We start from the raw sequence: 62,774 nt of genomic DNA, 5'->3' as shown, positions 1-62,774 counted from the left end.
AGTGAGAAATAAGGATTCTTGGATGGGGATAAACTCATTAAAGATAGCATTTAAAAAAAACAAAAAAAGAGGCAAAGATTACCGAAAAGCCAGAGGATTGTCAACTTTTTTTCTGAAATGACCAACATAAAAAGACAGATAAAATAAAGTTTGAGAGTAAATTGGCAAGTATTCTCAAAATGGACTGTGTGAGTTTTCTGAAATCTGAAAAAAAAAGTAAACATAGAATGAAGCTATGAAAAAAAAATGGGGAATCAAAAAAAAAAGGCATAATTTCTAAATAACTACTCAGCAATGGTCTTGACAGTAAAAGACACTAAAATGATTCCAAAAATACCAAAAAAAAATCAAGGACCAAACGTGGAGAGGAAATAAATATAATAACAATCAAAAATGAAAAATTACTCGGGAAACTAAACTGATTAAAGGCTGATCAGTGCCTTTAACCTGATAGTTTGCATCATGGGATATTAAAGGAATTCCTTATGGATTTAGTTGATGCAAAGGCAGTAATCATCTAAGCAACCTTAGATGCTGGAAAAATCCCAGAGAATTGGAAAACTGCCAAGATAGCATCTGTATTCAAATAGGAAAACATTGAAACAATAGATCATGTTAGGTCAGGTAGCTGAACATGTGTCATTGGTAAAGTATTAGAGTCTATCATAAAGGGTGTAATCGCAGGGCATTTTGAAACACGTAATATCATCCAGTCAGGATAGCCTCATGAAGGTGAAATCATGACTTACAAATTTACTGTAATTCTTTGAGGAGTTAAAAAGCAGGATAGGTAAAAGGCAACCAGTGCAAATTGAATATAATGTGGGAAAATGCACTTGGGCGTGATAAAAATAGGTGGTGAATAGTAATTAAATTGGTTAAGAATGTAGAAGCCACAGCATAACATTTTGGCCTCCTCATGCATTTCAGAAGGTAATAGACAAAGTCAATGGAATGTAGGCCTTCATTTCAAAGGAAATGGAATATAAAAATATGGATGTCTTGCTTAAAGATATACTAGGCACTACTCAGAGCATACTTAGAGTCATACTTATAATATTATGAACAGATTTGGTTCCTTTTTCGAAAGGAAAATATTTGAGGCAATCTAGAGAGGGTTCATAAGACTAATTTTGGGCATGGATGAATTTTCTTTTGAGGTGGTTGACTGAGTTGCCTATATGCTTTGTCATTTAGAAGATTGCAAATTTTGGAAGAAACCTTATTGAAACATAGAGAAAGCGAGGACTGCAGACGCTGGAGCTCACAGTCCAGAGTGTGGTGCTCTGCCAGCACTACACTCTCGGCTCTGAAACATGAAGTATTTTTAGGTAGCTGAACAGAGTCAATCTGAAGATATTATTGGACCAGAGGGTATAATCTCAGACTATGGGATTACCCAGTTATGATGGAAATGAGAAGGAATCACTTCTCTCAGAAGGGAGTGAATTCTCTCAGAAATTCTTGTCTGTCAAAGGCTGCAGAGGATATATTTTTAAATATGTTCAATGCTGGCACAAACACCCAAACGCTGTGAGCTGCATTGCAAATATCAAGCTTTTGTTCCCTGGGCTTGCGAGGTGATTACTACACAAAGGTTGGCTTTGAGTGAAGACCGGATCCATCTCAGACAGAATGCCCAGTGTATTTCAATGGCTTGCTGATAATTGGAAAGCAGGTACTTGGGCAAGATGCCAGCAGCCATCAAACCCTACCGTCATAGCTTGCATTCAGATGACAGACATCTCCTGGTCTGCTAAAAGGAAAACATTGGTATGTGTGTATGTGCATGTGACATCTTTATCATGCCAAGGATACGATCCTTGAAAAATACTTAGTTCTGACTTATTGTCTGCAAATGAACAGGCTGACCCTGAAATGCATAATTTTGAGTGACAGTGCATTTCTGAACAGATTCCACCTTTGTCAACAATCTGTATTGCGCAATGAGTCATTCAAAAGCAGAGAAGGTTCCAAATCTTACAGCTGGGCATGTGTGGGTGTGTGTTTTATAAGTCCTGAAGCGAAGAAAGCTTCTGTATTGTGTGGACAGTCTGACATACCTACTGCTACGATGTTCTTACCTTGTAGTTTTAAACAACACATAAAAATTGCCCCACAGAGCCCTTAGAAAGGTGGTAGTTGTAGAAAATTGGCTGGCTAATAAATTGTTTTACCCCTGTCTTGGTTGGAAAAATTCGGAAATGGTGAGTGCTACTCAGTCTAGAGTCCTCTCCCTTGCCTCTGTCTTTGGTTCCATTGTGCCTCAAAATGAATGAGACAAGTTCATCAGCTATCCAAGTGCAAAGCGCAAGTTCAAGAACAGCAAAGAGGACTTGAGGAAGGAATGGGTGATGCCAAACACACCCAAGCTGTGAAAAACCAAATGTTGTGGTTCTGCAATTACAAACAGCTCTGCTGAACAAAGCAATGGGGAAATATTTGAAGATGAATCGATAAAGATCCACAAAAACAGTTGAAACTAATTTGAGACTGACTTATTCAAACACTTATTGAAAGATGCCGATGCAGAAATGCTCAACATCCACAATCTGACTCAAATTTGGAATAAGAATAGTACAGAATATCATTGTAATAACCTCGAATTTGCATTTCAGCAGTCTCTTGAGGCAAAGTCAGAGTACCCTGTATATTTAAGTCAGAAATACAAATTATTGAGAGTATGCATAAAAGTAGAGCCACGGTAGAATATCAGTCATTGTCTTTTTGAAGGGGAATCCAAGCCTATAGGATGAAAGGTCAAATGGTACAATTTCTCAAAGCCAAGACCCTGCCACCTCTCAGAATAATCCTTTTAATACCTCTCAAAACTCACTTTCACATTCTAGTCAGTATCTGGTTCTCTTACGGTGGAGTTAGATATGCACAACTTTGGACAGCAAAAGACAACTGGTTCTCTTTAGCCCGTCGTGCGAAGTTGCCTCCCCATCATACTCCAAGTTGTACACTGTTCCAACGACACTTTCCAACCTTTGGGGAGAAGTATTAAAAAAAGCTCCTCCTAAGAAGTAGAAATTCATCCAGAAGATGCAATCAACATAACTCTGTTTTCTCAGAGGTTATCTCCGCACTAGTCAGAAATCTATCCAGTTCTTGCGTGAACGAGTTGAGCCCCTTTGGTGCAGCTGCAGAAACCTGTTTCACAATTCCTGTCATTTCTGCAAAAAGAACCAACTCCTGAGCTCAGATCTCAGAAAGACTTATGAAATTCTAACAGGATGAAACAGGGTAGATGCACGGAGTATGTTCTGATGGCATGTGCGCCCAGAACCAGGGGTCACAGTCTGAGGATTCTGGGTGGACCATTTAGGAAGGAGATGGGTGAGCCTGTGGAATTCATGACTACAGGAAGTAGTTGCTGCCAAAACATTGAACGTATTCAGGAAGTGGCTAGATATAGCACTTGGGGCGAATGGGACCAAAGGTTGTGGGGAGAAAGCAGGATTAGGCTATTGATTTGAACAATCAGCCATGATAGTAATGAATAGTGGAGCAGGCTCAAAGGGCCGAATGGCCTCCTCCTGCTCCTATCTTCTGTGTTTCCATAGGACTTGATCCATCCTTCAATCCTTCATTGAAACAAAACCATTGGTCATAAATGTAAAAGTTGCCACCACATATTGTGAAGATGCAACACTTAATACACAGTACAAATTATAATCATTCTTACCTTAATCTCAGTTTGTAAGTTTACAATTGTCTGCAAAACAAAACCTTCCAATTGTGAGAGCTTAACTTAGGAGCCTGTACCTTCAAACGTGTTAAGGGGAGAAAAACTGTCCTCTGGAAGAATCAATAAAATAGCAGCTGCTCTAAAATGTATGTCCAAGGTTAATAGCTAATTTCTTCTAATATCTCCCAATTATCAGGCCCATGTTCACATACGACAGAAGAGTTGCCAGAGAGGAAGATGTCTAAAGAACTAACCCTTAACAGGACACGAAACATCAAGAATAAGGAAACACATTTCTAACAAATAAATGATAAATATGTCTGGCCAGGCCTTCTGCATTCGCGTAAAGAGTAAATGAACAGAAAAAAAAGTTGCTTCACAAGCAATTCAGTATTTCTGAAGTCTAGTTCCTGGTATGATGTAGGAAAATGGCAGTCAATTTGCACACAACAAAGATTCCTCAAACAGCACTGCACTAAGATTAAAGCCAGACAATCTGGTTCTTGTGATTTTGTTTGAGCAATAAATATTGGTCAACGGAATAATTCTCCACCCTTTTTCAAAATAGAACCATGGGACCTTTCATGTTCACCTGACATTGCCTGTTTTCACATGTCATTTGGAAGACAGCACCGAGATTTTTATGCTCAAAACTGTGACAGAAAAAGAGGGGTAGCAGAGAATGACTACTCCTTTGTAACTCTCAATCTTCAGCAAACCATTTGTGCAAGAGGATAAAGGTGAACAAACAGATTTCCGATCACTTTTTATTGATGATCACGATAAGGCCCATTGATTTGCAATTAGTGAATTAGTTACATTAAATTTTGTTTTGTATGAGATTCCAATCCCTTTTTGTCACAATCATTTTGCATGATTCTTGGTTGAAAAACTGGAAAATTGCATTACAAGTTGCTCCTGAAATGCAGCATAACAACATGCAATTCTGACTAATCACTCCCTGCAGCTGTTTTAGGCTCCACCAAAGCCTTCACGTTCCTGAATTCTGTGAACTCCATCAGCATATCATATTCCTTTCTCGTGTTTGTCTAGCTCCTACGCAAATGCATCAGTACTATTCAACTCAACTGCTCCCTCTGATAGCCTATTCCAGATTTTTGCACTTGGGACAAACAACTTGCCCCTAAATTCTATTCATGATGACCTTACACTTGTGACCTCCACTTTCAGATTCATGGTAGATTTCTCTCCGTCCATCTGCTTCCTGACGTTTCAAAGTTTCTGCCTGTCAATACAAAGCAAATTAATCATAGAATTTAAGGATTAAGAGAGAGGGATTAGGGAAGAGAAGGGCAAATAGTAGAGTCAAATCAGGTGCAGATACATGAATGGAGATGAAAAGAAAGAATGGATTCAGAGACAGAAAAAGAGACACAAAAGCAAAGTTAAAAAAAATCCATCTCAGCTTACCTTTTGCTGTCTGTGATTAGTGCACGTGTAACACTTACACACTATTCAGTTACTCACAACCTCAGGCCGAAATGTGGAGAACAAGTTAAACCAGCACACCTATGTTCGCCATCAGGATGAGGATCCCAAGTTTTTGGAAGTATACATTTTGTCCCACATGGAAGTATGTTGAATTTTGGCTGAATGGCTGGATAACCAACACTGAATCATTGTCCAAGGCAGATGACCAAAATTAGGAGGTCTGCAGCAGGTGTGGCCAAACACAGTTAGAAAATGTAATTTTCTCTCTGCGACATATATCAGTTTTTAAATGAAGTATAACTAAATGCAAAGAGGGTCTCAAACCAATTCGAGACTCCAGACAGAGTCATAGAGATGTACAGCATGGAAACAGAGCCTTTGGTCCAACCCGTCCATGCCGACCAGATATCCCAGCCCCATCTAGTCCCACCTGCCAGCACCAACGTGCTTTTCCACTGTGGTTAAGCACTTAAGACTGGAAAGTTTGAACTTTCAGCTTCATTTCTTCATTTTCCATTTAAAACTAAGATCTGCAACCTTATTTAAACCTTATTTTGTATGTTTTGCACTACACTATAATTACTGCAATGTTTAACTTCTAATTTTGTTCTTTCTTTCGACTTTGTTCTTAAGAGTCTGTACCTAGATACTTAAGCTGAAGATGGCACCATGTGTGGCGACCTTAGACCCTTCTCATTGCACTCCTGTACTTTTGTATTACACTACACATGACAAAATAAAAACAAAACCAAATCAAATTACACATAATGTACATGATCTTGAAATCTCACTGCTGAAGTGACTTGTAATATGCTTTGTTTTCAGTCATTTACTTGAAGTATACATTCTACACCCATTCCTTCCTGCTCTGACCCATTTCCTGTTACTCATGTTCTCATGAATCTCAGTCTGTCCCCTCTTCCTTCAGGTTAAAGTCTATTGTGAACAGGAATAAGCTGATCTTTAGAATGGGAAGCAACAAATGATACGCCCAACGTTCACAAAGATACACACACGACTCATCATCAGTCAGAAGGGACACTAAACCAAAGAAAGAGCCAATGAAGATTTGCCTGAATAAGTGTTTTTCTTTTTAAATAGAAAATGTGGATTTGAGAGGGTACAGAACCAGAACGAGTATACAATAAATTCCAGAGCCTGGAGCAAAGCCTATTTGAGGGTCTGACTGCTCATTTTGCAACGAGAGGGGAGAGAATTAAGAGCAAATTTGGAGGAAGACTATGAACTTCAACCACTGCAGATGCGTGAAAGCTGGAGCAATGCTGGAGAAACTCAGCAGAGCTGGAGCATTTCTAGGGAGAAACAGAGTTAATATTTCAAGTCTGGTACGAACTTCCTTTCAAAACACAAAATAGAGGGCATCTAGGGAGGAAAACGTTTTTGATGAATTACAGAACTGCAAGAGGCAAGGCAAAGTGGGGACTGGAGCATGCAGTATAACAACAGGTATAATCTGAGGATTTTAAGCGCCAGTGAACTAAAGCAGGTCAAAAACGTGTGCAGTGGAATACATGCAGCAGCGGTTTAAAAGGGTTGAAAGGCTTTGGGGTGAATGGAGATATTAAAGTCAAGGACAAATTTGTAAAGAGAGATTTCCAGTATGATCAGCTATCGTGCCATAAGGCCTTATCACTGACCGTGGGGCAAGGAGGAACTGATGGGGCAAATATACAAACTGGGTTATGGAACTGAAGGAGGCTGTTCAGGTTTTGTGCAGTAGGCAATGACTTTTGTAAATCAGCAATTTAAATGCAACACTTTCAAAGAAATTCGAAGAGATGAACATCAGCCACAACATAAACAGGAGTCAGTGGACCGTATTGAACAATATGGTTTAAGTTGGGGATGCCTGAATGAGGTGACGACTCAGCTGAAGAACCCAGACAGAGGCTGGAGAAAATGAATTAGTGTTTGGTCTTAATCTTGTTCATTAGATGCATATTTGGACAAATTCTGCTCAAATGTGCTTACACACCTTGTAGGAGTAAGGTAACTGGTCGCAGGAAACACCATATTCAAGATCAACATTTTCATTGATCAGTATCCATCTACGCTCACTTTCCATCAAGACCTCACTGAATAATTGACATTCGATCTCTTTTTTTAATACAATAACATGGGGCTGAAGGTCCCGCAGGAGATTTAGGTAATTCTTTACACAGGCAATTTTCAGGATGCAATAGAAAATGGTGGGAACTAACCTCAAATAAACTGATGGAATATTTTAGCTCCACCAGCTTTTGGAAATCAATATTACAAACCAGTAGCTCACTGTCACACATAATCCAGAGGGCAAGTGGAACAATCCAGTCACAGAATAGCCCTGTTGACTTCAGCTTCTGGACTTTAAGATGAAAAAGACAAAGTTACAAGGAAGGGATATTGTTTCACTGACATGTCAGCAACAACTTAGTTTCATATATCACCTCTAACACAGTTCAGTGTAGCGAAGTGCGAATGCAACAAAACTTGACATGGAGTGACAAAAGAAAAAATTAACGTCCATGAGCATAAACTTGGTGGTTTTAACAAAATTCTTGAAGGAGAATAGTGAGGTGGAGATGCAGCAGTGGAAACGCTATGAAGCTCAGGCAGTGAATTTCACAGTCTAGACCCTGGGCAGCTGAAAGCCCAGTCGCCACTGATGGGGCAATGAAAATCAGAGGGGTGAGAAATGAGAGGAGCTCAGGCAGGTTCAAGTTGCCAGATCTCAGCTCTGTGTTATTTTCTCCATTTGCTTCCCCAGAGCAATTGAAACACACCTTCCTTGTGCTGCCAAACTACCTGAATGTAGGGGCATAAAGTAGGGGGCAGAACAAAGAACATATGATGCTTTGTTATTTTGCACTCCAGGCAACAAGTATCCCATTGCTCTTGCTTCACTCATCAACTCAGGGTGGCACAACCTCTGTAATATTTCTGTGTACATGCACAGAAATAGCAACAGGAGAGAGAAAAAAAGAAAAGCCTTGATGTCAAGACTTATTCATGTACATCATCAACACCAGAGGAAGAAACAGGCAACAAATCAGAGCTGGCATTTTTTTTTAATTAAATTCAACTTACTGAGATTCCTCATTTTATTCCAAGTAGCTTTGCATAAATAGTCAATTTATTAGGGCTGCCACAGCAGGGAAAAAAGCAAATTCCATTAAAAATAAATTATTTTCTGTGGGTTTAAAAAAAAAACTAATCTACACTATCAACTTTTAAATATATATTTATAAAATTAAGTCACTTATTTTGATACACTTGTTTTAGCCACATGCAACGAGCTTAGAAAATTCTCTCTGTGGGACAGAAGCTTGTGATACTTCACTGAATGCCAAACTTAACTTTTCACTACATTTCTCTTCTTTCTTGTGGCCTGAAATATCACAGGGTCTGACAGAAGAATTTTTAGATCACTTTAAAAGATGCCAATAATCTGATTTGCTTACAAGGTCGACAGAAATCACTTCAGATCCCATCCACATCTTTGATACTCTACGTCCATCCCTTTTAGAATCTGCACAGTCTGGTGTATCATACAGACTTGAGATGGAGTGCTTTCTCCTGTCCAGCAAATGCCATGAGAACATTGTTGAGTTTTCAAGTTCTCCCAGCCTTCAGACAGAAACTGTGCCTCCTACAATCAGAGGAATCGTGTCCTGCCAAGGCATGGTGTCATACTTGCACAGGAACTTTCAAGCATGGTACTGCTCGGGACTGTGGCCTCTGGCAGAGGTTTGCTGAGAGGAGTTTGAAATATCAAACAGACAAGCAGTAAGATTTACGAACATAATGCCAGTTAAAAATGAGCGTAGATATTCAGCCCATGTTTAAAAAGAAACCAGTGGGACCAGCTCTATGGGGGCTGGATTCCAGATCAGCATTTTGCCATCTCTCAGTGTGGTGATGTCCCCAAAACGGGTGATATCGAGTGCCAATTCCATGAGGCCTAAAGTGAAAACAGTCCATCTCAGAGCACGAATCTCTTGCAAATAAGCATTTTAGTCACTCCCAGAATCCTCATAACCTGCCTGGAGTTCTTCCTGGTCATCATCTCGCTCAGGATAGTTCAGAATCCGGCGGTTTGCTTGCATCAGATATTGCTGCTGTCTGAAGTAAACTTTTAGGGCCCCTTTGATGGCAATGAAGGCAATCCCGCCCTGATCAGAGAGAGAGAGAGAGAGAGAGAGAGAGACAGAAAGTCAATCTTGACGCACAGCAAGATAGTTGCAAAGTGCTATGGATCCATAAAGCTGCTTCTCATAAAGTTCAGCTTGACTCTCCTTGTTTCACAAGGCCATTTATCTATACAGCAGCAACTGGAATTTCACAATTCAGCAGAGAGCCATTTGTGCATTGGATGACTCTCTGAATGATCTCTCCACATCCCATAATGCTGGCTTTCCCCACAGTTTTACTGTTTCCCCTTTTTTGTTGAATATTTTTCCACAACACCTTAATATTTGGATTCTACATTCTGTTACTGTCACTGATTCAGCAATTCAAGTCCTGACAATTTTCACCAATCTCATCTTTCATTGTTGTATCGATAACCTCCCAATTAATAAGCTGCTCTTCAGTGAAAATTGTTCACCTGCCCCTTTGTGTCCCTCATCAAAACAACTTCCGAGTTCCCTTCACCCCAATTCAAAATTCTTTGGTTGAAACCATCCTTCACTTTTGAGAATGTTTGAGCCCATGCAACATTTGTTTTCTTGCATTTGTTAAGAAAGAAACCCTTAACACATGGATACAGAAATTCTTGAGAACTATTGATCTATCTAACAGGTTTCACTTGGAATTATCCTCAAATCAAACTCAGATGAATTTACAGTGGTTCAGACTGAACTCTTAATCTAGCAGTGTAAGGCTTTCAAAAATTACATAAAATCTTGATTTTTCTGATTTTCTTTCCCCGTCCATGCATTGGCTCTGAATGCAACACAAGTCACTTGACCACAAACCTCTGATCTTGCCCCAAGTAGGCCTTTTGTGAGGAATTAATTGCGACCATCAGCAGGACATTTGGTGCTGGGGAAATTACAAGCGATCCTAACCTATGATATACCTGTTCCTTTTTGAGGAGACAGGAGACTATTGCAATGGGATTACACTCCAAGAGGTATAGAAATCTAACTGCCATTATCCAAAGGCTTAGCTGACAATATACCCGCTGACTTACACAGCCGGCCAAGAGAGATTACAACCAATGCAGAGTGGTTGGAGGGCATAATTTTGAATTGAGAGGAGAAGGATTGAGAAGGGATCCAAGGGACAACTTGTTCACAAAACAGGTGGTTCATAAACTAGAGAAAACAATAGATGCAGGAAGAGTTTCAAAATTTAAAAGACATTTGGACAGGGACATGAATAAGGAACATTCAGAAGGATATGGGCCAAATGGGACTAGTTTAGTTTGAGAATCTTGGTCAGCATGTTTCTGCGCTGTATGACTCATTAACAGGCTTATGATAAAATCTGAACAGTATGAAACTATATTATCTCAACTTGAAGTGATATCATTGAAATGTATGAAGATTGTAAAGAGCTTGACAGGACAGATTGTGAGAGGTTGGTTCATCCAGGTGGAAAAGGTTGTATAGGCCTTTGAGAAGAGCTTTCCAAACTGATAGGGCATGAATTCTTCTATTAGACAACAAAGAAGCTGAAAGGTGAATGATGGCCCATCTACTTTTAGTGGTGTTGGATGAGGAAAGAATGGTAGACAGTAAGTGAAGGAACCAGGTATTCCCCTTCCATCACTACCATGAGGTCACTGGAATGGAAAATCCAGTGTGCTTCGCATTCAGCATCAGCTTAGGCAACGTACTCAAGCTGGGCTTGAATGATGCATACCTACAATAAAAGATCCTATCCAGATGACTTCTGTTTGCACTGAGGAAATGCAAAGCCTTAAAGTCAGCCTCACTCAAGATGACTAGTTAAAGCACTGGACATTCCAGAATGACCAAAGACCAATGGTGCAAATGAAATCGAGTCCCGGCACAAGTCAGCGCATTTGGGAGAGCAAGGGAGAAAAATCGAAGGACGTGGTACATATACTCACCAAGATGGTTCGCTGGAGGTTGGAGTGAACACCACTGAATATCAGCTTGCCAACCATGCTGGAGATTGTGGGGAACACAAGGGCACCACACAAGATGCGGGAGACAGACATGTGGTCACTCTGATAGCTGGTCTCAGCTGGTATACGAGGAACGGGACATCCAAAACCTACACAATGTTCAACACAACCTGAATAACACATAAAATGAAGGGAGCTGCACATACATCCAGTCAAACTGCTACTGCAGGGATGACTTCATTGTTCATTTCTCAAAGCAGCTTGAAACAACTAAAAATGACACCTATCAGGTCCTGGCAGCATCGGTGGAGATAAAAACTGTGTCAAGGTTTGAACTTCAGTGACACTTATTCTAGACATTAACTTTGTTTTCTCCTTACAGATGCTGTCAGCCCTGCTGAATTTCTCCAGCAATTTCTGTTTTTGCTTCAGATCTCTGGCATCCACAGTTCTTCATTTTATCTATCTATCAGGTCTTCTCCAGCATTTGGCGATCCATCGTTTTGAGCAATGCTTCTCAACAAGGGAGAAGATGGACAATTTCAGCAAAAACTAGATATACAATGTGATTAGAAAGTGTCAAATGCAATTAAGAAACAGGGGTGATGGTGAGGGAAATGCAATGAGAACAAGAGACTGCAAGATTGAACAGTGTATGAGATCAATCAAAATACTGCGTGGTTTAAAAAGAAAGATAGTGAAACGAGACGGACAGAGTTGTCTGAAACATCCCAAGGCTCTTCACAGAAGCATAGGCAAATACAATTTGCCCAACGCTACTTAAGGAGATCAAAAGACATCTGGAATAAAGAGGTCAATTTTAAGGAGGTTCGCAAAGGAGGAAGGAAAGGTTAGCAAAGCATAAAGAGGACACGAAAGCTGACAGCAGAGGCAGCAGTCGGCACTACCATCAACTGATTAAAATTGGAGGTCAAGCAACCAGGATTAGATCAATGCAGAGATATTGGAGGGATGCACAACTGAAGGTGGTGTACAGATTAGGAGTTGCAAGATAATGCAGAGAAACAAATATGAACATCTGACATACGTGGGCCAAAACATGATTAGAATGAACATTTTTGCATCCATGAGAAAGGAGTAACTAAAATAACCATGGTTGGAAGTTTGCTCGCTGAGCTGGCAGGTTCGTTTTCAGATGTTTTGTCATCATGCTAGGTAACATCATCAGTGAGCCTCTGTTAAGTCCTGGTGTTGTGTCCCACTCTCTTTTTGTGTGTCTTGGTCTCTTAAGGTGGATGACATTTTTTTTTGTCAGAGGTTGGTAAATGGGGTCCAAATCGATGTATTTATTGATGATGACAAAACAAACCTGCCAGCTCAGCGAGCAAACTTGCAACCTGAACCTCAACCTGAGCTACAATTCTTCTTTAAAAAAAATCTCAAATCTCTTGGCTTCCTGTCTATATGACAATTCAGTGATTAGTGATTAATGGGACCAGCCTGGAGTCTCACCTGGGAAAATGTTACTTAGAACTTGCAGCTTGCTGGAGTATTTGCGCCACATGCGAAGCACAAAGTCCTCCCACCGGATCATCTTGGCCAGAATAAGCATCACAGGAATGGTAGGAAGCCCCATCAGCAGGAACAGTGGGTCTGCCCGCTCCATTAAGTCCAAACCTTTCTTATGTCCAACAACCTACAGAGAGATCAAGACAGATCAAGTTACAGTGTTGTCCAAAACCCATCTGTTTGCATCGAATTATATAGGATGTTTGGCGAAGAAACCAGAAATTCAGCCCAGGGACGTCAGTCAAGCCTCCACTCATCTTTGCTAACTGAGATTCATCACCTATTCCCTTAAATGCTTTCATAATATGCCCCCCACCAACAAATCTGAACTATTTGCTTAACTATTATGTTGTGCGAGTTATGTTGTGTGAAAAGCTCACATTTCGATTGAACACTAGTCTCCAAAACCCAAAAAACTCATTGGCAAGATCAGTCCCTGGTTTCAGGTGGTTGTCCCATGATGTGTCGTTCAGTAAGTTGGGCTGATTTTCTTGGGAAATGACAATAACGACAGGTGATCTACTGAAACAGAAATGATTCTCAAGGAGTTTGACAGGACAGACATCAAGGTCAGCAAAACTGAGGATAAGGGACAGTCTCTGCACAAGGGTCCAATCATATAGGACTGACATGAGGAGAAATCACTTCACTTAAAAAGAGCTCTGAACTTCTGAAGTTCCTTAACGCAAAAGGGGTGGATGCTCCATTGTTGAAAACCTGTAAGGGCAGGATGGACACATTTTTGGTTATCAGGGAATCAAAGGGTTTGGGGAGCGAGTGGGAAAGTTGAAGCTGAAGAAGCTTCTCAAAGGCCATATGGTCAATCCTGTACATATTTAGTATGTTCTTGCACAAAGTAAATTGTTATGCTCACTGATATCCACTTAATGAAACTAACAGCCAAAGACAATGGAGGCTGCTGCTCTGCAACACTCTCAAAGTACTTTGTTCTGTTTAATGCAATGTAATAACGTGATAATCCATAATTCGCTTTTCTTAATCTAGCAAGGAGTGCCAGCACTGATGAAGGCAATTTTCTGACTTCGTCACCGAGTGTAAGCGCTTAAGAGCTCCCAGGCCACAAGCATCACGGTTTGAGGCATGGCCCAGCTCACCTCATATTGCTCCTTCCTCTCATGACAAGTTACCCTGTTATTTAATTGAACTATCTGACAATTTACTGCCATCTATTTTGTTGTGATGCCTTCCTCGTGGTTTGAAATTTCCAAGTTTTGCTACATTCAGTTACATGATAGTGGAATTGTTCTCCCTAAGGGTGAGGGTCAAGTGAAAGTCCCAGAGAATCTTACTGACTTCATTAATGAGTTCTCTATGAATCCAGCAGAATTGTGACCTGAGCAAGTCAATGCCACGGGTGAAATGGAAGTAACTGGCTGCTTCAGGTGTGTAACCAACCTATATAGGCAGGATGGGGATATGCAGCTTTCTTGCTTCCAACTGTGCGATGCGGTAAATGGCAGAACACACCTGTGAAGCTTGCCCACTGGAATCTGACCATAAACTGCTTGCACACAGTTGACGATGCAACATTCAAACCCTTTTCAAAATACAAGTAGAGCAGAAAACTGATATGCTATTACAAGACATGCAAACTACAATTGCAAACTGAATAGTTATATGAAACTTCAACACCTCCAAGTGACAGAACTATCCTACGATAATTGTCACTACTGTGTTTTTCCACATCTTAGGGTCACAGACTTGACCTGTTGTCCCTGTTGCAATATGGACCACCTTGTTCTCACAAGGGCTACCTTCAGCAAGTCACGGTCTGACTTAACAATTGATACAAAGTGGCCAGTGAGTTAACAATTCTTGACTCTGGACAACAATCCACTTGATATGGGAAGGCCGACCTGCATGACAGTCACTGCTCCGTAAGTCACTGCCGACCAATAGACGGTCCCCACCACAATGCTGGCTGCTGCAAAGGGGCTGGCTTTGGACAGAATGCGGTCAACTTGATGCAAGGAGTAAACGACTGGACCTGAAGAAAAAAATTACAAAAAAACAACATGAATACAAGTTATGCATAAAACTACATCATACTCTGGTTTCTTTTCAGATAATGCTTTGAAAGCAAATCTGGTCATTAGGCTCCCAGTTTGGAAACTTTGCGAGGCTTAAATAGCTCCTGGTGCTCGGTCAGGATTGAATAACTTTCCCTTCCTGTATTCATCTCTAGCTTATTCATACAACTGTGTTTGTTATCTTGTACTTTCTGGTACCTTCCCAGTCTCAGACTGCAAGCCGAAAGATACCTTCTGCCTTTGCACTTCATATTGTTAAAGCAAGATTTAAGACTCAGCTTTTTAACCAGGTTTACCCCTATTAACATCTCCTCCTTTGGCTCACTGGCCAATGTCTTTGGACAATTCTTTAGGCTCAAGGGATGAAGTAATGGTTAATTACCAAAATAGGAGGAAGAGTTCCTCCATTTCCTATTTTTGCCCGTCACGGTCAACAAATTCAGTGAGTACCAAGTCTGACAGTTTCGATCAAATGTTTATGAACACAATTTAGAGGTCATAGAGTCATAGTCATAGCGATGTACAGCATGGAGTCTTGAATCATTAAAAGATGAGGGCAGTGGACTGAATCACAATGATCCAGATGGAGATCTAATTGCTGTCTTCAATTCTGTGTGTATCAATTATGAGTGTTGTAATTCTTGTTCTGCAAAGTCAGTGCTAATACCAATGCAACCCTGTAAATTATAGGTAGTACAATTATAGTCGCTTAATGAACAATCTAAACGACTGATTAATGTTTAGTCGAAAGGACTTTTTTTGGAGATTGAATTTAAGGCACGGTATTGGCCACATTCCAAATCTTGGGCTCAGCTGGGAAGAATGGATTCTTAAGAAGTAGCTGAACATACATGATGCATTTCGGAAGGGTGAAAACCAGCAGATTAGTACATTGTGGTTGGAAAGGTTTTTTTTATAAATTTAGCATTTTTAATGGGGGAGCTGAAGACAGAGAGAGAGGAGGTCAAAGTCTTGTACGCACCTAACTTTGGGAAGACGATCAGATATTCAGTGTTGCACTGTGGACAGGCCACTCGGCCTGTACTGTTCCCCTTCTGTTTCTCATCCAGCCATCGTTGTAGGCATGCCTGGTGTATCCATTTTGTGGACCCTTTACATCGACATGGGCTTACCCATTCTGCCGAGCGATCATCAAGGTCAGTGGCAAAGCATACCCAGCAGTTCCTGCCGAAAGCAATCAAGGACATTGCTATCAAACAAGAGGAAACATTGTATCTCTTTGACAGTAGCTCCATCTATCATCATATCTTAAAGATAGGCATAAGCATAGAAAAACAACATTTGGAAGACAAAAAGGATAACTTTGCCAACTCTAGGTGGGCATATCCCTGTAGGTTTCATTTTAAAACAATTGCAACCCCCCATCCCCATTGAATCTTTCACCGATAATGTCGAACCACACAAGCTCGGGGTTAACCTGAAAGCTCATTGTCTCAAACCCTACCTCTCTCCTGCAGCATGTTGACCCTCAGGCTAAACTCATGAGATAGCACCCTATGATGTTTTGGGACTTAAGTGTTAACTACCCGAGAAATTAATCTTTTGTTCCTGGAAACTCGCAAATGGGCTGACAACATTAACATGCAGGAGAGGGTTGGAGAGATGGGACTGCAACAACAAAGAGTAAAGGTATGGGAATTACAGGAAGGAGTGGAGGGAATCTAAGAGTGACCAGAGGTGGTTACCGAAGAGGGGACAGGGTCAAAGGAAGAGAGGGCAAGGAGAGGATGGGGATAAACTGATTAGAGGCTAAATGCTGGTGGAGGTGGTCTGGAAGAGGTGGAGTCATTAGGGTCACATAATGAGTAGTGACATCTGCTGGGGGGTGGAAATGGGTGGTGAGTGCATGAAAATCAGAGGGAGTATGGGTAGGGAGGCAGTAGCATGAAGTTGGAGAGAATATGGAGCTGAACATCAAATGACAAGGTAATGAGGGTCAGTGGGATTCAAGGCCTGAGAAACAGAGGGAAATGAGGGGCACGGGCATGAGGATTAGAATGGTATGTCTGGTATGTGCGAAGTTCAGAGGGGTGGGGGGGGGAGGGGTGGGGGGGGAGGGGGGAGGGGGAGGGCAGGAGAGAGAGAGAGAAAAAGAAAGACAGGTTTGTGCTCATTTGCCTGACTCTACGCTGATTCCCAGCTGATCCCACCGCTGTGCTTTGGGATTTAAAGCTGCGATGAGACAAACTGTGACAACATGCTATAATTATTGAACAAATCACAAAGTGAGACAATTGAAAGTATTTGTCCTCAAACTGTTCGGCCTGTTTTTACACATGGATACCCCTTTTTCCAGAGGGACAACTTTAGGTTTTGCTCTTTGGTGAAAGCATAACTAGAAATTTTGGAGCGAAAAAAAAAGCACTGCTGCAATAATAATACGACTTGTTTATAAGTGAAAGATTCAGCCTGCTGTGGCAGCAGTGAGTCTTCGTTCGTTTCACAGGGGAGCAATGTTGAAAAGCACTACCTCTGCTCTGACAATACAAGCAGCATTCCGGGCTGTTATGTTTTGTAAGGGGTGATTGGGCCAATAAGACATGCAGGTCAGTTCCTGTCTCTGTGTTGTAGCCTGGTCTCCAATCTTGTCCGTATATTGGCCAATAGACAGAGCCTTGTTGCACCAGCACTATCTTGTTGTCAGTATACATCAGCCATTGCACATTAAAGGAACCCACCCATTGTCACTTTCAACCCACTCAAAATTCAAGTGCGAACCTGGAATACATTGACTCTCACAAATTCCTGTCACACCACAAATATGAAATTCCAATGCTGGAAAGGCAACGTTGATGGCCTGGCTTATACATGGTGGAAAGGAGAAGACCAATCAAAGGACAAGAAGGTGGACAAATCTCTTCTGGAAAGGCAAGACTGAAGATGCAAAATGATTCCATGGGATTGGTTTCGACATGAAAAAACAAATGAGTTGACCATCACAGTGAGACCCCTTTTGGGATAAACAAGACTCAGCCAACCATGACAGCTCATCTGAAGCCAGATCAGTGGTCATTGTGTATGGTCCAACAGTAGAAGCATCAGACAAGGCCAAAGAATATTTCTAAACAGGATCCATTGTTGTCCTGTAACCCAAAGAAGATGAGGGACTCAAATCTCTGGAAAGGTTTGGTTGGCAAGAAGGAATGAGGAAAATGAATCTCAACCGAGTACCCCTCGATAACAAGTACCATTTCTTGTCAGAAAGACAAATAGAAGACTGCATGGTTAAGCTTTCACTTGAAACAAATTGACACCAGGTTGACTCTGTCATTGCCCGAGTGAGGGACCTCAAGCATATCTGCATGATTCACGCCATGACTGGAGCTGCACTGACCATTGCCTAATATCTCCATCTGGCCCAAAAACATGATGTGGAGATGCTGGTGTTGGACTGGGGTGGACAAAGTTAAAAATCATACAACACTGGGTAGAAGTTCAACAGGTCTATTTGAAAGCGAAAACTTGGCCCAAAAACAGCAATGGCAGCAAAAACAGTGTTACCAGAACATGAATATCAATGGAGTCAATGACTCTACAAAGGTCTGCCTGTTCAGTGAGCAAATGTCACATGGAGACACTCAGCAAACAGGAATCATGGAATGTTCATAGGATCTGATCTGCCCTTCAATTCATCATGAACAGCATCTGTGAGGACATACTTGGTTTCTCTCTCAAGAAAGATGAAGGTCCCTTTGAGTCGAATAACCAGGACATCCAGGAACTCCTAAAACTTAAGTGCAAGGGTTTCCTGCATTTGAGGGAACTAAATTAGGTTTACAGATGAATGACAGTTGAAGTCCAACATAAAACCCTTGGTGTAACAAGAGATCACAGCTGGAAAATGTTCAGGAAATCTAACAACCTGCTGATAGCCGTGACATGTGTGGATGCTTCTGAAAACTCAAGATCACCTCAGGCCCAAGCACCAATGAACCTGGCCCACTGAGTGGCATTCATCATGGTCAGAAGGCAGTAAGCTCTTTTGGAAGGAACAGTTCAAGGATTAGATTAGACTTACAGTGTGGAAACAGGCCCTTCGGCCCAACAAGTCCACACCGACCCGCCGAAGCGCAACCCACCCATACCCCTACATTTACCCCTTACCTAACACTATGGGCAATTTAGCATGGCCAATTCACCTGACCCGCACATCTTTGTGACTGTGGGAGGAAACCGGAGCACCCGGAGGAAACCCACGCAGACACGGGGAGAATGTGCAAACTCCACATCTCCCCTATCAAGTGTCAGTCTGGACCACAAACCACAAACCATTGCATGCTTTTGCCATTATCTTGGCACAACCACAGAATGACCAAAGTTTGAAAAGATCCAAGAGCTGAGAATTAACAATGATTTTTATGCATTCAGAAACCATATTAAAGTATCAAACAGAAATGCTCTCCCTCCAAATGCACAATCTCATCTCCTTCATCTGGCACATCTCCAGGAAGTCACAATTGTAACCATCTTCAAAAAGGGATCAAGACTGTTTATGCTAACGTAATAGGGTCTTGTGTCCTGTCAGAATGGAAGCCAAGTCCAAGAAAAACGCAGAGAGCAACAGCAGCCTCAGCATCCTCTTGGAGTACACAAAGCCCGCAGATTCTTCCTGGTTGGCACAGTCTGTGTCAAATTTGGCTGCCTGCATTATTTCATAATTATATCCTGCCTGGTGCATGCCAACAGGAAATGAGTAGAAACGCATGGTGATCCTCATGAATGGATCCAATGTGATGCTTAGCAAGAGAGCTGCAATGAAGCAAAGCTGTGCCATTATAATAATGTTCCCAACACTCCAGGCATGATCCATGATGCTCCTTGTTGGAGAATAGAATCTCTAGAGGATGAGGAAAACCAACCCAACCATAATATGTGACATTTGCATGTGCACACACTCAAAGGTGGAAATCCAACTGATCATTGTACATTCAGAGAATGAGTCTGACACTAAGTATCCTGAAGACAAAGATTCTCTACAAGTGTGCACGAGCTGACAAACACTATTCCCAAAAATATCAAGATCTTTTATGAGCCAAACAAAAGACTACTCTCAGCACGGGTAACAAACTGACAATGAAACTGAACATCATCCCCAGTGTGTCAGTGCAATATCCGACCCTAGGAGGGACAGACCAATCGATAACAACCTCAAACCTTGCACAAATGTCACATTTAACATGGCTGCACTGATGAAGGGCTTATGCCCGAAACGTCAAATTTCCTATTCCTTGGATGCTGCCTGACCTGCTGTGGTTTAACCAGCAACGCATTTTCAACTGCACTGTTACCTACCCTCCTATATGTGCAATAGACAACACAAACTCTGGACAGCAAACGTTTCCAATCCCTGTAGAATCATCACTTAGCAATGCCACTGGAAATGAAAACGAAGGCTGGCACTCCAATGTCAATGCTCACTCTCGGGTCAGCATATTCAGCTTCGAGTCAATGGTGACTGCCAGCCTGTGCTTTTCAAGGGGCACTTTGTCTGCACGTCTGACACAACACCCCACTGCCCCAAAACAAGCTTTCCCTGCTCTGAGCTTCATCACGGCAAGACATTACCGAGTGAAATGAAGGGATGGTGGAGGGAGGAAACCTTTCAAGCGCATCCTCAAAGTCTGTTCCAACAAGAAATGCTGTTGGCCGGACAAGTGCCCATCCCCTACCCACAACAAAAGACCCCAGCAGAGTGCGGAGGATAAAAAGCCAGGTGGGAAGAGGGGGAGGTAGCTTGGATGCCCAGTGCCTTGCAACTACCCTACATCTGGCCATGAGGATCCTAGATATCCTGAAAAGCAGAGAGTGCTGAGGAAATTCAGGTCGGGACAAGGGTATAGGTCAGTAGTTGCTATCAGAGGAGAAGTTGACCCTCCTTCTGGTCTGTGTACCTGAGGAGGAGTGGATCAACAACCAAAAAAGTCATCCTGACTCATGAACAAGGGTCACACTGGACTGGAAAAGGTGAACTCTTGTCACCCTCTTCTCTCTCCGAGAAAGGGTGCCAGAGCTTTTCCAGCCAGTTTACTTTTTTCCCCCCTTCTCCTCCTCAATCAGAGTCATCCTCTGGGAGAGGAAGGAAGTAGGCGGGTTGGAGAATGGACCTTCTGAAAGGTACTGCCTGGGGGTGTGGGAAGTGCTGCGGAAACCGCCCTCCTTTTTCCACTCACCGTTCCAGCCCACTGAAACCCTGTGCTGCTGCCATCCCCAAGGATCCAAGTCCAAATCCAGCCCCAGGCTTTGGGCCTTAGCTCGCCTCTTTCCAGCGCCCCGCCCCCTCCAACCTTCCACGCAGCCGCGGCGGCTCGCAATCCGATTGGTCAATCCGATTTACCCCTTCTTTGCCAGCTGTGCAATCGGACGCCCGGCGTCGGACTAGAGTCTCTGGCCATTGGTTGGGGCGCCGCGACCCATCGAAAACCCGCAAGCCGCTTTTTTCCCCGCCCCTTCTCCCATCCCCGAGTGCTGATTGGCCGGGCCCATCGTCAGTCGCCCCTCCTCCTTCCCCCCGCCGAGCTGGCCAGCCCCACCCCTTTTCCACTCCCCGCCCACGCCACGCGCGGCGGCCAATCGCCACCCGCGGGCGCGCGGTGCGGCAAAGGCGGAGGCGGCGTGCCGGCGGGTTGTGCGCAGGCGCCGAGATCAGTCGTCGGGTGGTTGGTGGTGGAGGCGCCGTGGGAGGGGGGAAAAAAAAGAAAAGAAAAACGGGAGCTTTAAGAAAATATTACAAAAAGGAGGCTTGTTCGTGAGTGAGAGGAGAACCGAATTAAAAAAAAACCCGTCTGACAATGGAGTCCTACGATATCATCACGAACCAGCCCGTGGTTATTGACAATGTGAGTGGCCGGGTCGGGCGGGCCCCGGCTCCTTGTTTTTGAAAAGGTCGCGCGAGCATCAACCGTCGCCCTTTTTAAAGGGATGGTCCCGACCCGCGCCTCCTGGTATTTAACATTTCGCCGACGGGATTAATAATGATTTTAAAAAACCCCCCGAGTAACGCCCTGTTCAGCTCTTTGTTTCAAATGGAACCCCATCATCTCCTGCCACCCTCCCATTCCCCCCCTCCTTCCCCCCAAATACCCGGGACCCCCTCCCACACCGACCTCCCTCAAAAAGGAGCAGCTTTAGTCTCCTTACTCAAGAGTCCCGCAGCGCGGAATCAGGCCCTTCGGTCCATCTGCTCTGTGCCGACCACACACGGTGCCCTGTCTCACTCCCATTTGCCAGCACTTGGCCCATATTCCTCTCCCCCCCCCCCAATCCCTTCCTATTCATATACCCATCCAAATGCCTCTTAAATGTTGTCTTTGTGCCGGCCTCCACCGCATCCTCTGGCAGCTCATTCCATACACGTACCACCCTCTTCATGAAAAAGTTGCCCCCTTAGATCTCTTTTTATATATTTCCCCTCTCGCCCTAAACCTGTGCCCTCTAATTGTGGACTCCCCCACCCCATGGAGAGGGGAAACAGACCCTTCAGTCCAACTCATCCATGCCGACCAGTTATCCCAATCCAATCTCGTCCTTGTCTATTTATCCTATCCAAGCCCCTCATAATTTTTTTAAACCTCAATAAGGTCGTCCCTCATCCTCCGACGCTCCAGGGAAAACAGCGCCAGCCTGTCTAGTCTCTCCTTGTAGCTCCGCTCCTCCAACCTTGGCAACATCCTTGTCAATCTCTTCTGAAACCTTTCACGTTTCACAACATCCTTCCAACAGGAGGGAGAGCAGAATTGCACAAGGTATTCCAAAAGCGGCCCAACCGACGTCCTGTACCTAAGCAAGGACGTGCTGGCACTGGAGGGGGTGAAGCGGAGGTTCCCGAGGTTGACTCCAGCATTGAGGGGGTGAGCGAGGACTGCAGATGCTGGACATCAGAGTTGAGAGTGTGGTACTGGAAAAGCACAGCAGGTCAGGCATCATGCGAGTAGCGGGAGAATCAATGTTTGATTCTCCTGCTCCTCTGATGCTGCCTCACCTGCTGTGCTTTTCCAGTACCACACTCTTGACTCTGGAATTTGAGGGGCTTGGCCTAGGAAGAGAGACTAAGTGGACTAGGGTGATATTTATTGGAATTTAGAAGAACAAAGGCAAATCATATGGAAACATAGAATTATGAAGGGAATAAATAAGACAGAGGGAGAAAGGACGTTTTCACTGGTGGGTGGAACTAGGATAAGTGAGACGAGGATAGCCAATTTAGGACCAAATTGAGAAGGAACTTCTTCACTCAAAGGCTTGTGAATCCATGGAATTCGCTGCCCAGTGAAGTGGTTGAGTCTTCCTTAGTTAATGTTTTTAAAGTTAAGGTAATTTTTTGAGTAATAAAGGAATTAAGGGTCATGGTGAGAGGGTGGGTAAGTGGAGCTGAGACTGCGAAAAGATCAGTCATGATCTAATTGACTGGCAGAGCAGGTGTTGAAGGGCCAGGTGGCCTACTCCTGCTCCCAGTTCTTGTTATCATGTATTATCTCTCCCTCTTGTTTTTTCTCTTTTAAAAGGCACCTCACCCAGATTCCCTGTTGTCATTGATCACTTCAGTTGGCTTGCAGTTTTTCAGAATGTATGGGCATGATGTTCACATGTGTGATCGTGATCAAGACACTCGGGCCAGGCAGCACCTGTAGTGGATGGGAAACAAATGTGGCCCCCAGGGCTTGGCTCCTGCCGAGCAGGTGTTAAGTCATTTGCACAGGTGGGAGGCAGGCAAGCTATAACAGGCCTGTGACTAATGCAAGACAAGGTATCGAACAGACTGGAGCAATGGTTCATATGTGCAGACGCTATTGTTGACATGAATGGTGAGGAGGTCAGAACTCTGGACCTCTCTGCGAGCATCGTTTGCAGATGTTTCATTGACTCGACAGAGAGTCTAGCGGTCCAAAAAGCTAATTCACCAGATATCATCTTGAGGGCATTTTGCGGCCAGCATCGCTCACAGCCTGAGAAAAAATTATAAAGCCATTTTGACGACCTGCTGATTTCAAGGAAACATTAGTTCCAATTTTGAGAGGTTGCTAAGTATTAAGTTGAAAAGAGATGCTGGAAATCACAGCTGGTCACGCAGCATCTGTGGAGAGAGGGCAAGCTATGATGACGAAATGTCTGAAAACGAACCTTCCAACTCAGCGAGCAAACCTACATCCAGACAGCAAGCTAATGTTTCAAGCCTAGATGGCTGTCTTCCCCATTGTGCTTTACTGGCTTTTTGTTTTCAGGACAGACTCCAGCGTCTGCAGTAATCTGCTCCAACATTCTCTTAAATTATTGGGAACTGAAGAGCAACTGAAGACAAAACATGAAAGTGCCTCCTGGTGTATTTCCCATAGCCACATTATGAAATGCAGATTAGAATGAATAAGCCATCACAGGATGCTAGTTTAAAGAAAAATAGCAATAAAATTCATTTGATAGTTAAATATGTTTAAACAGGTACTGTGAAATGACCTACTGTTTTCAGCGCAATCATGAATTGGAAATGAATTAATTGTAGCTCCAGTGTTGAAACCGCACACTTGGAAAAAGGTGAAGTGTGTTAATGTTGAATGCCATTTTGAACCTGTATTTCTGGCCTAATGTTTCAATTTATTTGTCGTGTTGGAATTATCAAACAGACAATGGACCAAGTACCACCATGTTTACTGTCGATCAGACCTGCAGCTTAATAAACAACAATAAGTTTGTTAGGTAAACTGTGTATTTGTCTGTGATAGAGAGAAGTAATGTCAAGAAGATACATTACTCAAAAGGTGTTTGTTTCTCCAGATCTGAAAGCAGTATTGAAGCCAAAGGTGGATTGTGGTTTTTTTTAAAACTCATCCATAAAGTTTCTCCAAAGTTTAGCTTGTTTTGGTCTGGGTGGGCACCAACAGTATTTTCAGATTTTGCTGGCTCTTGAGGGCACAGTTCCATGTTTTGTCCCTAATCCTCTGGCCTGGGAAAAGCCGAGCTCAGCAGAGAGGCAAAAATGGCTAGAATTCCTGATCGCTGTCTGTTCCTCCAGGATGGAAAGTACCCCATGTGAATTCTGTGCAAGAACCACTCTGTAGTTAGATATGATAATGTGTAGTGCGATAGCCTGCTGGTAATTTGTTTGCCACTTTACCAATTGATAAATTTTCCGTTGAATTGTGCAATGAGTAACTTTTCCTGTCTTCTCTATTTTTATGCACACAGGGTTCAGGAGTTGTCAAAGCTGGATTTGCTGGTGATCAGATCCCTAAATACTGTTTTCCAAATTAGTAAGTATGTTCATAAACTGAGCATGAAGATTTCCTACTCTACCTGTGCACCCTTGTCTATTTGTCGTCTTGAAGACAAATGCCGGTGTTTGTTACATGAGAAATGCAAGGACTATATGCTCCAAATATTCCTGCATATGATGTAACATTATGTGGATATACTGGAAAACTGCAAACATGCTCCTTTGTCCAGATTTTTTAAAAAACGACAATTACAGCAGCTTTTTATATTTCCATTTCACATATTATTTCATGTTTTGGTTTTTAATGAGGTATTCTCAGTCTAAAACATGAGTATGCAAAGTTGCAGGTTTGGTTTAACAATGAAAGACAAGTTTTTATTATGCTTGTAAATGAAGGTAAAACTATTCCAACCCCGTTTCGTGGAACCCCAATGTAAAGATTTTGAAGCACGCTGTGAAACATAATCCCAGTAATCTCCAAAACATCCAAAAAGAACAATTGCATGGAACTCACACAAGAGAAGTGTCACTTTTTCACCTTGATTGGTTTCATTTAATTCTAATTTCAACTCAAATTGTAGGAAATCTGATCACCTCCACTTGGAGTTTTCATGCAGTTTAAACTTTCTCTTCTTCAAGCAACCTCTTAAGGATTTTAATCAATTAATTCTGCTCTATCACTATTCCTTAAACCTTTTCTCTAAAGCAATCTATTGTTCTCCTTGGTCAGAAATACTGCTTTACATGTAAAGCATCATCCAAGAACTTAGGTGGAAGTGCCCCAAATTGAAAGTAAAAACAGCCATTTATATACATGCTATGGGTCTTTCCTATAAGCCTAAGATAAAATGAGAAATTTTCATCAGAAACCTTGATGCACAATTGTTTGTTTTGCTCAGTCAGAAAATGCTCTGTCATACACCAAAAGCCATTAGTTCTGAAAGAAACTTTTTGATCAAGTTTTTTTTAAATTCATTACTTTGGCTTCAGAAATTGTTTGTCACTAATTGAAGCATGCAAACTTAAAAAATAAATTATTTTCAAATATTTAAAGATCTCTCAGATGCTAGTGAGCTTGTCATCTGTTAATAGTTGAGTACCAAGCAATTGAAGCCAACAGGCACAGGCTCAGTTCCTGAGTGTGTGTTTTCATTCTTCTCCAATATAATATTAGCTTGTGCAGTAATTGCCCTTTTCCACTGAGAAAGTAATTTGGCTGGACTCCCAACACAGGCTGCTGACCTTCTGGACAATGTGTGTTTTGGGCACATATCTCTGGAGTACAGTGATATGTGTCTTATGTGGAGTCTGTTGTGAAAAATGCCCATGCAGGGCGTTTTAACATATGTTTTGGACATGTTATATTGATCATGAAATGATTTGAAATTGAAATAAATATGCAAACTAAGTCCTCAATTCTTTTTGTCATCAGTGAGCTTAAAAAAATTGTTCTGATTCAACCTAGTGTGGGACGTCCAAAACACGTTCGAGTGATGGCTGGAGCATTGGAAGGTGATTTGTTCATTGGACCTAAGGCTGAGGTATTGTTTCTTTCGCATGTTCACTTGCTCATTAAAAGGGTCCACCTTGGAGAACAAGCATCTGTGAGGCTACAGGTCATGAGGCTTCAGATTTTATCAACTGAGTTTTATTTTTGGCAAGCGAAAGCATTCCTGATCAGTACCAGTGGTGCTTGCTGGAATTAAACTTATGTAGTTTTAATCTTGTACTAAAGTATAATAAAGTTAGTTGATTTTCTTAACCTCTATGTCCTTTATATTGTCTTTGTGACCTGTTTGTTTAATATCAAAGCCACATGAAGCAATAGTTCTGCTTCAGGTTCAAGAACAGGAATAAGCCACACAGTCCCAAGAGCCCACGTCAACATTAGCTCAAAGTTGGTATGTGTCTGTAATGAATCTACCCACTTCAGTTTATTGCCCAGAGTACATGTGCCTAACTAACATCTTACCAAACTGAAATATTGAAATTTTTAACTGACCCCACCTCGACTCTGCCTACCATTTTGATAAAAAGTTTTGCGACTTCTTTCGCCCGTACTTGTATGAGTTAGTGTTTGCCCACATTACATGCAAGGGGCCTAGCTGCAGTGTTGAAGATGGAGTTACTTGTTCTGGACTGCCAAAAGTTTCAGCAATAGTTTACTTCATGTCAGCTTGTCAACTCCTTACATTGCATCAGTTTGCAAAGGAGATCTCTTTGGCCATTTGTGTCTTTACAGTGCTGGTAATTGCACTGCTTTGTTTATGAAGCTTTTAAATTAAATTCTTGCTGATGTCAGTAGTAATGGGAAATGGAAGGGTGCAAGCTAAATCTGTTTAAATCTCCTTTTACTTGGAGTCCTCACTAAGTCAGTTTCTTGGCAAAATGGCGAAGATCGATGGCTCACTGTTCACGTATTTGCATAGACAAATGTTTTTGTGTAAATGTATATTGGTTCCTACTGTACCATCATTGTGTGCAACTATACTGTTAAGTTATAGTAGTGCTGCTTCTTGCAGCGCTTTGGTTCCAACTGCACCTGAATGATCTGTGTTTTGCTGCTAAGTTTTGTAATTGACCCGAAGCTACGAAGAGCATGTCTTTTTAATTGCTGGCTCATTGTGAATTTGTCCAGTGTCTGCTTCAAAAAGGGATGTTGTGTCATGCACCATCTCAAGCTCTGCAATCGACAGCTTGTGTGAAAAAACAATTAAACGTGAATAATGCTTGAGAAAGTTTACCCAAGATAGCTAGCAACCCGTAAGATTCAGCTCATTGAAAATCACTGGTGTGCTGCAGCAGTAGGGCACACATTTCAGTATTGTTTATTTGTGTATATTAATTTTGTCATCTCTTCCTTTTCATTCTACCCCCTTTCACAACAGGAGCATAGAGGTTTGCTCTCAATCCGTTATCCCATGGAACATGGCATTGTGCAAGATTGGAATGATATGGAAAGAATTTGGCAATATGTTTATGGCAAGGACCAATTGCAGACCTTCTCTGAGGAGGTGAGAATATTCTGATTATTTTGTGTGTGTTGCAATGAATCATGTATTTTAATTTCTCCTCACATATTTCAAATCATCAGAACTTCATTTCTGTCATTGACACATCATTTTCATTTTTCAGGTCTGTGAGTGATCTTCACACTTGGCGCATTAAATGCATTATTCTAATCTTTGCATTCCTATTTTCCCTTGTGTTCAACTCCTTTCTATGAAGCTTTCTCTTTTATTGTCTGGCAATACCCATTGCTGGATTACTGACATAACCTCTCCCTCTCCTCTAATATCAGTGACTAAAATTTGAGCTGGATGTTGTCACACTGATTTCATCTTGCCAAGGTTCTCCATCTGTTCCCCTGTTACTTCAAAACCTGAAAAGTTTCATCTTGAGCTCTCCACTCAGTCGTGTCCTGCCACAACACTCCCCCTTAAGTCAGGTCTGTCATGGTCCCCCACTTTGATTGCTCCTTTGACTTAGAGGTTTCAGTATGGTCAGTTGCATGGGAATAGGCCTCAGGATTGATTGAACTAACTCCATATACCTGCTGTTAGCTCATATCTCACAATATATCTGCTTAACAAATATTTGTCTCAGATTTAAAATTAACAATTGAACAACTGCCATTGGTGCTAGAGCATTACTAGCATCTTCCCCCCCCCCCCCCACCCCCGCAAGTGTTTCGTAACATCTGTTCTGAATAGTCTGCTCCTGATTCTCAGACAATATTCCCTAGTTCTAGAATCTCTAACCAGTGGAAACAGTTTCGGATGATGTCTCCAATCTTTTTCTTTGCTATCTTGAAGATTTACTCTTGTGAAGTTTGGACAAAACAGGCCTAGTTTGTGTAATCTGTTCTCATAACTTAACTCCTGTAGTTTGTTGAGTTTGAAAGTTTGTTTCAGATGTTTCATCACCATACTTGGTAACATCATCAGTGAGAGTCTGTCTCTATTTATAGGTCTTGGTATATTAAGGTGGGTGATGTCATTTCTGGTTCTCTCTCTCTTTTCATGATGAGAAAGATAGGATCTAAATTGATGTGTTTGTTGATGGCGTTCTGTTTGGAATGCCATGCCACTAAGAATTTTCGCGCGTGTCTTTGTTTTGCCTGTCTTCGGACAAATGTTGTCCCAGTCAACATGGTGTCCTTCTTTGTCTGTATGTATAGAAATTAGTGATAGTGGGTCGTGTCTTTTGGTGGCCAGTTGGTTTTCATATATCCTGGTGGCAAGTTTCCTGGTAGTTTGTCCAATTTCGTGTTTTTTTAAGCAGTTCTTGCATAGGATTTTGCAGATGGCATTAGTTTTGCTGGTAGTATCTAATGGATTCTCAAAATGAGTAGACCTGTGCCTCACTACCCACTTCACATTCAATAACAAAACATACAAACAAGTCAATGGAACACTTATGGGATCGCCAATATCAGGGGTCATTGTGGAAGCAGTAATGCAAAGACTTGAACAAGCTGTCCTCCCATCTATCCAATCCAGACTTTGGGTCTGCTATGTGGATAATACCTTTGTCAACACAAAATGTAACAAATTAGAGGAAACACACAACACCATCAGCAATCTCCTGACTGGCATAAAATTCACAAAAGAGGAGGAGAATGACAGCAGACTCACATTCCTAGACATGACAGTTGAACATACAGTTAACAGAGCGCTTCAGACCACTGTCTACAGAAAAACAAAAAAAAGTCCAAATATGTAAGAAGTAATCATCCCAGCACCCACAAATTGAGCTGCATCTAGACATTGTTTCAATGAGCTACATTACGCTGCAGCACCCAAGTACTACAAAAAGCAGAAGAAAAATATCTATACAACATTTTCAAGGAAAATGGATCCCCAGTAAACACAATCCACAGAATTCTCAGAAGTAAACCCAAACAAGCAGATACAAGGCAACCAAAAACTGGAGCTACATTATGTTACATTAAAGACAGATCAGAAATGACTTCCAAACTACTCAGACCCCTTGTCATCATGATAGCCCACAAACCTACCAACACACTTAAACAGCAACTAATGAACCTAAAGGATCCATTAGGTACTACCAGCAAAACCAATGTCATCTCCAAGATACTATACAAGAACTGTAGAAAACACTACATTAGACAAACAAGCAGGAAACTCACAATCAGGATACACTAATACCAACTGGCTACCAAAACACATGACCCACTATCACTCATTTCTATACATACAGACAAAGAAGGACACCACTTTGACTGGAACAACACACATCCTAATACAGGCAAAACAAAGATGCGTACGAGAATTCTTAGAGGCATGGCACTCGAACCAGAACTCCATCAATAAATACGTAGATTTAGATCCTATCTACCTTGCCTTGAAAAAAGAACTACAAAAAGCATCGCACACTTTTCAAAACCAAGACCTATAAATAGAGAGGCGGGACATAGCAACAGCGCATCACCGGAGATTTGCACTGATGCTGTTACCTAGTATGTTGACGAAACATCTGAAAACAAACTTTCAAGCTCAGTGAACTAACTTGCATACTTACCATCAACCTGAGCTATAAATCTTCTCAAAACTTGTTATCCAACCAAAGTGCTCTAATCAGGCTTTTTTTTTAGTCCAAAACAGATAATTTCATAGTTGCCTACTCTGATGCTAGGAATAATCCAAGATGATGCTGCTTTGTTTTCATTTCAGCATCCAGTGCTCCTCACGGAAGCACCTTTAAATCCAAGCAAAAACAGAGAGAGGGCAGCTGAGGTGTTTTTTGAATCCTTCAATGTTCCTGCACTTTTCATCTCGATGCAAGCTGTTCTGAGTCTGTAAGTTTCTACAAATGAACAACTAATGTCTTTGATGAATTATTTTCGTTTTTTTTTGACTTGATATAGTTTATGGCTTTGAATTGTGTAACGACAGAAAAAGCAAGGGAGGGAATTGTGTTGAAAATATTTTTTTTTCCCATGACAGTATTTTTATTAAGAACAGGATCCTGCACTGTTGATAAATTGCTTCCTGTCTGAATTGCAGGTATGCCACAGGTCGGACCACAGGCGTTGTGCTTGATGCTGGGGATGGTGTTACCCATGCTGTCCCAATCTATGAGGGCTTTGCCATGCCACATTCCATCATGAGAGTGGATGTTGCTGGCAGGGATGTGTCCCGCTACCTGCGCCTGCTCCTCAGGAAAGAAGGATATGACTTTCATACAACTGCAGAGTTTGAGGTTGTCAAGACAATTAAAGAGGTGAGTGCATCTTTTTATAAAGTTTGTTCATACAGTATGATGTGGGCAATGAGAATTTTGGACAAGAAATACTAAGTGTACCCAGGAACGTGTTGGTGAGCTGTGACAATTTACTGTGCGTCTGAGTACTGGTTGCCCGTATGTTCCAAGATTTGTGACTTAGTCGTGGAGGAATGGGGATGTTTTGCAAATCCAGGGTGATGTGTGCCTTGCAGTAAAATCAGTGGTCCCAGTATTAGAGGATGGGGTTAGTGCCCCAAGCCCTTGTGTAAGTAAGTATTTTTATCTCCAATGTTGAACCCCACACAAGACCTTCAAGTCAGGGGTTTATGATCAAAAGTGGTTTCCCCCCGAAGTGATCATCTTGTAATAATGCAGTCATGTGTGAGTACTGAGGCCAATTTTATCACCTGACCTTGCACTAGGTTGATGCCCATGTCATCATTGATTTTGTTGGCTATGTGCGATAGGCTATGCTCTGTTCTGAGTTTTCTGGCTGTGCTCTCTTTGACCTGCGATTTTCTGGGCTCCCCATTTCAGAAGACGAAGTAAATCATTAAATGGTGCATCCATCTGCTATAAAGCCATGACCAGATGCATTTGGCTCAGATGCAGAGTGTAGCCAAGCTCATGGCTTTGAATCACGTTTACATTATGGTGTGAGATGACACCTTCAGATGCACAGCTTGCAACTGTTTGCCTCACACCTGGGATTTATATGATGTTTACAGTTGTTTTATAGCATTCCGTCCTCATCAGTTTGTATGTTTTCAACTGTTTCCACAAACCCTTGTTCTGAAGTACCACATTATTGTAGAGAAAACAAACATTCCAAACCTGACACAGATCCCCCACCGCAGATTGTGCAAGGCATTTGCAGCTTTAAGTTGAATTTCACATATAGTTGATTGTCAGATAGCTATGTAAACAAACTGCCGTCTTACACACAAATGTTATGTATTTGTATTTTTGGCAGGAATTTTAGGTGTTGTGCTTTATTCTAAAGTTGACATGTTTCTTGCTTTACAGCGGGCCTGTTACCTTTCCATAAACCCACAGAAAGATGAGACGCTGGAGACTGAGAAAGCACAGTACACTCTGCCTGATGGGAGCACTTTAGAGGTATTACTGGAAGAAAGGTACCCCATTTAATCACACAAGATAACCGGTATGATCCCTTGCAGCATTACTGGAGACAACAGAAGAGGATTAATTTTTCTATGTTGTCTAATATTTGGATTCGATTCCATGAAGCCATATCAGACCGTCCAGCGTCATAGAATCTCTCCAGTGTGGAACCAGGACATTTGGGACAGTGAGTCCACACCAGCCCCTCTAAAGAGCATTCTACTCAGAGCCTTCACTGCCCCACACCCACTCCCCAGCCTATCCCTGTAACCTGCATTTCCCGTGGCTAATCCACCTAGCTTGCACAGGGAGAGTCCGCGGCACCCAGAGGAAACCCCTCAGACATGAGGAGAATGACCAAATCCGACACAGGCAGTCACCCAATGGTAGAATCAAACCTGGGTCCCTGGCACTGTGAGGCAGCAGTGCTAAGCACTGAACCACCGTGCCATGTGCGACTTCTTTGTGCCCACAAAGGGCGTGGTGACTATCAGCAGGATGTTGGAGACTGGGAAGCCTAATTGTTCATTCCCAGCCTTTTCCCTCCCTGACTTGCATGTACTCAAGAGTTAAGAAAGACCATAAGGCATAGGAGCAGAAGTCAGCTCTTTGAGCCTATTGAATCCACTCTGTCAATCATTCATATCTGAATGTTTCACATTCCCATTTTCCTGCCTTCTCCCTGTAATCTTTGATCCCCTTGACAATCAAGAACCTACCTGTCTCCGTCTTAAATACACTCAATGACCTGGCCTCCCAAATCTCTGGAATAGTGAATTCTATAGATCCATCTCTCTCTGGCTGAAGACGTTTCTCCTTATTTCCATTCCCTTTATTCTAAGGCTGTTCCCCCGGGTCCTTGTCTCTCCTAGCAATGGAAACATCTTGCCTCCATCCGTTCTGTCCAGAGCATTCAATATTCTATATGTTTCAATTAGATCACCCTTCATCCTTCTGAATTTCATAAGTGTAGACCTAGAGTTCTCAAATGTTCTTCATATGGTAAGCTTTTCATTCCTGGGTCATTTTCATGAATCTCCTCTGAACACGCTTCAGGACCAGTACATCCTTCCTGAGATATGGGGCCCGAAACTGTGCACAACACTCCAAAAGAGGCCTGATCAGATGCTTAAAGTGCCTCAGACGTACATGCCTGCTTTTATATGAATGTCATCTCAAAATGAATGATAACGTTGTGTTTGCCCTCTTAACTACCAATTCAACTTGCAATTTTAGCTGACAAGAAACCTGGACTCGGACTCCCAAATCTCATTGCACTTCAGATTTATGTATTTTCTCCCCATTTAGAAAATAGTCTGTGCCTCTATTCTTCCTACCAAAGTGCATGACTTCACACTTTCCCACATTGTGCTCAACCTGGCAGTACTTGGCCTACTTTCCTGACCTGTTTAGGTCTTTCTGCAGCCTCCCTGCCTGCTCAATACTACCTGTCCTTCTACCATTGAGGACTATTCAATGTAGCCAGAATGCCCTCGGTTCCTTCATCCAGATCATTAATGTATAAAGTGAAAAGTTGTGACCCCACTACTGACCCTTGCAGGACAACACTTGCCACCACTTGTTGTTCTGAGAAAGAGCATTTTATTCCCACTCTCTGCTTTCTGCCAGACAGCCAAGCTTATGTCCATGCTCGCACCTTGCCTCTGACACTGTGGGCCCTTATCTTATTCAGTAGCCTCCTGTGCAGCACCTTGTCAAAGGCCGCCTTGAAGTCCAGGTAGAAGACATCCATTCGGTCGCCTTGGTCTAACCTCATTACATCCTCAACAAATTCTAACAGATTTGTCAAGCATGGCCTCCAGTCGTCAGCAATACTCAAGTATTTAACTGCGGCCATTGACTAACCTTGTTGCGTTGATTAAAACTATGTGACAGAGTTGATCCAGGAACTTGGTGTGTTTTGAATGCCTTGGCACCACATGAAATGATGTAACCAAAGGTTCAGTTGATTAAAAGCTTTTCCCTGTTGATGTTTGAATTCAGATTGAGAGCTGTTTAAGTTTTTCCAATAAATAATTAGCTGCTCAAGAAAATATAAGTTGAGCTTAAAATCATCCAGTTGCAAGTATATCTGTGTGAATGCAGCTTTTAATGATTGTCTGTCTGATGACCTGTTGTTCCTGGTTGCCTGTAGGTGGGTCCTGCCCGATTCCGAGCTCCCGAGTTGCTTTTCAAACCAGACCTGATTGGAGACGAGAGTGAAGGGATACATGAAGTGCTGGCCTTTGCTATTCAAAAGTCAGACATGGACCTTCGCAGGACTTTATTCTGCAATATTGTCCTCTCTGGAGGTTCTACCCTGTTCAAAGGTGCCTGGAAGATGTTTTCTGTTCAACAGCAAATGACCTGTCAAGACCAGTTTGTGCTTCAAAATGTTTCTTTGATGTGATGGAACTAGTACCTTCTGATGCTGATTTCAAGGCTAGCTTTGTAAAGGGGAATTGGATAAATATATGAATCATGAAACGTGGGGATATGGGGAACGAGCAATGGAATGGGACAAACTGCATTTCTCTTCAAATGTGAATGGCACACACGCAAGGATCAAATTGACTCTTGTGAACCACAATTCTGTGAAAAATCTAAGATGTTTGAAGGTCGTAGTTTGATGAGAGAGCTCAAGAATGTTAAAACATATTGGTCCTAATTGGAAAATCATGAAGTAAGCATTCTTGGTTCAGTTGCAGTAAGGACAATATGCAGTTTAAAGGTTCTTCTTGAACTGCATGCTTCAGTTCTGACCTTGACCATCTGAGTTCATACAGAACTGTGGACAGTTTCCTGCTGTGAGCTCTTGTCCCAGGGAACCGAGCTTCAAGGAGAATTCAGAAGGGAATATTTTCGACAGAACGTGTCACAAAGACTTGAATACAAGTCTGTGTTAATGACATACAAGTCATATACCATCCCATATCAATTTAGAACCTTTGTCATTTACACCTAGACAAATTAGATGCTTGGCTTGACCCAATCAAGTACTCTGATCACATGGGCCTGAGTATTCTTCCTTGATAGTTCTGATGATCACTCGCATGCTCTGCATGTGTAGAAAATACTGGCAAATGGCACTTGCTGATTGTGATCCAAATGACTCCATGCCTCTGAAAATGGAGAAGAACGCCATGAACTGGAGCATGTGTCTCCAGGGTAGATATGTTCTCACCATGGTGCTATCTAGGTGGGAGGTGATGTCTACTTTCGCCCTTCTTATTTCACTGTCTCCTCACCCCCAATCCAGCATCCCCCCCCCCAAAATGAAAATCTGGAAGTTGATTATAATAGTGAATTGTTCAATCATTGCAATAGCAACAGTCTGCTTGCTGCCCATTCTCATAAAATACAAGCTGCCATCCAGGAACCACTGAGGAGTCAAAGTCAAAATCTTTGAAGAACTTCAGTCTAAGTTTCCTTGCTTTTCAGGTTTTGGTGATCGGTTACTCAGTGAGGTTAAGAAACTGGCACCAAAAGACGTGAAAATAAAGGTATGAAAAAATGTTTTACGTTCTTGTTGAAAAGCTCTGTGCTGGAGTTGCATATCTGTTGTTAACAAATTTTTGTTTCTTTGCAGATTTCTGCACCACAAGAGAGGCTGTACTCCACATGGATAGGGTAAGTACATCCATGAGTTGGGATCTAGGCATTTGAGGAGATAGTCATTTTAATGTGTGTTTTATGGATGAAGAGATCTTGTGCCCTTGGAATGTAAATTTGGTCAAGCTCCCTCTTGACTATCCAATCGCAGCTTCCCAGGATAGACTTAACCTGGGTTAAATTCACTGTGAAGCTCCATCAAATGGTCATTGGTCAGCTTTAGCATAGATTGTGTAGATTTCTTTGTCCCTAAAGAGTACATCAAGCTGAACCTCAGAATTCTGGCTGTCAAGTTTTTTGTGTGAGCATTCAACACACTGTCAATCCGGTAACCTCGGCAGGAGTTCGCTGAATTTCATGCAGTCAAAACTTTTCTCAAATGACCTGAACACACTCCTTTGTGGAATCCTATCAACATTGAAGGGGTGTGAGTGCAGCTGATGGGACGATGTGTCTTATTTGGGTACATTGTATATCAGATTCGGGGCAGTAAATGAATTGATGCATTGTGATTAAGTAAAATCAATTTTTCAATTCAAACATTAATTTCAGTTCTCTTTTAATTAAAACCTGCCACATGTTTACAATATAAATTCCTTTAAAGTTCCAGTCACTTGCCATTTGTCTCCCTTTTTTTTGTTGTTTCTTTTTCTTGAGAAGAAATGGCGGACATCTCTCTTCCAGGCACCATCAAAGCCTTATTTGGGGAGAAGCAGACTCCTGAATGGGTGCCAATGCCAGAATATGATGGGAATAGTAGCCTAGCAGTTTGATTACTGGATTAGGAATCCAGAGGCTATTTGGACATGAGTTTTAATCCCACCATGGAAGATTTGGAGTTTAATTCATAAATAATACTGAAATTGGAAACAGAAGCTCGGATCTGTGGTGCCAAATCAAAAATGACTCGATTGCTGTTCATCTCTTAACTGGGAGTTTTTTGTTTCTAGAATTTATTGGAACCTTGGTCCAAACATGGACCTGAAGTGATGAATTCCAGAGTTAGGATGAGAGAGAGATTGCTCTTGGCAGCAAGGTAGCATTTGACTGAATACGGCTGGGCACCTCTTTAGCTAGTGTTACGAACTGCGGTGCCGCTCATGTTTAAGACAGCTGGAGTCCAAGGTTTGACTTTTTTAAAACAAGGTTTAAATCTTGTCTTCCTGCAGTGGATCTATTCTCGCGTCCTTAGACACATTTAAGAGAATGTGGGTATCAAAGAAAGAGTATGAGGAGGATGGAGCACGTGCAATCCACCGGAAGACCTTTTAACATTACTGGAACTGTGTGAAGTTGGCGTGCTGCTGTGTAAGCTTCGACTCCAGTCTGTACAACATAACCATGCAGAATGAATAATGGACAAGTAATGTGAGAATTTTTGATGTATACAAAGAAAGGGTTTGGACACCACTTAACAAAACAAACTTGCTCTGTCCACCCTCTTCAGGATTTGTGGATATTGAATCATACATTTTAATTTCAGTAGTTGGGGGAGAATTTTAGGCCAATGTCTGGCTCTGTTTTCAACCCTGCTATTTGCAAAGGATGTTATCTGCACTTGTTCAATGAAGGAAGTTATGGAATTTCATGTGTGTTTAAACCCCCCCCACCCAGCACCCTCTCCAGCAACACACTCACAGGGGGCATCCATAGTTTACTGTTGGGAAGGTCTTTAAGAAGCTGGTCGAGGAGTGTAAGCAGGAAACGGAAAACTACCGAAACGAGAGTTCTGTGTCCTTGGGCATTCTTGCCAATAGTCAAACCTCTGCTAAATGTTTGTGATTCCTTTCTCTGCTGACTTAACAGCACTACAAATGTTAATTGCTATGAGCAGGGAATTGTTCACCCATTAAACACAGGAATGAGCACTTTACTTGCAGTGGTTGGGGAGGGAAGAAGATGGCTGTCTGTGGCTATTTGACGATAGTCACTGATTTACTGTCGCACTGAATAAAATTATTGAAGGATTATTCAATTATTGGTAATCATTCTTCCTATCACTGTAAATAACCGTTTGACTTTCTGGCAAAAATAATAATGTTGAATTTTTTCCATCTTCTCACCATCCCCAATTTTTATCCAAGTTGTTGCAGGAAATTATTCCTTATTGTGTAATAACTATTCTTCACAAGGAAGAGCAAACCATTTTGTTTCCAATTGGGAAATTTTAAATTTGAACTCACCTATTCCCCTCAAACCAGGCTGCTTTTGATTATGGTTTGAGGTTAATTCATCACTGTAAATTCAGTACTTGGCTTCAAAATCTGTGTTTGGTGAAAAGACGAATTGCGGCAAAATGCTTGCTGGAGATGAGTTCTGGAGTTGAGGAGAGCTTTGATTTGAACTGGTTGCTGTGCTGAAGGTGTTTGTAAAGCAGTATTGTACTGACAACTCATGGACTTGGACTTAAAACTGCAACATTTGTAATGTGGTCCTATCTCTCCTTCACTTTTGCCCTTGATCAGCTGGTTGCTTCAGGGAACTTCGGATCAAAAGAACAAGAGTAGGCCATTCAACCCCTTAAGCCTGTTCCATTGATGGAGAAGGGATTCAAAATACAACAGCACAATGTGGGCAAAACAAAGCTCTGTAAGGAAGAGTTGCTGGGGTGGGGGCAGTGGGGGAGGAATGTGACAAATATTTTTGCTTCATCATTGAATCCTTCTGACCAGTAACTCACTGCCTTCAAGTAATGAGTGAAGGGTGGAAATGGGGATGATAGAACTATGCCAATAGAAATTCGTTGAGCATGTGAGGGCAAGAAATTGGGAGGGTTACTGCATTGGAGCAGGGAAATATGACTGACTGGATATCTGTTAGATATGGAACCTTCGGCTGAATGCTCTCCTTTGTGTTGCAGTGACTATGACTCCACGACTTCCATGATGCTGGGAAGGCTGAGTTATCAAACTTTCCAGACAAGATTGTTTAAAATATCTAGTACAAAGACAAAAGCAAATTACTCCAAATGTTGCAGATAGTTATACAGCACGTAAATAGACCCTTCAGTCCAACCAGTTCATGCCAACCATAATCTGAAGTTAAACTAAACTAAACTAGTCCCACCTGCTTGTGCTTGGCCTGTTCCATCCAAACATATCCTATTCACGTGTAAATGTGTAAAACATTTTAACAGTACCTGAATCCATCACTTTCTCTGGAAGTTCCTTCCATATACGAACCACTCTTTGGAAGACTTGCCTCTTCTTAAATCTTTCTCCTCCAAACTTAAAAATATGCCACTATCTTGAATTCCCCACCCAAGGGAAAAGACATTTGCCATTCACCTTATCTATACCCTTCATGATTTAGTAAACCTCCATAAGGTCACCCCTCAACCTCCTACATTGCATTGAATAAAGTCTGTGTATCCAGCCTCTCTCTATAACTGAAACTCTTCATTCCCAGCAACATCTTGGTAAATATCTTCTGAACCCTTTCCAGTTGAATAATAAATAATAAATCTTGATAAAAAAAATCTGAAATAGAATAGGCAAGATGAGCTACCATATTGAGAAAAAATCAGTCAACTTTGGGGGTCAGTCTTCTGTGAGAAAAAGCAAATGTTAGATATGTGACAGCCTTGAAGCTTGTGCAGAGGTAGGGTAAACCTGAGGGTGAGGGTGATCGGAAGAGAACTTAGCAGAAGTTGAAGTTGTAGTAGAAGGCAAGGAGATGAGATAATACAAAGTTAATGAGATGGATGTGAAATATGTCTGGCACGAAATTAAACATCGGTATTGAGTAGCAACAATACCATCATTCCCACAAGTTACTGTCATGAAAATTGGGAGCAGGAGTTTAGACCTCAATTGTTCAATATGGCTGTAAAGTCCTAAAGCAGTGACCTGAAGTTGAACTTGACCTGAACCACACAGACAGGACCAGTCCCATGTTGGGTGATCACTCCACAGAACGTTAGTGTTCAATCTGCAAGTGTGACCCCAAGCTTGTGGTTACATGTCCATTGATTCTCCAAGCCACTCAACACTTTGTCCTTGGCCGTCGGCACAGTTCTCTGAAGATCATTGTGAGCTTGCGGATAACTTGCCATCTTCTAATTTGCCATCTTCTAAACTCATTTAAGTCATCACTTTCAGACCAGAACCTCTGTCTCCCAGTTTTATGGGTGCAGGGTATTCATGACAATGTATTGATTTCTGTTGATTGTCTTTTATTTCTGCAGTTATCCCAATGCTGTCTCCATTTTATTTTGCCTGTCGACTGTCCTATTCCAATTCTTCCCCTTTGTTCTTTACTTCTCCATCTCCCCTTGTTGCGCTTCTGCCACTGCTTCAAGCCAGTTACTTCTCCAATGTTTATCATTTCTGATGACAGGTCCTTGTGCTGAAATCTTTCACTGTTTGTCTCCAACAGCAATGCTAAGTTTTTCCAGCATTTTCTCCTTTCACTATAAAGGATGTCATGGTCCAAGTGTTTTCTTGTTCTTGTTAAGGCCCCATATTTCATGATTGCGATAGAACATATTGTGTCCAAGGATCATAAAATAAAGTGTTTGGAATGTGGGCTTTAAACGAGAATATTAATTAGTCCTGCCTGATGCGTGCAATACAAGAACGAGTCACAAGCTACTTGGCTCATCCATTGAAGTTTGACCCAAAGGCAATATTGACGTTGTATAGAAGCCCCATGATTCTCTTGTGGCATTTGTATTGCCCTTCTGCTAATTATGGTGGGTGTATGTATTTGAATGAAAGCTTGCCTTTTAAGGAAAACTTGGGTTGTTATTGGGAGTCTCCCATGTCAATTGCCACTGCTTGGTTGACCATTTGTTATCAGAGGCCACCAGTGGCCTCAGCTGCCCTTTGGAAAGTTTGCTTATAACAAGGTCACCATCTCTCCGTCAACCATATACTGCAGTGCTGTGGCTAAGCAGCAGTCTGTCATCACAAATTGTTGCAAGATGGGAGCAGCAGACAATGAGATGGTGTTATCGCAGTCATAGTGTCTGTTGACCATGTTTTCCACCAACATTATTATAAAGCTGAAGATGAGATATTGAACAAATCTTGGCTGATAGCCACTGCATTTGAGTCAGTGTGACGGTGCTGATTGAGTTCTTAAAGTTTAGATTTTGCTCCCACCTCAAAATAATTCTATAAAGGGAGATTGCATTTCCTTGCAGCTCTTGATTCATCAGTCTATTACCTGATGAAGGAGAGTTGCTCCGAATGCTGGTGTGCTTCCAATTAAACCTACTGGACTATAACCTGGTGTTGTGTGTTTTTTAACTCTGTACACCCCAGTCCAACACCGGCATTTCCAAATTATGAGCATTGAGTAGAGAACAGCTTTGGCTTTGTGGTTTCTGAAGAAACTGACGATACTTGTTACCAAAACTTGGTGAAGGAGAATGCACTGTTTGGTTCAGCAGCGCAGGTGCACATTTGAGCAGTAATTGTCTTTTGAGCATGATTTTAACACCGAAAAACTCTTTTATTTTCAAAAGTTAACAGCTTTAGTGAAGAATTCTGGTTCTTGTCATTTTGCCTCCCTCCAAGCATCTCAAAAATTGTCAGTACTGCAGTGCCTTTAATCTTGTTCGAAGAGTTGTGAAAAATCTGGGAATGAAATTGGCACCAGTAAGGCTTACCTCACATGTATTTAAAATAATGTAAATAAAAAAATAATAATGAGGCTTTTTGCTTTCCTTCAGTAATGTTGTTGAAATTTTTCAAAACAGAATTTTCTAACAATTTTTATTTACTGTCTGTCCTGATCGAGGGCATTGAATAAGATTTTTTGAGAATGGCCTGAGGGTTTGTGTGTGACTGAACCGCAAGATGTTGGATTGGCCCCTGCACATCAGAAGTGCAGAGTTCAGTTCCTTGGCTCCAGGCAGATTGTTCTCCAATGGTTGCTGGTTTGCACTTAAACTTGGGGAAATTCAGCTGTGTGGCTGCACTCCCAGATTAATCAGGAAATTAATCAAACAATTGTGAATACATTTAGGAATTTTGTCCTTGAGGTGGTGATGTTATGTTCATGTCACTGGGTGTGTAATCCGACTTGTGGTCTATGATCATGGGACAAATTCCACTGCAACAGCTGGTGAAGTTTCAAGTCATCTAATCCAAAAATCTGTTATCTGAGCTCATCTCAATAATTGTGACCATAAAATAATCCTTGCCTGGTTTAAAATTCCACCAAATTGACTCATATCTTTCAGACAAGGAAATCTGCAATGCTTATGATCCACATCAGTGTGGTTGCCTCGTAACAGATCTTTAAAATGGCCTAGTATGTAAGTCTGCTATATTTAAAAAAACACAATTGGGTTGCGGGGGGGGGGGGTGACCTTATGGATAGCAAGTAAGGGATGTGCAACAAATACAGTGCTTACCAGTGACACCCGCATGAATAAATATAAAATAGAAGCTGTTGTTTTGCCCTTTGGTGACATCATGACTGATGTGGAACCTAATTCTTGAGTGTTGGGCAGGTGAAGTTAGTCTTCTCACTGCCTTCTGAAGAATTTGATTTTCTGATAGACTCTATCATGACTTGAATGAGAGAGATTCATGGGGATGCGTTGTTCCAGTATGTCCTCCCAGGCCACACACCACTGACAGGACAGTAACTGCCAGAGTTAGCAGTGGGACAGCTCTGCGCCAAATCAAGTTGATGGATATGCTGAATCAGATGGGTTTGCAAGATTGGCATCGTGTCGGTCATGTTAACGTCATTGCTACTGCTACAATGCCAAAATTCAACATGACGCGTGAGAGAGAAACCTGGAAAGTACTGGCTAGTCAACATCAAAAATCTCATGGGGAAGATAATAGAAGCTCTTGTTACAAGTTATAACAGACACTTAAATTTTGAGGTCAAACCAGGAGGTCATTTGTTTGGTCCATCTCACCAACTTTACCATTTAATACAATAACAGCTGATCAACAGTTCAATGCTATTTCCCAGCATTATTGTCAAAACCCTTTAGCCCATGATAATTAAAAATTTATCAGTCTCTATTGTATTATACTCCAAGTCTGAGCCTCTACCCATTGTGTGGGATGGACAATTGCGGAGATTCACCATCCTCTGACAAAAAAAAATTCCTTGATTTTGTTTAAAGGGTGTTTCCCTTATCTTTTTGTGTCCCTTGTTGCCAGACTCTCCAAAAATGGAAACTTTTTCTCTGATCTATACTATCTATCACTTGAAGTATTTGTAGGTTTCGATGAGATAACCTCTTTGAAAATCTAGAGAATACAGGCATACTTTCCCAAATTTCTCTACAGAGGACTGTCTTGTTTCCTCGTGCCAAGTCTGATGTATTTTCCTTGCATCATCTGTGTGGCAATGATATCTTTCCTGAGGTAAAGAAACCAAACCTGCACACTATCAACCAGATACAGACCAACCAAACTCCTTTACAATTGAAGCATGATATTGCGATTCCTGTACTGAAATCCTTTTCTATTACATTCTATTACCTCGCCGTTCATGGGCAGTTTGATTAAAAATGATTTGACTGGGGACAAAAGAGGCTTGCATGCAAAATTATGAGGATTCTGCTTCAGATTTTCAGGGCATTGATGAGAAGAGGAAAGGATGGACAGATTACATTTGTATCTGCTGGAGTTGACAAGAGTCAGATGTGAATTGACAGAAAAAACATGAGATCCTGCACGTCTGAACAACATAATGTGGAAAAGCAGCTTCCCCTTGAGGGAGAATCTAGAACAAGGAGCCATCTATTTAAGACAGCTGAGAAATGAATTTCTTTAAAGGTCTTCATAACTCAATGTGCAGCAACACATTCTTCAACCATTTTTAAGACAAATAGATTGTGAATGATCAAGGGGGTGAAATGTACTCAAGAGAGGTGGAAATGTGCGGTCATCAAATCAGCCATGATCTTACAAAATGGGACAAGATGCTTTCTGAGCTGAGTGGCTTCCTCCTGCTCTGTGTATTTACGGACTTAAAACTTAAGAAATCAATTTAACAAGTCTCAACGTGGAATTGCAATACCTAATTTACTTCTGAAGTTTTTGTGAATTTAAATGCTGAAATACTCTACTGTGTACTTAACTCCAACGAGAAATCTAATTAAGTTTTCCGCACCAATTATGGGGAAGGTACATTGATAATTTCGGCTGAGCAAACGAGCTGGAATTGAGGCGCAATTTTGTCAGTGTCAAATTTAACACCTTTTGCTACCTCAGTGCCCTAAAAGACAGGCCATGTGAAGGTTGGCTTTGGCACAGTTGAGAGATATGCTACATGTGAGAAAATCTGGAGAAAGTCGATGTGAAACTCTTGTTCTGATCTGTTGGAAAATGTTTTTTCTTAAATCTGTTGTCACCAACTCTTCAGAAGGTGAATTGCACAATAAACGTGACAAGTTCGTAATGTGTACTAACCCAGCTGTAGCTCAATTGCACCCTTGTCTTTTGAGTCAGCAGCTTTTGGGTTCAAGTTGTACTTGAGTGATAGAGTACTTAACTGCTCATGACGACAGTGTAGTGCTGAGGATATGCAACATTGTTAAAGGAAGTGTCTTAAGGTTGGAAGTAAAACATTATTTCAAAGAGCAAGAATGTTCTCTGCAATGCTTATTCCATAACTATCATTGTGAAAAGAGATTGTCTGGTCTTTCTTGAGTAGCTGTTGTGTGGGTTTACAGTAAATCAATCCAATTATAATGTCCACTTGCATTTAAGTATGAAATGCTTTAGTAGATCCTCAGGATCTGGGAGGAGTGATCGAAATGTGTGCTCCTCATATATTATTTCAATCACAAATTAATTTGGAGAGAGGCTGGCAAATGCAAACAGTGACAGAATGTAGAGTTGATGCAATGTCAACTTCTGGTGTTGTCTTGTAGGAAGGAGGTAGGACATCCAGGAAAGTGAGAGACTTGACCACAGTTTTGGAATTCTTGGCAATACACAATCTGGAAAGGAGGCATTAAGGTGTGTATGATTGAGGGAGAACAAGGCTGTATTTGCAGTTTGGGAGGAACATCAAATCACTCAGTTCACTTACAATCATGGCATCAGTGTCAATTTAGTTCAGTTTCTAATGTCAACCTTCTTGCTGAATCTGTAAGTTCAGAGATTGAAGTTTTTTTTTAGTTGTGGCACATTATTAGTTCTCTTGTCTTCATGGTTTGTTTTGGGACTTGAGGGCAAAAAACCACCGTGAAATAAGAAGGGATTCTGCACTTGTGGGAATTTCAGGGCCAACCTACCTTCCAAAATTGGTATAGCATTCTTTTGGGAATATTTCAAACAACAGGGAAATTATACCCAATTCGCTTGCTGATATTTAACCATCTTTCAGCACCAAAATAAATAACTATTTTTGTTGTGTTGTGGTTTTTGATGGGAGTCAGCTATGTGTAATTGATTCCTATGTTTGCTGCATTGCAAGAGCGACAGCACTTCAAAAATACATGTGAAATATGTAAATGATTGATCACTACCACCTCCTTGAAGGCAATTAGGAATGATGATGCTGACTGAGTTTGAAATAGTACGTTGCTTATCCAGAATTTTCTTTTGAAGTTCACTCCATTACAACCATCAAACATCAATCTGGGCTAGAATTCCACCGGGTTGAAGTGGGAGCATAATATTTTTGATATTTCCTTCTGTTCCTCTGGAAATGTTTGAAATTCAAGCTGCTGACAATTGATACCATTTCAGTTTTTCTCGTTACAGAGCTTTTTGTTTATTCTGTACCATTCTTTCCAACTTTCTTTGTCTGGAGTACTGTGCCCAAGGTACCAGATTGTCTATATTATCTGACTGGTCAGTCATTATTTGTTTCATGATATTTTGTTTCCTCCATTCAACAACTCTTGCACTGCTAAATATTGGATGAGTGGAGGGATGTAGCAGGACCCTGTCTGTTTGTTCTTACTGCTCGGCCCAGCTCCCCATTTTACTTTATTTCCAAAGCCTCTGTCCCAAAAGCCTGGAAATGACACATGAGCAGTGAAGTCGCATTGTGAAATCAATCAACATAAATGATCATATGCCAATATTACCCCTTGAACACGGTTATGTTGTCCTTGGTTTTTTTCAAGAGGGGTCATAAAGGCAGAGGTCTTGATGTCAGGAAGGACGGACTTTAAACAATGGCAAGGGAGTGGCCAGTTTTCTCAGTTCAGGTATTATTCTAGTTTGACTTGCTTTAACAGGCAGTCACAACCTGCTGGTTGCGGAGAAGCTACTACCGTGAAACAAAGTTCCATGTTTCAACAGATGTTTCTTGCCGACTCATGTCTCTGAAATCTCTCCTGCCTATAAGAATCTGAGTGTAAATTTAGCATTAGCTAAGGGGTGCATTTATGGAACATTCCCGGTATTGGAACAGTTCTTTAGTTAAGTCGTGATTTTGAGTCAGTTGGCTTTCCAAATAATTGAGTTATTCTGAATTTTGTTTTCCTTTGTTCGTGTTTCAACCGTAGTGTGTAAATGAATTCCGGTTTGCTTAAAGTGGAATAGTTTGACCAGCTGCATTACTTCTGGAATATCCACATTGCATTTGCCTTTAAAATAAGAAAAAGTTAGGGTCTAGGCTACCTCCTTGAAGTGTTTGAGGGGATCTGGCCTGATCCATAACAATCCAGAACAACAACGTTACAAACAGGAAAAACTATAAATAGATAATGGGCAACAAACTTGATGGAGTTTTTTGAAGAAGTAACAAAGAAGACTGATGACGGCATAGCAGTAGATATGATATATATGGACTTCAGTAAGGCGTATGACAAGGTTCCCCATGAGAGACTAATTAGCAAGTTTAGATCTCATGGAATATAGGGAGAACTAGCCATTTAGATAGAGAACTGACTCAAAGGTAGAAGGCAGAGGGTGGTGTTTTTCAGACTGGAGGCCTGTGACCAGTGGAGTGCCACAAGGATCGGTGCTGGGTCCTCTACCTTCTGTCATTTACATAAATAATTTGGATGCGAGCATAAGAGATACAGTTAGTGAGTTTGCAGATGACCCCAAAATTGGAGGTGTGGTGGACAACCAAGAGGTTTACCTCAGATTACAACAGGATCTGGACCAGATGGTTCAATGGGCTGACAAGTGGCAGATGGAGTTTAATTCAGATAAATGTGAGGTGCTGCATTTTGGGAAAGCAAATCTTAGCAGGGCTTATACACTTAATGGTAAAGTCCTAGGGAGTGTTGCTGAACAAAGCGACCTTGGAGTGCAGGTTCATAGCTCCTTGAAAGTGAAGTCGCAGGTAAATAGGGTAGTGAAGAATGCATTTGGTATGCTTTCCTTTATTGGTCAGAGTATCGAGTACAGGAGTTAGGAGGTCACATTGCGGCTGTACAGGACATTGGTTACGCCACTGTTGGAATATTGCATGCAATTCTGGTCTCCTTCTTATCGGAAAGATGTTGTGAAACTTGAAAGGGTTCAGAAAAGATTTACAAGAATGTTGTCAGGGTTGTAGGATCTGAGCTACAGGGAGAGGCTGAACAGGCTGGGGCTGTTTTCCCTGGAGTGTCGAAGGCTGAGGGGTGACATTATAGAGGTTTACAAACTTGAGGAGCATGGATAGGATGAATAGATAAAGTCTTTTCCCCGGGGTTGGGGTGTCCAGAACTAGAGGGCATAGATTTAGGGTGAGAGGGGAAAAATATAAAAGAGACCTAGGAACAACTTTTTCACGCAGAGGGTGGTACGTGTATGGAATGAGCTGCCAGAGGATGTGGTGGAGGCTGGTACAATTATAACATTTAAGAGGCATTTGGATGGGTATATGAATAGGAAGGGTTTGGAGGAATATGGGCCGGGTGCTGGCAGGTGGGACTAGATAGGTTGGGATATGTGCTCAGCATGGACGAGTTGGACCGAAGGGTCTGTTTCCATGCTGAACATCTCTATGACAGCAAAGGTGAACAAGAACATAGCAGGAGTAAGCGTGTGACAGCCATACAGATTCAGAGATCAAATAAACATGTGAAGATAATGAGAGTGACTCACTCTTTCGGAGCACATGCTGGAAATAGATCAACAGAAAAGTCATGGGAAGTGAGATACAAAAATGGGCGCAGATCATGAGAGAGAGTGCGAGTCACGGTAACAAGCAGAAGCTGAAAATGTCAACTGCATAAAGAAACATATTTTGTTTTCCTCTTTGGTCAGCAAGTGACTCGTTCTGTATATAACCCAGATCAACCACATGAAAATTCCAGATTACTTTCCAGATAATGTTGATTATTCTTGGTGACAGGCATGTGAACATTTTCCTCTTGGCAGTCCAGTGTTTTTGAAATCTGTACAGATTCTCGTTCCTCAGGACATGTTGGTGATCTCGAGATGCTTTCCAGGTTTAAAAAGGTGCAAGTTCTGAAAACAGCGCCTCAGCCGCATGCTTCTATCCCTGTGCTCTGGTCATGATGAACAAAAGGTCATACTCAAACTGCCTTTCAATAGACGTCAGCAAGGAATAGAGGCAGATTGGAAAAGGCCTGAAGCAAAGGAGCTACTTTCACAAAATCTTTTATCGGCAATGAATAAGAGTCCTATGTGCAGACACAAAAAAAAACACAAATATTCAAGTTTTCATGATATATATAGTACAATAAGCTTCCACTTGACAGAAACAAAGTATGCTTTTCTCTCTCCTATTCCTTTTGAGTTTGGTACAACAGTTTAGGATGAGTTTCAAGTGCAGTTCATATTGAATGTAAGTTCATAGTTCCTTGAATTACAAGTAGATGCGATTGTGAAGAAGGCATTTAGTACACTTGCTTTTATTGGTCACTGCATTGGGTATATAAGTTGGGAGGTCATGTTGTGGCTGTACAGGACATTGGTTTGGAATGCTGAGTGCAATTCTGGTCTCCCAGCTTTAGGAAGGATGTTGTGAAACTTCTAAGAGTTTAGAAAAGATTTTCAAGGATGCTGCTAGGGTTCGCAAATTTGAGCCACTGGGCAAGAACTTAACATCAGAACTAGGAGCAGGAGTTGGCCATCTGGCCCTTTTAGCCTGCTCCACCATGCAATAAGATCCAGGCTGACCTTAGCTGCTTCACTTAGCTGCCCTCTCTCAGTATCCCTTAATTCCTTTATTGTTCCAAAAAAATCTTTCTTAGCTTTAAAAACATTTACTAAGTAGCATCAAATACTTCAATGGGCAGGGAATTCCATAGATTTCCAACCCTCTGGGTGAAGAAGTTCCTTTTCAATTCAGTCCTAAATCTGCTCCTCTTCATTTTGAGGCAATGTTTTCTTGTCCTAGTTTCATCTGCCAGTGGAAACATCCTCTCCATATCTAACTTTCTTCTTATTCCCTTCATAATTTTATGTTTTGCTAAGAACCTCCCTCCTCATTCTTGTAAGTTCTAATGAATATTATCCTAGCCTACTCAGTCTCTCCTCATAAGCCAACCCCTTTGACTCTGGAGTCAACGTCGTGAACCTCCTCTGTACCCCCTCCAGTGCCAGTACATCCTTTCTCAAGTGAGGAGACCAAAACTCTGTGCAGTACTCCAGGTGTGGCCTCAGCAGCATCCTGTACAGCTGCAACATAACCTCCCTGCTTTTAAACTCAATCCCTTGAGCAATGAAAGGAAAAAAATCCATTTGCCTTCCTAATTACTTGTTGTACCTGCAGACCAACTCTCCGAGATTCATGCATAACAACACCCAGGTCCCTCTGCATAGCATGCTGCAACTTTTTGCCATTCAAGTAAAATCCTTTTTACTGTTAATCCTACCAAAATGGATGACTTCACATTTATTCATGTTGTATTCCATCTGCCAGACCTTTGCTCACTCACCTAAACTTTCTATGTCCCTTTGCAAGGTTTCACAGTCCTTTGCATACTTGACTTTTCCACTCAACTTGGTGTCATCTATAAACTTTGACACACTACAAGTGGTCCCTAACTCCTAAATCATCTGTGTAAGTTGTGAACACCGATCCCTGAGACACACTTCTGGTTGGTGATTAGTAACCAGTATAACACTCATTTATCCTCACCCTTCCACTGACACCCTCCTTCGACTGACTGAACTGGTCCTCACCCTGAATAACTTCTCTTTTCAATCCTCCCACTTCCTCCAAACTAAAGGAGTTGCCATGGGCACCCGCATGGGCCCCAGCTATGCCTGTCTCTTCGTAGGATATGTGGAACAGTCCATCTTCCGCAGCTACACCGGCACCACCCCCCACCTTTTCCTCCGCTACATCGATGACTGTATCGGCGCTGCCTTGTGCTCTCACGAGGAGGTTGAACAGTTCATCAACTTTACTAACACCTTCCATCCCGACCTCAAATTCACCTGGACTGTCTCAGACTCCTCCCTCCCCTTCCTAGACCTTTCCATTTCTATCTCAGGCGACCGACTCAACACAGACATCTACTATAAACCGACTGACTCCCACAGCTATCTGGACTACACCTCCTCCCACCCTGCCCCCTGTAAAAACTCCATCCCATATTCCCAATTCCTTCGTCTCCGCCACATCTGCTCCCAGGAGGACCAGTTCCAACACCGCACAGCCCAGATGCCCCCCTCCTTCAAGGACCGCAGATTCCCCCCCAGACGTGATCGACGATGCCCTCCACCGCATCTCCTCCACTTCCCGCTCCTCTGCCCTTGAGCCCCGCCCCTCCAACCGCCACCAAGACAGAACCCCACTGGTTCTCACCAACAACCCCACCAACCTCCGTATACAGCGGATCATCCGCCGTCATTTCCGCCACCTCCAAACGGACCCCACCACCAGGGATCTATTTCCCTCCCCTCTCAGCGTTCCGCAAAGACCACTCCCTTCGTGACTCCCTCGTCAGGTCCACACCCCCCACCAACCCAACCTCCGCTCCCGGCACCTTCCCCTGCAACCGCAGGAAATGTAAAACTTGCGCCCACACCTCCTCCCTCACTTCCCTCCAAGGCCCCAAGGGATCCTTCCATATCCGCCACAAGTTCACCTGTACCTCCACACACATCATCTATTGCATCCGCTGCACCCGATGTGGCCTCCTCTACATTGGTGAGACAGGCCGCTTACTTGCGGAACGCTTCAGAGAACACCTCAGGGACGCCCGGACCAACCAACCCAACCAACCCAACCACCCCGTGGCTCAACACTTTAACTCTCCCTCCCACTCCTCCGAGGACAAGCAGGTCCTTGGACTCCTCCACCGGCAAAACATAACAACACGACGGTTGGAGGAAGAACGCCTCATCTTCCGCCTGGGAACCCTCCAACCACAAGGGATGAACTCGGATTTCTCCAGTTTCCTCATTTCCCCTCCCCCCACCTTGTCTCAGTCGGTTCCTTCAACTCAGCACCGTCCTCCCAACCTGCAATCTTCTTCCTAACCTCTCCGCCCCCACCCCACTCCGGCCTATCACCCTCACCTTGACCTCCTTCCACCTATCACATCTCCATCGCCCCTCCCCCAAGTCCCCCCTCCCTACCTTTTATCTTAGCCTGCCTGGCACCCTCTCCTCATTCCTGATGAAGGGCTTATGCCCGAAACGTCGAATGTCCTATTCCTTGGATGCTGCCTGACCTGCTGTGCTTTAACCAGCAACACATTGTCAACTATCCTCACTCTTTGCTAACTAATTCTCTATCCATGCTGATAACTTTACCCACGTTGCCATGCATCATTATCTTGTGCAGCAGCCTCATATGTGGCACCTTATCAATTTCCTTTTGGAAATTTCAATAAACCACATCTACTAGGTCCCCTTTGTCTACCTTGCTCATAATGTCTTCATAGAATTCCAAAAGATTAGTTAAGCGTAACCTGCCCTTCATGAACCCACATTGTGTCTGCGCAATCGGACATTTTCGATCTAGAGGTCTTGCTATTTCTTTCTTGATAAGACTCAAGCATCTTCACCACGACAGAAGTTAAGCTTACCAGTCAATAATTCCCCATCTTCTGTCTACCCCCGCTCTTTTTAAACATTGGAAAACAGCAAGTGTGAAGCCAATCTGCTGGAACTGCTCCAGAATCTAGCGAATTTTGGAAAATTAAGGCGCATGCACTTTTGTATTTCTCCTGCCATCTCTTTCATAGCCTGGGAATGCATTCCAACAGAACCAGGAGACTTGTCTATCCTGAGCTCCATTTGTTTGCCCAACACGATCTCTTGTAATAATTGTTTCCGGGTCCTCACCTACCTTCAAATTCCTGACATGTTTTTGATGACCTCCACTGTGAAGACATACAAAATCCCTGTTTAATGCCTCAGCCATTTCATCGTATCCCAAAACTAAATGCCCCTTTTCATCCTCTAAATGACCAGTGTTTACTTTAGACACTCTTTCATTTTATGTATTTATACAAACCTTTGCTATCTGTCTTGATATTCTGTGCTAGTTTTTCCTCCTGGTCTATCATTTCTTTATAGCTCTATTTGTGGCTTTCGGTTCACTTTTAACGCTTTCCCATTCTAATAGTTTCCCACTGATGTTGGCCACTTTGTATGCCTTCTCTTTTAATTTGATAGTCTCCCTTATTTTCTTAGATACCCATAGCAGATTACCCCTTTTCTTACAGTGCTTCCTTTTTACTGGAATATACTTTTGCTGAGCACTTCAAAAAATTGTTTGTCAACTGTCACACCATTAAAATCTTTGTTTCCAGTCTACTTTAGCCAACTCCTCCCTCATCCTATTGTAGTCTCCCTTGATTAAACACAGGACTTTGGTATTGGATTTTATGTTCACACTCTCCATCTGCATTCTAAATTCAACTATACTGTGATTGCTCCTTCCAAGAGGATCCATGACTATGAGATCATTAATTATTCCTATTTCATTACACAGGACCAGATCTAGGATAGCTTGCTTTCTCGTTGTTTCCATTACATAGTTCTCAAGAAAACTATCACTGATACAGTCAACAAACTCCCCCTGAAGGTTACCTTCACTGAGCTGGTTCAACCAATCGACATGTAGATTAGAATCACCCATGATAATGGCCTTACCATTTTTACAGGCATGAATTATTTCTTTGTTTATTGCCTGTCCCAGTGTGATGTTATTGTTTGGTGGCATAGTCTATAGGCCAATCAGTGACGTTTTTTTCTTGGAATTTCTCATTTCCACCCAAATGGATTCAACCTTATTTTCCACCGAGCCTACGTCATCTCTCTGCACCATCCTGATGTCATCCTTAAATTTGATTTGTACCATCTCCCTTATGGACCTGTTTATCCTTCTGAAATAGTCTGATACCCCTGGATATTTCACTCCCAGTTATGACCATTAGGTGACCAGGTCTCTCTAATGGCTACTAAATCATGTTCATTTGTCATGGTTTGCGCTGCTAACGTATTGACCTTGTTACGAATGTTTTGACCATTCAAGTGCCTTTGTGCTTGTTTTCATACCCTCATGATTTCCAGCATCTGTAATAATATATCCTGAGTTATCTTTCCTTTTTACTTTTTATAGTCTGCCTTGTACTTAAACCCTCCTGCACACATGCTAACTTGCTGATTAGGTTTGTATTAACCACCATACTTCCTGTCGTTTTCCCTTGCCCTTGCCCCATAACACACCAGTTTAAATGCCTTGTGACAATCCTGTGTACCCTTTTCACTAGAACACTGGTTCTGGATTGGTTCGGGTGGAGACAGTCCCATCAGTACAGATATCTCCTGTTCAAAAACTAATGCTAATGCTCCATGAAATGGGACCCCTCTTTGCCACACCATTCCGAGTCAGATGTTTGCTTCCCTAATTTTCTTATCCCTCAGCTGAATTGCATGTGGCTTGGACACTCATCCAGAGATTGTAACACTTGATGCCCTGTTCCTTAATTGATCATCATTGAATCTGTACAGTATGGAAACAGGCCATTAGGCCCAACAAGTCCACACTGACTCTCCAAAGAGTAACCCACCCAGACCCATTCCCCTACTCTATTACTCTACACTTATCCCTGACTAATGCACCTGACCCACACTCTGGGCCATTTCGTATCGTCAATTCACCTGACCTGCACATCTTTGAACTGTGGGAGGAAACTGGACTGCCCAGAGGGAACCCAGCAGGGGAGAATGTGCAAACTCCACACGGACCGTCACCTGAGGATGGAATTGTAACTGGGTCCCTGCCGCTATGAGGTAATATTGCTAACCACTGAGCTGCCCTCGTGCTTGTCATTCCTAGTGCTTGGTAATCCTCAGGTCCTCCTTCTGATCCTTGCCTATGTTGTTTGTCCCAATGTGGACCACAGCAACTGCATGTCTTCTTCCCAATCCAATATCTCTTCAAGCTGGTCAGAGATATCCTGGACTCTGTTACAGGCAGGCAACACACCATGAGCCAATGCTGGTCTGGCTTACAAAGAATACTATCTACCCCTCACGAATCATAGAATCCCTTATAATTATCATTTGTCTTTTTGCTCCCTCCTGTTGAATTGCCTTCTGCACCATACTGCCATGGTCAGCTGACTGTTCGTCCCCGCAGCCCTTTTCCTCATCCACACAGGGAGTAAGCATCTCATACCTGTTGGATAAGTTCAAAAGCTGAGGCTTTTCCGTTCCTGAACTTGGGATCCCCCTACCTGCTTCACTTGCAATCACACCGTGTTGTCCCTGATCTCCAACTGAATTTTTATTACTTAATCCACCAAATGTGACTGCCTCCTGAAATAAAGCATCAAGGTACTTCTTCCCATCCTGGATGTGCAGCAGCATTTGAAGCTCAGATTTCAACTCATCAACTCTGAGCTAGAGTTTCTCCAGAAACCAACACTTGCTGCAGATGTGGTCACTGCAGTTCACAATGGATTCAGCCAGCGACAGCTAATGAGAGCTTACTACTACAATATTGTCAGAAAGCAGATAGTGATCTGTGTTTACCGAAACAAACAGTGAAAGATATTAGGACTGCTGTGTGGAAGGCCTAGGAGCGTTTTTGCTTTTCCCATATTGTTGCAGGTGATGGAGCATATCAGGGGCTGGTATCTCATCAATAAGTCATTCTTTATTTACATATGGAGAGTACTCGACACTGATCCAGCTTCCTCAGAGAGTGCACCTCATCTACCCAGCCATCTCTACTTAGTTAATTACTTTATTAAATTATGTAAATTTGAGTTAATTTATAATACTTATCTGCTGTGGTCTTTTTCAGACTTACTGCAGATTTCCTACTCAGCAATCGGGTCAAAGCTTCCCTGTTATGTGACTCCAGTACTTGTGAGTGCACTGAATTTTATACTCACTCTGTGCTGCTGCTGCACGGGCTTGAATAGGCTGGGGCTTTTTTTTCCCCTCTGGAGTGTCTGAGGCTGAGGTTCATTAAATCATAAGGAGCATGGATAAGGTGAATAGGCAGGGACTTTTCCTAGGGTAGAGAAGTTCAAATCTAGATGGCATAGGTTTAAGATGAGAGGGGAAAGATTTAAAAGGGACTTAAGGGGCAACTGTTTCACACAGAGGGTGGTGCTTGCGCAGAATGAGCTGCCAGAGGAGGTAGTGGAGGCTGGGATAATTACAACATTTAAAAGGGATCTGGGTGTGTACATGAATAGGAAGGGTGAAGAGGGCTATGGGCCAAGTGCTGGTAGGTAGGACTAGATGAATTTAGGATATCTGGTCAACGTGGGCGAGTTGGACCAAAGGATTTGTTTCCGTGCTGCACGGCGCTATGAATCTCGGTCACTTTTTTTTCAATCTCAAAATGTCCTGCTCGACCAGAAGATCCCATAATTGATATCTGAACTGTCCTCAATTAAATAGAATTATGCAAGAACAGAAACAGGATTGGCATCATTTAGCTTCTACCACACTGCCTTGGGAAGATGACGTTACCACTCCTGCCTGGTGACCTCATTTGGAAAAAATGTGTGCATGTGGATTGTGATGCTCTTATTGGTTAAACAACCATCTACTACAACCTTCTAAGAATTGGCTTGTCCATAGTCTTTCACTGCAGCAAAATGTATGCCAGTGCTTCAGAGGAGTGTTTGCAAACAAAATTTGACTTGGAGCTGCTGTAGGGGATATTAGACAGAAGATAAAAAGCTTAGCAGGTTTTGACCTTGTCAAGGTTTGAGGTTTTGAGAAGGATTTTGTGAATGTTCAGGAGTTGACATTGTGCTCAGGCAGGTCAAGGTGCACTTGTTCCTAGCTGTACATTGGCACCAATGGCATAAAAAAGGCCTGAATTAGGGTTTTCATGGTGGAGGAGGTTAATGAAATTGGGAAGGAGCAAGACTTTGGAAAGGTTTGAAAATACGGATATGAATTTTTAAATTTAGACATAGTTAGAGGAGGATTTAATATTGGTTAGCAAACACAAAGGCTTGATGGTAATGCAACTGAGATGAGGCAACATTTAGTACCGTGAAACCAACCCCAGCAAGCTGAGTGCAGAAAAGAAAGCTTAAATATTAAATATTTGCACATATATTTATGACTGAGAAAATTATCACTGATTTTCACAACATATCATATTCCTCACTGCAAGGAGAAAGATGCAGTGAAGCTGACAACTGATCAAATCTCTACAAAAGCTACTACTGCACTACCCTTGATAAATGATAATCATACTAAAATTTTTTTATTAAAAATCTGAATTGTATCAGCTGATCAAGCTGCCTTATCTGGTGGACGAAGTTAAAAATCACACAACACCAGGTTATAGTTCAACAGGTTTAATTGGAAGCATACTAGCTTTCGGAGCGATGGTCCTTCATCAGGTCATTGTGGAGGGCTTGATCGTAACACAGAATTCTGTTACCATCGAGCCCTCCACAATCACCTGATGAAAGAGCATCACTCCGAAAGCTAGTATGCTTCCAATTAAACCTGTTGGACTATAACCTGGTGTTGTGTGATTTTTAACTTCGTACACCCCAGTCCAACACTGGCATCTCCAAATCATTATCTGGTGGAACTTGACTGGGCATGTTTTGATCGGTTTACTGCAGGGGAGACGAAGCAGTCAGTCTCGACTCAATTTATGGTGCCTTTTCCAGGATGTGTATTTATACGATTTGTTACCAAATTAAGCAAAAATCTTCCACTGTTCCTTTCTTCTACTTTATTACCTGCTCACTGCAACCTGAGCAGTGTCTTGGATGAGTGAAGAAAGGGATTTTGTAATATTTTCCAAGTTTTTTGTGTCTGAGATCCCTTTATCCCTGTTGACTTGTACTTGTTTCTCTTTTCATGTCATCGAATTTTCATTCTGCTCTCAGGAATTTTGCTCATGGTGATGTCAGGATGTACAAAAAATCTTAAATGGAGTTGTGAGAGAGACATCACTTGAAGAGCATAAACGTTACCACAGGCCCTTTAAATCAAGTGACCTGTTTCCTTTTTTCACATGCTGTGTAAACATGCAGTATATATGTTCATTTCCAAGACTCCGATCTGGATGGATACTCTGTCTAGCAAGGATCCTGATCCAACAGATAGGAACCATGACTAATTTAGATTCCACCCCTGCTCAAGGAACTCAAGCTGATAAAAATACTGTAATGTGCTGAATCCAGAATCTTGTACTGTGGAGGACGCAGCAGGCTTGTGGTCTGTGTCCCTGAAGCGAGACATTTTCTCTTTGTAGATCTTGCACTAATTTCTCTACCTTGAGTCTTCCCGCATCACATTGATCAATGCAGCTTGGTCCCTCTTCTTGCAAGGTATAACCTAAATGTAAAGCTATAACAATGTTGCAAAGAATAGTGTGAGGAAAGGTAAGTGGCCTCCGTTTGCTTCCAATAACCTGGCGATGATGACTGGTCCAAACCCCTTCCTTGCCCAACTTGAGGTGACCAGTCTCCTCGTGCTGCTGTATTGCTTGTATTTCAAGTTTCAATTTTCTTGCAACTGAACGAATGAGGTTCGTAACAGATCCTTTCACTTGAAGTAACAGTAGAAAATGCCTCCTTGTAAAATCATCATCGTACATGAAGCCATCAATTCAGTAAGAAATGTAAAACCACTACTTATAGTGCTTGATCAATCCCAGGAATGACATTATCAGTCAGTAATCTGATGTTAGCTTGTATAGAAAAATATGGAGTGCTTTGTGTGATGGGTGTGGTAATTCTGCTCAATGACAAATTCAAAATTTTTTCCCCTCGCGGCAGTTTGACAGCTTGAATTCAGATCCAAGGAAGCTGGAAATGAAAGCTGGTAGTACCAGAAGTGACCTTCAAGCTGTTGTAAAAACACAATTGGTTCACTGACATCTTTCCAGAAAGGAAGCCTGACATCCTTGTCTTCGGCTGCAGCCTGACATTAATCCAGAAACTTCTTTCTTAAATGGCCTGGCTTGCTGCCAATCTGCTTTCTTCAGAAGGATGTAAAATAGTAACGCCCGTCTCCTCAAACTGATTACCTTCGGAAAGTATCTACCAATAACCTTTTCTCAAAGACTGAGATTATTGAATGAGCAACTGGTGACCAGGAACCATTTGAGGTTGAACCCTGGTCTCAGTTACCTGATCTCAAACTGGTTAGCAAATAGTGTATGGCAACTGGTCTCGTTGTTTCTGAATTATAGAGTGGTCCGGTTGGGCAGAGTCAGAGTGGGATTCTGTTCTTGGTGGAAGATGAATAAAAAAATGACTGGACCATGTGAATTTATGATCCACCACCCACTGCAGTCAACACTAATGTGAGTCATCTGTTTGTCACTTGAGTGGTGGACCTCCTTACTGTGAAGAAAGTTTATCCAATGCGCTTTCAGTTAACTGAACATTAAAATAGCTTGTGGTTTTCTTCTCCCTTGCTCTTAACAATGCAGTGATTCTCTTGGTGTGTTCTGTAACCTCACAAGTGGCCAATCAATGTGTTTTGAGTACAGTTTAACATTGCTGTTTAATTTGGGGTCACAACAGGGCAAAAAGGGAAGTTTATTTTTCTCTCCTTTGTTTCGTGCACCATCAGTGCATTCCTTTATTGCATTTTGATTGGTGAATTGCATTGAACAATTAGATAACAAATTCTTTAACTTCCAGGTACACAAATGAGCTGGCAGTAGTAAAGTCACTGGAGTAGTGAAACAGAACCCCAAAGGTGCAAATTGTGGGGATGAGTTTGAATCTCAACATGGCATGTGGTGAAATTTAAATTGAGTGAAAACTTAGATTGAAATCCTAACTGGCTCTGCCAACGTGTGACTCTTGCCAAGAGCAATGTGGTTGATGCTTCTTTAACTGCCGACTGAGCAATTAGGGAGGGGCAGTAGATGCTGGCCGAGCCAGAAATGTCCACAACATCTGAACAACTGAGAAAGAAGCTTCCCAGCTGGAAGTTGAAGTGATGTTTGCACAATATAGCCTCTTGGGGGAGCTAACGGACAAACCTGCATTGACAACTATTTGGACAGTGAACATTGTATCAGAATGATCTTGAGGTCTGAAGGCAATTACGTATGTGATCTTTCGGAGGAAATGTGAACACCCTGGGGATGTTTTTTTAATGGGGATTTGTTTCGAGTTGGAAAAGCTGTTTTTTCTTGAGCAACTCCAAAAACTGGTGTTACCCCAAAATTATCTTTTAACATACTCTCATTGCAAAGATAGTGAGGGAACATTTGGCCGTTTTTGAAGCGTAGTAGAACAGATGAAAGAAACAGGTCAACAAGATTGCTAATTGTCTTCAATTATGTGTTTACACGCATCTAACTCTGCCAGTGCACTCAACAGTAGCATGCATTCAACCAACATCTTTTAAAATGTAAGATGTTACAACAAGTTGTACCAAGGTGTAATCAAGTAAGCAAGTAGGAAATGTTAAGGGTGGTTTAAAAAAGAACTTGATCCAAAAGCTAAGTTATATACGAGGCTCTAAAAGGGAAGTCTCAAAGATGAAATCCCCAGAACCTTGGAGCCTAGGTGAGAAGAAAGGCTCAGCAGCTCTAAATGCAATTATCTCTCAAAATTGTCAGGTTAATATAGATTGCAGTTGGGACAGTGAAAGGTCATGGGAAGATATGAGAACAAGAATGACACAGCAACTTAATATATCTGTACATTTCTATCACCAAATTAAAATTGAATGAATTATATCCAATTACAAGCAAATCAAGTAAGAACAGATAACCTGAATCTTTTTTAAGGAGGTGGTCATACATATTTTGAAAATTGGGAGATAATAGAGAGTTTGTCGATTTCACAAGCTTGGTGGAGGAAGATAGATTCACTCTTGATATAACTATGCACACTAGCTGTGTCTCTAACGTGAGTGAAGTGTATTAAAGCAGCAATAATGAAAAATGTTCAGTACCTTTTGAGAAACATCAAGTTATGCAATTATAGCAATTTCAGATTGCTGCAGTACCCTCTGTATTTCACTGTTATCTTCAAGATTACAATTATGAAATCATTTTTCAGAGTCAACTGTGTTGCTTAGACATAGATAAGGAAAGCACAGACATGTATAAACACATTCTGTATAAACGCTGATAAAAAGAAACAAAAAATATTGAAAGGATAAAGTCACTGATACAGAAGGAAGGAAGAAATATTAAGTGCAATTAAGTGAAACTAATTACAGCAGAAACATATGTAAAACTTCTCAAACCCTGATGACCTGCTTTATTTTTGGTGATTTGCTTTGTTTCTCATGCTGCTACCTTCTTGGTGCCTCATCCTAAGGATTGTTTATGTTGTTTATGAGATCTTGTGTGTAGGTTTTGCTGCAATTGCATTTGTTACATGTGTAATTGCTCTTAAAAGAGATGAAAATGTCCTGAAGTGCATGTATTTATTCTTTGTGTGCTTTAAAGTGTGAAATTCAACCGTTGAAACTTTTACAGTCAGTGGTCATGCTTATGCAGAAGAGGATGGGAACTTCTGGTACTTATCCTTATTGCAAGTATTTTGTCACTGTAAGTGATAAAACGGAAGCAGATCATTTCATGCAGCCAAGCAGATATTCTAATTCCACTTTGTTTGCAAATTTCTTTGTTTCCTTTTGCTTTATTGTACACATGTTCCTTTCTTAAGTTATTTGCCCTGCAGTACATTCCACAACCTAACAACCCTTGAAGTGGGAAAGGTTGTACCACTCTCTCTGTCAAATCTTTTAAGGTTAGTTTTTGTCTCCAGATCCCTTTGTTCTCAGGTGCTCTGTGCAATCTACCTACTTATTTCTCTGCCTGGAGCCTTCAACATTTTAAATGCCTCCTTCAAATCATCCCTTGATGTCCTTCATTCTAATGGATGATCTAGTTCTCTTGGGTGAACTGTTTGGTCTAATTCTTGGTGGAATATTTTCAGACTTTGAGCAATTCTGAAAGCTAGTGAAGTCTACATGACTGAATTGTACAAATCATTTGGAGAGGCAGGAATGATTAGGGATAGTCAGAATGGTTTTGTGTGAGGAGATCATGTCTCACAAAATTTGTTTGCGTGTTTTGAGGAAGTAACCAAAAAGATTGATGAGGTTAGAGCGGCAGACATTGTTTTTGTGGACTTTAGTAAAGCCGATGACAGGGTTCCGCATGATAGGATAATTAGTAAATTTCAATCACGTGGGATTCCGGGTGAGCTTGCCAATTGAATTCAAAATTAGTTTTACAATAGCCGACAGAAGACAATGACAAAGGATTGTTTTGCGCACTCAAGGTGTGTGACCAGCAATGTACCACAGGGTTTAGTTCTGGGTCCACTTTTGTTTGTCATTTATATAAATCAATTCAATAAAGATATTGAAGGCATTATTAGTCATTTTGTAGATAACACAAAGATTGTTGGCATAGTGGACAGTGAAGAAGGTTACCTTAGATTACAGAGAGATCTTAATCAATTGAACTGGCTTGAATGTAGAAGACAGAGTTGTGATGGAGGGTTGCCTTTCAGACTGGAGGCCTGTGACCAGAGGTGTGCCATAAGGATTGGTGCTGGGGCCACTGCTTTTCATCATTTGTTGGCTCAGTGGTTAGCACTACTGCCTAACAGTGCCAGGGACCCAGGTTCGATCCCAACCTCGGGTGACTGTCTGTGTGAAGTTTGCACATTCGCCCCTGTGACTGCGTGGGTTTCCTCCAGGTGCTCTGGTTTCCTCCCACAATCCAAAGGTGTGCCAGGTTAGGTGAATTGGCCATGCTAAATTGCCTGTAATTTTCAGGGATGTGTCGGTTAGGTGCGTTAGTCAGAGGTAGATATAGAATAATAGGGTAGGGGAATAGGTCTGGGTGGGTTACTCGTCAGAGGGTCAGTGTGGACTTGTTGGGCCTAAGGGCTTGTTTCCACACAATAGGGATTCGATGGTTTTTATAAATTGTTGGTGCAATCTCATGGATAGTACACTGGTCAGTCCATTTGTTTAGCTGAACAGGCTTCATTGTTGACAGTTATGGGCAGACCCTTTTAATGAGTCGTTCATGAGGATCCAATTGATTTGGGGTTGAGATTGTCAACAATGTGGGAAAATAGTAGAATAGTTGTAATGCCACTGGACTAGAAATCCAGTTGCTGGTGCAATTTAAATTAAATTAAACTAACAGAATGTGAAATTGACAGCTCGTGAAGCCAGGAATAGTGACAATGAACCTCTCGCCATGGATGTAAAAATATATCTGGTTCAGGAATGTTCTTCAGGGAAAGAAATCTGTCATATTTACCTGGTCATGTCTACAAGTGACTTCAGGTGCACAGTACAGGCAGTTGCTGAGTTACAAATTCCATTCCTGAGTATGTTTGTAAATTGATTTGTTTGCGAATTGGAATGTAATGCCATTTAGTATAAAATAGTAATTTCTAAGGATGAGAGAATGTTCCCACGTTAGATTCCG

The 62,774-nt window shown here is 41.9% G+C and overlaps 2 protein-coding genes across 2 annotated transcripts; one reads left to right on the top strand and one right to left on the bottom strand.

The window, feature by feature from the left end:
• Positions 1–4,631: 4,631 nt before the first annotated feature.
• LOC132836847 (E3 ubiquitin-protein ligase MARCHF5-like) lies at positions 4,632–21,205 on the bottom strand. The gene is made up of 7 exons (XM_060856378.1): positions 21,016–21,205; positions 15,807–16,009; positions 14,651–14,781; positions 12,717–12,900; positions 11,226–11,392; positions 9,186–9,318; positions 4,632–4,936 (listed from the first exon to the last, which is right to left on the bottom strand). Exons 1-7 carry the CDS (start codon positions 21,048–21,050, stop codon positions 4,839–4,841), a joined length of 951 nt encoding a protein of 316 aa, XP_060712361.1. The 5' UTR covers positions 21,051–21,205; the 3' UTR covers positions 4,632–4,838.
• Positions 21,206–21,479: 274 nt separating this feature from the next.
• On the top strand, positions 21,480–38,010 carry LOC132837045 (beta-centractin). Its single transcript, XM_060856715.1, has 11 exons — positions 21,480–21,681; positions 25,022–25,086; positions 26,515–26,590; positions 27,938–28,063; positions 30,746–30,870; positions 31,079–31,295; positions 32,325–32,417; positions 34,579–34,753; positions 35,865–35,926; positions 36,013–36,053; positions 37,205–38,010. Exons 1-11 carry the CDS (start codon positions 21,634–21,636, stop codon positions 37,305–37,307), a joined length of 1,131 nt encoding a protein of 376 aa, XP_060712698.1. The 5' UTR covers positions 21,480–21,633; the 3' UTR covers positions 37,308–38,010.
• The last annotated feature ends 24,764 nt before the right edge of the window (positions 38,011–62,774 follow it).

This window comes from Hemiscyllium ocellatum, chromosome 48, assembly GCF_020745735.1.
Source record: "Hemiscyllium ocellatum isolate sHemOce1 chromosome 48, sHemOce1.pat.X.cur, whole genome shotgun sequence".
In the NCBI taxonomy this organism is placed as follows: Eukaryota; Metazoa; Chordata; class Chondrichthyes; order Orectolobiformes; family Hemiscylliidae; genus Hemiscyllium; species Hemiscyllium ocellatum.
The sequence above is the reverse complement of the archived record's forward strand: the minus strand, read 5'-3'. Positions and strand labels throughout refer to the sequence as shown.

Bases quoted from the DNA above. Each gene is read 5' to 3' on its own strand.
- LOC132837045 (XM_060856715.1), top strand. From the start codon at position 21,634: ATGGAGTCCTACGATATCATCACGAACCAGCCCGTGGTTATTGACAAT. The intron at 25,087-26,514 runs GTAAGTATGTTC...GATTCAACCTAG, and splicing joins AAATACTGTTTTCCAAATTA to TGTGGGACGTCCAAAACACG. The intron at 35,927-36,012 runs GTATGAAAAAAT...GTTTCTTTGCAG, and splicing joins CAAAAGACGTGAAAATAAAG to ATTTCTGCACCACAAGAGAG.
- LOC132836847 (XM_060856378.1), bottom strand. From the start codon at position 21,050: ATGGCAGCAGCACAGGGTTTCAGTGGGCTGGAACG. The intron at 14,782-15,806 runs GTGCGTACAAGA...TTTTTTCTTCAG, and splicing joins GATCGTCTTCCCAAAGTTAG to GTCCAGTCGTTTACTCCTTG. The intron at 9,319-11,225 runs GTGAGTATATGT...CTCTCTGATCAG, and splicing joins ACCTCCAGCGAACCATCTTG to GGCGGGATTGCCTTCATTGC.